General features: G+C 35.4%; 2 protein-coding genes across 2 annotated transcripts in view; both read right to left on the reverse strand.

Annotated features, from left to right (window-relative positions):
• Positions 1-24,534: 24,534 nt before the first annotated feature.
• On the reverse strand, positions 24,535-50,759 carry LOC139686894 (uncharacterized). Its single transcript, XM_071583969.1, has 5 exons — positions 50,629-50,759; positions 49,014-49,197; positions 31,902-32,015; positions 28,850-28,989; positions 24,535-24,745 (listed from the first exon to the last, which is right to left on the reverse strand). The coding sequence occupies exons 1-5, from the start codon at positions 50,757-50,759 to the stop codon at positions 24,535-24,537; spliced, it is 780 nt and encodes a 259-aa protein (XP_071440070.1).
• An 11,631-nt stretch (positions 50,760-62,390) lies between these two features.
• Positions 62,391-72,089, reverse strand: part of LOC139686895 (uncharacterized) — a 16,852-nt gene continuing 7,153 nt past the window's right edge. The window contains exons 4-7 of the mRNA XM_071583970.1: positions 67,539-67,660; positions 67,199-67,292; positions 63,855-64,012; positions 62,391-62,589 (exon numbers count right to left, since the gene is read on the reverse strand). Coding sequence (XP_071440071.1) covers positions 62,391-62,589; positions 63,855-64,012; positions 67,199-67,292; positions 67,539-67,660 — 573 coding nt within the window. The remainder of the gene's footprint in view (positions 62,590-63,854; positions 64,013-67,198; positions 67,293-67,538; positions 67,661-72,089) is intronic.

Genomic DNA, 72,089 nt, shown 5'->3' on the forward strand with positions numbered 1-72,089 from the left:
CTGGTGTCGAGAGTGATTTCAAAACTCACGGCTGATGTAAGTGACACTCCGCCGACCCTCTTTCTTACCTCTTAAGAAATGGTGATTTACAAATACGAAGTTGAGTGTTCCTGCTGTTGGGTGATACTGCCGATGACAGTATGTGCCGAACTTTTTATCATAGAGTTTAAACCCAATTTTCCAAAATATTCTATGATTGACTATTCTGAATGACATCCCATCACACATTTAACGTTTTCTTGCATTTTTAGATTTGGGTGGAATTTTCATCGAAGCTCTCAGTGAGCTTACAACCGCAGAATCGAAATATAGAATTACAACTGTGGCAAATATTTGTTATGAGAGACGTAGTGATACCAATGTCTAAATTTAACTTGTTTTCTAATTGAATCTCGTGGAATGTAGAATAGATGGTTGGAGTTAAGGAGATGCCCGTAACACATATTTATGTTAAGACATGTAGTAGCCGTAATCTTCCTTCGTGACCTTATCTTGCATTTTTTACCGCTTACAGTTAGATTCACAACCTCCGAGATAATTGCAGATTAAGAGAAGATTTTTGGGGTCCTTCCGTGGGCAGGGTAAGCTCATCAGTGGAGGTCCTGAGATGAATCGTACCTGACTGCCAGGTCCTCACTAAGAAACTGAATGACAGTTGTCAAAAAATCCGGATTTCACGTTTACTTCAAGTCTGTTGATCTATTGATCTAAGTCTTTTGTGCGGTTTACGTAAAATATTTATTACAAGTATTTATTTTGATTTAGTGGAATATATTAGGCAATTTATCATTTAAAACTTTTCATGTAATATTTATTTTACCCATGCATGACTTTACCAGTCACGTAATCAAAATGATTTCGTACCTTATCTGATTTTAGTAGCTACAAGTCTTCATCTATGTCTACAAACACCCTAGAGTGGCGAGGAGTGTTATAACGCTATATATTATTCATGCTCTGATATTCAACTATTAACATATGCAAGCACCCGTTTACGAAAACATAAACGCATAAAATAATGCCTTTCGTGCAAAAGTGGGTGCTGATTTGTAATTCTTGGAAAGGATATTTCCTTTTTTACTACAAATACTATCATATAAACCGGAATATTCTTGAAATTTTGCAATTCTAAAGACGACATTCTTTGAATAGACTTGTAAACATGTACAAAAATAGAAAAAAAGAGACCTAAAAGTTGAAGCCCCAGAATCCAGGAAAATCCTGGTATTTGCAGCGAATTTTCAATCCCAAGATACAGCCCTGATCCTGGGAGAAATTCTCCTGATCATTTTGGTAAATAAATTTTTGTCCTCGAATTCCGGGATTCATTTGCAAGTTTGGATTCATTTTCAATTTTTTCAAGGCGAGAAATTTCGTAGTATCGGCCAAAATGCTGCCCCTTCGGACGTGACTTTGTTGGCAGCTGGATCCACAGACTTTTTGTTAATAAGTTCTACAATATTACTAATTTCACTGAAAGCTTAAAACATTTTTTGAAATCCAAGGGTCTTATTATCGTAGCTTCACGCCCTATATGCCAATTTTAGGTATTTTTAATTTGAGCATTCAGAATATTCTGATGGTAGCAAATGGTAGAAATTTTCTAGAACTACCTTCCGTAGTTGAAGTAGGCACTCGTATATGCAAATTTTGTGTTGTATTAAAGATTTATTTTAGGAGACTTGTAACAGGCTTGTAGCTTTTAGAAACCCGCTACTTCTCTACAGGGCCTCCGGTGGCGTCCTGTATGGAGTTATGGAAAGCCAGTATAAGTAGCGTTATGAAAAATAACCGTCTAAGAATGCTTTTTGCACAATAAAAATAGACGAGGTATGAATGACGCCATATGAATTATAGGGCATTTTCACATTCTGGAAAAAAACATTTTGATGGTTTCTCTGGTATGAGCTCTTTATATTCATTTGTCTCATGCATATAGACATCTTAGTGTAAAATTTATTTTCACTTCGATTAACTTACATATATAATTAATGAACCCTTATAAAGGAATTCCTTCGTTGCATACTTGTTTTATGGTTAATCCAAGGATTATTAATGTGCTAGATTCCTTAGTTGATTCATTCTCTAGGTGATAATGTTATGTCTTGATAGATTTAAAAAAATTGGGAATGATTTGAATATATTTTCTTGTATGCCTAAATGGAAATGTATTGGATTATCGACCTTCAAATGTGATATCATCGCGATTCACAGATTATAAAGGATCACATTTTTACATTTAGTTCTTCATATTAAAACAGAAATTCACACTTCGGCTAAGGCAATGCATGACTCTCGCGTAATAGGAATTTCCCGTTATAATGCATTCTAGTGTTCTCAAGTCTTTTGGCAATTGAAATTCCTGATAAAATAATGACAGTATTTATTCCTTTATCTGATGGACGGCTTATGAGGTCATTCGAAGGGAGATATTCGTTATACCTATCGCTGGTGACATCATCTGTGCTCGAAGCAAGATTAGAATTTTTATGACGACGTGAGCGGATACTGCCAGAAGGAAATTTCAACTTCGCGGCAGTCGGGGAAAAATACGTTAAAATTCCCATCATTCATTAAAATCTTATGAATTTCCTTTTTTCTTGTATCACTATTGATTAGATTGTAGAATAAAATATTTTACTGCTAAGTACATAGAAAAAAAGTGTGTATAAAAATCATACGACTTGACATTAGCATTAGAGCTGAAGGTTAGCTTGTTCCATTATTTAACGATGAGGTAATTTTCCATCCGAAAAAATAGGTAAGTACGAGTTTGCTGCTGTATTTGTTTTCAAGCGTGAAAAAAATTCGTGGGCGTCATACATTTTTTTAAGAATATCGATAGATGGCTCATTCTTCCCATTACGGATGTGACATTACCGAGAAAGAAATAAGCCGAGGTGTGTCACATTGTATTTTCGAATCGGTTAAGTGCAAGTCACACCTTTTCCACGTAAGTGCATTCATTTTCAAACGAGTTGTAAACATTTTACCTCTCTGTCTGAAAAAGGGTAACATCCTGTATGCGGCTGACATCAAAGATGTCTTTTCTTCGGCATTGCTAATGTGACGATACTAACACCACTAGAAGAAGATTTCCGTTTCGAAAGAATTCATTGTTCTCAGCCACTCTCCCGCTCGTTCAATATCGAGGGAGCTCTTATCTCAGTTAACAATGGACCGTTGCCTCAGAGAGCCTTGTGTTTCTTCCTTGCCAATGTGGATGGATCCTTTACCTCAGTAGTTACACACTGAACTCATGAAACATGTTTAATGAGTCTTATTATTTTTTTCCCAGATTTCTGCATAGCATGATCGCGAGACTTCTTAAGAAAAGTGTGTGACTGAGTAGAGGTCAATAGACCCTTAATGTATAGAAATGTTTTAATATTTTTTCCTTTATAACAACTGGATGGATGTTGTCGTTAATAAATAAAAATAAATGGACTTTGGATATATTTTACAAATAATAACACGACATGACCAAGATAAGCTTCTTATATTGACTTCGTTCGTTGCTACCGTAAATATTGGCAAAATTGAAGGAAAAAAGAAAAACTAGGTCCTTTACGGCTGTTTTTATGAAAAACAGCATATCAACAAAATTGATAGAACCACTTTTACTCTTTTATGTGATTTGTTTTTACATTCCGTGAGAATGTTCCTGATTTGAATGATTTTTGGGAATCGTTAAGGTGTTCATGAAACATTTCAGGCCTGGTTTTGATCCTTATAAAATCGGAAACGGGAACCATTTTGACAATGGCATGAAAAAATATGGCATTAGCGGTGAGGTAAAATAGGAAAAGCTTTATGAAACACACCCTAATAATTGAATCATCGATCGTTGAAACCGGAGGTGTATGTTTTGCCCATTCGGCCGCTTCCACAGCTCGATTAAGTGGCCGAATGGGTTAGGTGTCCGCTTTGTCTTAATCTGAAATTATGGAAGTTATTCTTTCGGGAAGTACAAGTCAATTGGCTAATGGGAGTAAGTCATTGTAATCAACTAACTACCACTAAAACAGGTAATATTAGTGGTCAATAAAAGGAAAAATTACTTTTCTATTTTATTAGAATAGATATGAATTAAACTAGCGATATTTTAACCAGCGGATTTTATTGTTTTATATATTGCCATAAGTTAAAGAATTTGGCGTCACATCCATGTCCATTGAAGGAGCCTGAAGTTAGTCAGACTAAGGGCCGCGCAACGAAGTAGCTACCTCCCTATCCTCGAACAAGTATGCCTGAATAGTGTTTGTCAAATGGTAATTTGAAGAAAAAAACTAAATAAATTCTCCATAATATATTCTTTTGTATTTTAGGTAGATATATGATATTTATCGATTCATAAAAAATAATTATTATTGTTAATCAACTAATCCTTAAGGCCATGATAATCAAAGCTGATATGAGTTCGAATGGATAATTACTTACTGATTTGTATTTCCTGAATGATAGCAAAAATACACAGAAGATAGCATGGCATGATTAACAGCCATCATGAGTAACAAAATAGTCAAAAACTAATGTAGGAAATCTAAAAGCAAGGTAATCTCTCTACCGTCATCAAAAATTCTATTTATGTGATGCATAAAATTTTTCAAGCTATTTTTATTGCTTCTTTATATTCCGATGGATGAGAATGCTACTTCGGAAGGAGTTACTTTTGCAAATTTAGTGCTGATATTATATTACAGCGGATGAACTTGGTACCACAAAACCTAGAAAAAGGAATTTTCATGCTTAAAAAACTGGAATAAAATTAGAATGCCGTAATTTTCTGACCGCCCAGATCAATTTATGGCCACATTGATCGTGCATATTAGACTGAATTATTATTTTCCATGTTGCCCAAAGGTTTTGTATCAAGTCATAGTGAATGAAGTTCAGGATTTGGAGTTGATAGCTTTATTTCTCGTGAAGATATTCTTTTGCTCCCTTTCGGGATATATTTATCAATACCTACCATGTCGTTTACTGTTTTTTACGCGAAGTTCTTTTTGGCACCGTGTAAAAGGCTTACTTGAGAGGTTGGGCGAGAATATGTGTATCCCCTTCCATACGTAAATTACAATGGAGATTTTCAAAGTAATTCACCGCTATTTCCCCCTTCTGTCCCTTCATTATCGAATAGATAAATCTTCTCCGCAGAAATCTGAATTGCTCTAGGTCCATGACTCGATCTCAGGAACATTAAATTCGTGTGTTCTAACGATCAAGGAGCAGGGAATCCAATTAACACGAACAGCGGTTGGCTCTCACGCCGGGTAAGAAAATGGGAGAGGCTCCGAAGTGGAACACTTTTGCCCATTCCGATAAACGGCACTCGTCGAGCAGAGATTTAAGCCCCAACCTTTGGCCTGGCCTCTAATGAAGTAATGGATGCGATGGAATGGAATCTACGACCCGAAATTATTTTTTCGATCCTCCTCTTTCCCTCAACTCCTTCCACTTCAATCCCTCCACTCCAATACGTCAAGAGGCCATTTGGTTGAGTCTACTCCTTGTTATTCTCAATTGAAACTAACTCACGGTGACTGAAGTCCTGGGGCAAAAGCCGCGTAGCTTCATCGGGAAGGGAGACGAGTAGCACGCGAAAGGAGGAATTGGTAGTCTGGAAAGAGGCTTTCGAACAACCGACTCTGAGTCCGTTCGAATCAAAGTTTTCTTAAAGTTCGTTGCATTGGCGAATTCAAGGGAAGACTGCATGGGGAATATAGATCCACGCTTATTAAATATGTTTTGCTTTAATAAAATTCCTAATAAATAGTACTTATAAGCCCTACAATGCTAGCAATAGCTGCTGTTTCCAGAGCATGAGACCGTTAACTGTTGGTTGCCGTGCAATCTTTAAATTAGTGAGATTAGTTTTAAATTTAGTTAGATTTTCAGCTTTATGTGTGGAAAACATATTATAAAATATCATTCTTAAATATGAAAAACCCCCCACTGAGGTTGAGTTTGAGAGGAGATTATAGATTCACTAATAACTAGTGGTTCTTTCCAACCATTTTAGGAGAGAGTTATAAGCAATACATGTACGTATAAGTTATGATTTGTGTTATAGCGACATTATTTAAAAAAATGTCTTTCACTATTGCTTTATTGGCAATTTGGATTTAATTTCTAGCATCTTCGCAATGCCCCTAAAAGTTTTTGCACGGCGAAAACTCAAAATATTAGGCATCTTGATAATGATGATACAATGTCGCCTCAGAATATGGGTTCAGGTTGCGCTGTGGATCTTTTCTGGCCATTCAAAGGAATTCCAAATATCTTTCTTTCCGTCACCCACATGATCGTTATTAAAATATTTCTATTTAAGTAAGTTGATCATTACCTTGGAACTTCTGTGACTCCGTTTTTAGTTGAAATGGTTTATCTCTAATACTTAATGCGGGAATTAAACGCTAGTAAAAATATTACACAGTTAATCGCAGAAGGAAATCATTGGTTCTTTTTTCACATAAATGTCTTCAGCTAATTAATATATAATTTTTGAGTTGAAATATTCCAATTCTTATGATGAAGCTAGTAGCATTGTGCTCTAATAATAAAATCCAGATCTCTTAAGTTTCCGAAAGGCATGTTTCCTGCCGTAGGCACAGATTTTTTCTTCAGATTTAAAAAATATCTCCTGCACTTCAATTATTCAGATAAAAATCCTTGAAAATTAAACAATGAAATTTCTCTATACGATTGACGTTATTGTCAGAGAAAAACGGTTTAGCAGAAGTAACCAATGTGGCTTGCTGTTAAACGCTGTCGTATGGCTCCGGTGTTTGATTTATGCATGTAATGAGGGCACTCTATTTCCTCTAAATGTTTGGAAAGAAACATGAGCATACTCATGGCACGGCTTGTAATTTTATTAGATTTGGATTTTGAACCAACGGGATCGCGATTACGCGCTACCATTACGTAATGATTCGCTGCATAGTTTGTGGAAAATAAGTCCAATGTTAAAATATTTTTGCCATCTTTTATCTTACAATGAAAACTAAAATAATCGATGGTAAAATTGACTGAGAACGGATCAATGGCAATAAAGCATTATTTTAATCAAAATTAAAGTCATTTGTACGCATTTGCTGTTTTCAATTTGTCTTTCATCAACTTCATTTCTTTCACATCCGGTCAGATGGTCCTCGTAATACATGCACACTTTTTACGTTACTATTCCTTAATTTCTAGGTCATTTCTATGTAATTTCAATTAATTTAAACTGAAATCATACCATCTGGAAATTCTATATTACGTAAAGTTTATGCTTTCTTCGGTTGGCGTAGAGAATTATTCAGAAATAAAGTGTTTCTTAGGTAGCTTAAAAATGTTCCAGCCAGATGATTTTGAGGTCTTGAGGTAATATTACTTGGAATTTTAAAGCTCATTGGGATTCTATATGATTATCCCTTAAGGCTCAGCACTCAAACGTATGTATTATCGGTATCCTATTTCATATCATTCTTGGAAAGGAATTTCACAAGCTCTCATATTTGTCATATAAATTTGAAGTCGTGGAAACAATGTTACTTTCCTATTCTCGTGAGGTTTTTAGAATTGGATCCTTCATATCTATTCGTACCCCCTCTCAACCCGATTTTAAATTCCATCCGAATTTTTATTATTGGAACAGGCAGCCTTTTTACTGCTAACCCCGAACTCAATCCTTCCCAAAATAGCTTCTATACAGGGGTTTGTGTGTGTGTGTGTGTGTATATATATATATATATATATATATATATATATATATATATATATATATATATATATATATATATATATATATACAGTAACACATAATATAGAAACACAAAAAAAGAGAACACTCACACGTATTTTCTTGATATTTCGACGGAAACAATCCGCCTTCCTCTGAAGATATAGAAGTAATCATTACTATCTCTCAAGGTGTGTTTAACCCATTTAGTTCTTCTTTGCTGTAAAAATCTCCATACGGTCCGTTACTCTTCTGCTCTTCTCTAGGTGCATGCTGCCTCGTTCGTCAATTCGTTTTTCCATTAAATCTTCAGTATTCTCCTGCAGCACCATTTTTCAAAGGGTTCTATTCTTCACTGTCTTCTTACTCAATGTTTCATGTTTCAGGTCCGTGGTATTCCGTACTTGATACGAATATTTCGACTGATTGCTTTCGTGGTTGCAACATTAGGTTTTTTACAGCAGTAGGATTTTCTTCATGAACGCTGTATTAGATTGAGCTATTTTTCAATTGATGGCTGTCCAATGTCTCTCATCCCATGTTATACTACTGCTCAATTACTCGTAGATGAAGTATCCCACTAGCTCTCGTTTCACTTCTCGAATTTTGATATCTGTTTCTATAATTTTCCATTTTACAAACACCTAGATTTCAGAAAAGTCATCATGCCACCTGCTTCCTTAGACAAATTATGATTGGGGACTGTCATTTGGATATCATATCACCACTTATCTTCGGGGAATGACTAGTAATCGGCGACTAGTGTCTTCAGTTTGTGATTCCACGAGGATATTTCAGGCGGTATTCCACGTAGTCATTTATTTTTTAATGTATTGAACACTGCTAAATGTATGGGATGTTACCCTTTGCAAGTGCGGATGAAATTAATTTCACTCATGTAATTTAATTTGAGTGTCTCCCATAGGATTATATATTCACCCATTAATCGGAGTACTTCTGCTTTGTTTTTATTTTTATGCATTTTATGGGTACTTTCACCACTCTTCTCTAGCTTTACATTTCCGTCACTTCCAAATTGTTATAGCAGCTTCTCTTGTAGCCAATATCTCACTGCCATAGAAAATGAAAACCCATTTATATATTTAAAATAGCCGCGTTGTAATGTGTGCACTTATTGATAGCCATTAATACGGCTTTTTTACGTTTCTTCCAATAAAACCCTATCTATGCCATTCTTATTTAGCGAAATATGTTTGTCCTTCTCCTTTATTTACTAAAATCTGAAAATCTAAGTGGAAAAATTCTGCCTTTCTAATTTGCATCCTTTTTGTAACTTTATTTGAAAGGTAATTCAAATGCAATCGATTTCCATTTCTTCATCTTAATTAACTTGATGAATTTTTAATGCCATTTTGAATACAAGCTAGTATCTCTTTCCTGCCGCTTGTCCACAACAATACCAATCTTGGTCGCATGTGGCATCATACTTATCCTTTATCTGTATCTTAGTGCGGTATCCGGTATCTGACTCTCCAAACAAAACAAATCCTGAAATCTGAAGCTGAAATAAGTCCTTATTTAAGTCCGCATTCTTCCCTCTTTCATGTGGTCCAACGTTCTTGTAATTTTCCCATCCCTTCTATGCTTACTTGAAGTTCTCTTCAACATCCCATTGTCTATTAAGACACTCTGTAACCATGTTTCTATCCTTCTTTGCACTTCTCCTAACAATATCCTCTATTTAAACTTGTACCAACAATTCACCATTTCTAGCACTTCCTCGTTCGTGTTTGATTGCTGTCAGTGAGATTATTTTACAAATATTAATAAATGGTGTCAATTGGTCGAGGAATTTTGGGGCGCGGAAATGCGAAAAATAAGACGCAAGAATACTTCTCAAGGATTACAAAGGAAATAAAAGTAAACGAAAAAATACATTGGCAATACTTTATGAGTACAAACTTTCTCGTTCTAAATCGTTTTCGATGATTTTTTTAGAATTTACACCACTAAATTATTGACATGGAATACTACTACATTACCATGGAGAGAATTTCATTCAAGCATTGAACACAAAGATCAATCACTACATCAACGGTAGTAGCGATAATTTCTGAACCACCTGTAAATAGTAGGGCGCCCCGTAGACCATATTATAGACATTCAGAAGAGAGAATATAAGGAAAAGGTGCGGTAGGTCTCGACACAGAAAAGGTGAAAAAAAATCCGGGGAATATTTTATAACTGCGAAAGAAGTTACATAGGATGATAATTGTACCCCGTTAAATGCAAACTTCACATCTCTTTGAATCGAAGTCTTTGGCACTCTGCGGTAAATTTATCAATTAATCGAAAATCATCGGAAGCGAGTAAATGATGACGGCTGTTAGTTCTACGTGAAAGTATCCTAGTGACTGTATAGAGGAGACGGCTGCAAACATTCGACACCGTTGTGAAGTACTTCCTCCGAGGTCATCATTCTCATGAGAACTGTCCGGTTTGCGCGCCCGAAAGGACACGCTTGTGGAAGATCTCTGGCTCAACTTTGTGTGAGGTCACCGTATTGCGGAGAGGAATTGGTGATATTTCAACAGTTTCCCTCGCCACCCAGTCCTCAGTGTTTTCCGAGGCTTCGCTGGGTCTACTTTTGCTAATGAAATGCATTAATATGAGGAGAAGAGAATCTTTTTGAGGAACATTTTCTGTTTTATATGGACGTGATATCTGTAAAATATTTATTTTTTTGACTATTAATGCGTATTTATTCATTTACGGTAATTCGGAAACCTCTCTTCCTGGCCTGTTTGTTTCATCAAAATCCTTTTCATTTATCAAAATTCAGATTACATCAATGGGAACAGATTAGGTCTTATTTTCTCTCTTTTTATACTTTTCTTCATCGATGTCCTTCAATTTGATTTTAATTTATATTCCTCTCAACTTTGAGCTAATTATCTATTTTTAACCAGAAATAGCCCGGTTAGAATTTACCTAATCGATAGTCGCTCATTGTCTCAATCTCGAAAAAAATTGATTCATGCGGACAAAAGCTATGGAAATCTTGTGATAAATGATCATTTGTGGTATTTGTAAAAATAGCTGGGTAACTATACCTCCTATTCGACATGCGGGTCTAAGTTCCCAATCGTTCGATTGAAATTCTCTTGTTCCCATAGTCGCCTAGGCATCTAGGTTCCAACCCATTGTAGGTATTCCGTGGATATTTCATTCGGGAGGTATTCCCTCCTAAATACCTACAGGCCATTATAAGTTCTCAAACCATATACTGTAAGATATTTGGTTCATATCATTTCTACTATTTGCCCTAGAGCGTTCATTATTCCTTTTGTACTTCCTTTCGCATATGATAAAATCTGCATCAGAACTTAAAGTCCCCTTAAAGTCCACTTCGACAGCATATAGGTTCTCGTATTTTGTTTCTCTTAGTGGGTTTTCATTCTTCGCAATCAGAGTGTTTCAATTTTTTTGAAAAATTCTCTCCCGGTCAAGGTAAGTTTTGGATGGACGCAACTACCAAATAAATATTTTGCGAATCCTAACAAAACCCAATCCAGTAATCTACTCTACATCATGTCCCTCTTCATCTCTGAGTACTTCTTTCCTCCCTTCATCCCATCCAACATCCCTATCCTGTTCCTGCCGTTTTCTCGTTTGCCTAACATTTTCCACTCTATTATAGCCTTCAACATCCCACTGCCGATCAATAAGCTATTCATCCATTTTTCCTGGCTCCAGTGGATTTCTCCCAAGAAACCCTCCTCTTCGCCCACCATATCTAGTACTTCATCATTTGTTTTCATTTCGGTCCAATTCACCTTATTCAATCTTCTCCATACCCACATTTCAAAGCCTCAAATCTACTTCTATCATCCTGCTTCAGGGACCACGTGTCCGCGCCGTGCATAGGTACGCTCCATATCAAAGTTTCAACCACTCTTTTCTTAACTTCCTCACTCAACGTCCCTGTCATCAACTCCCTTCTCCTTGTGAAAGCCTCTTTTCCTAGCACAATTCTTCTCGTTACGTCCCTACTACTTTGACCTTGTTGGTCCAAAACACGTCCCAGATACGTAAACTGTTCTACCTGCTCTAGTTTGTTCCCTCCTCTTTTAATGTTTAGCTTAGCCTTTTTCTTTCTAGAGAATCGCATTACCTTTGTTTTATTAATATTGATTTTCATCCCATATCTGTCGCGCTGAATTTCCAATTCAATCAGCAATGCTTGCAGCCCCTTTGCTGACTGACAAACTAAAGCTTGATCATCAGCAAACCTAACTGATTTTACGAATTCCCTTCCTACTTTCATTCTTACCTCCAGTTTTCCTATGCCTCTTTAGTAATTTCCTCTGCGTGTACGTTGAATAGCACCTGAGTGTTTCAATATTCATTGAAATTGATTGATTATTTATCTTGGATTTTTGCTTGAATTCAGTTTCAATTCGATTGCAGTTTTTGTAATTTTTTCTATTCCGCTCTTTAAAAGTATCATATATCCTCCTAACAGACTTCTTCTCCTTCTTACAGACAGAAGATACATATATTTGTCCATACTAATGTTCATTGTATCCACCGGATATCCTAATAAATGTCATAAGCTTTTTGAAGATCAACGAAAATCGGATAAAATCCGACTGCCATGAGTGAGTCTTTTCTCGATTATGGTTCCTAAGAATGATAGATACAAATGTACATTTCAATACCAGTGACAGTAGCTCTTTCTATAATGAAGTTGATTTGAAGTGCTGAAGATGATGAGATATAGCTTTTTGCCAGTGTTCTGTTAAATTAACTAGTACAAATAAAAATACTTCGCAATTTGCCACTTTAATTTCAATACACCAAAGTGCTTAAATCTCACAAAGTCAATTCGCCTCCAATTAACATATTATGTTTTATTTGAGAAAAGTGTCTAAATATCAGCAAGTTAATTCGCCTCCAATTAACATATTGTCATGTTATTTTTGAGAAAAATTATCTCTGCTCGTAAGACAAAGTTGGATAAACCCTTCGAATATTTCAGACTCCTTGGCAGAATTATTTGCCTTGCATCACAGTCATTAAACTCAGACCCACTCCTCACAATGGCCTGTCGTAACAGGCCCTTTATCCAAAGCTTCATCGATGAAGTAACTGGCTATCCGCTTTAGTCGACCCTTAAAATCTCAACCTGCTTGAGTTGGTCCATCGCCTGTTGGATTTCCCAATATCACCCGGTGATGGTAGATTCGTCGAGTCAAAGGATAAAGAAAGATGCCTAAACTGGTCTTCCATCACCGCTCGCTCAATCAACTCCCAAGGAAAAATGTCCGCCCTCAGCAATCCTCAACCCCCTACACTAACCTTATTCGTCCAACCCTTCAAAATCCATTTCTCTCTTCCAATTCAGCCCAAACATCGATGAGCTCTCCTGGCCTCTCCTATTCTCCATTGATTCCCTTCCCAATACACTTCTTCCCTTCTTTCTCTCCTCCCCTCTTTTTTTCCTGCTACTAGCTCTGGTTGGAATGAAAGAAGCCAAAACCATTATTACTAAATTATCCAGGCTAAATTGGATAGGGCCATGTCCTTTGTTCCTAGTTGTTCAACGTGAGATTTGAAAGGAACAAATTTACTCTAAATGATGGTCGACCAATCGTTAGAAATGGATATAAATGTAATCATGGGCACTGGGTATCAATAGATAATAAACTTATCAACCAAAAATATCAATTTTTTTCCAAAGTTGGTAAGACTGAGCAATCCCGATAAACATTATTGCCAATTATGGGATGAAAGGTGTAATTTTACGTAAAAGAGGTAAAAGATGCTTACCACTGCCATTGTATTAATGATTTTATCAAATCATTGAATCATTATGCACCTAGAAGCGTGACATGAATGATTAACAATATGCGATATCAAAATTGCGTATTTAAAAAAATCAGGCTTTATTGAAATTGCTATAAATTGATTTGATCCATGCCAAAAAACAAACATACTATATAACTCTGGAGAGACGCTCCTATTGAAAAAGCAATAAGTGACTTAAATATAACAAAAAAAAGTTTAATCAAGGGTGTTAGCTGAAGAGGAATAATTTTGAGTTATTGTTTGTAATTCGTTGATGGTGGTTTTTTGTGACTTCCACATAACTAGGCACCACCTAAAGCAAACACCCCTTACTCCCCGCGTTACAGTAAATCACTCATTTATCTGTAGTAACGTTCCATCTCCCTTCAAGACGCTGCGCACCCTGTTTTTTCCTCCCTTTCGGCTTATCCAGAAATCTCCTCTCCGTCACTGTCTTCAATATTCCATTGCCTCTCTGGATGTCTCATGCATCCACATTTCCAGACTTCGAATTTATGCCAAAATTCTGTCTGCTCTACGCATGCTAAGCACCAAAGTGTTTGTTTTCCAATCGATGCATTTTCTTTTTTCCATCCATTTACATCACATCTAAAAATCCTCCAATTTCGCTTATCCTCTTGTCTCTTGGACGACTTAATAGTGTACATTCCATTCTTAATTCCTCACGTTTTTATTTCACCCTCATATTCCAATTTTTCTTCAGCTATGAATGCTGTCAGATATCCTCGAATTGCTATTTCTGAAACCTATTTTGTCCTATTTGTGTTCGTTTTAATTTATTTTACCTCGCTCTGTACCTCCTCCAAATTTTTTTTTTAATCTTGCATTATCTCATCCTCTTTTTCATTATCCTAACCAAATATTCGGTATCAAACGGATTCTTAGTCATTTGCCGTCCTCATTTTTCGTTTTCAGCTTTCTTTCATATGTATTTGTACCTTTATAATACATTACCTTTCACATTTTGACTCATTTTACGCATATTTACGTGTACTCCTAAATGCAATGCAAAGTGTAAATTTCTTTATTTTCATTTCGAACTTATTATGCTCTCTTAAATTTGAATTTCCAATTCATCATTAATATATCATTGCATATATCTTCATCTGCCCTGATGAAATCTATACAAATGATAATTTTTTCTCTATCTGCACCTAACCGTGTAGTTTATATCGTCAGTCGTTTTTCACTGTACCTACGTTTATTTATCTATTTGTCCAGGATTACCTTATCATTTATAGAAAAATTCTATCTTTTGATGTATTGGCTCAAGTTTTCCTGGCGCATTGCTCGTGTGAATAGTTTCTGTAAGTCCAATGGACTTGGTGAATGGGGCCCTGATGTTTCGAAACCTGGCTTGGTCATCGTCTTCCGGGTGAATTACCCTATTGTTCTTTCATATCATTCCTTACTTATTGACCATACTCTCCTACTCCACTTCCATCCCTCGCCTTTGTCCGCTACTGCTTTCCAACCCTATATTGCTAAAAAGTGATTTCTTACACGGAAAAATAGCCTTCACATTGTCTCTTGACCTTTGCCCTTTATATGTCTACCGCTGTATAACTACCGGTTTGGATGCTTGTCTATTACCAATTTATCTCACCCACCTTATTTAAGACTCCTCACATTATTAAATGTGAGGAGTCTTAAAATCTTTTTCTCTCAAATTTTTACCCGTCCCTACTTAAACATACTCCACGAAAGTAGCGGGAATGCGCGCATATTTTTGCATAACCACTTTGCAATTGTATGAGCAGGTGAAAGATTAAAATAACGTGTAGTGGAGTCACATGACGTTTTGGCTGCCTCAGACAACCCCTCGTGCTTTGATATTTTTCAAATGAGACATTGAATTTTCTGCTAGCATTCACGTATGGCATGTTTCATCTATCCCATATTTTTCCCACACACTCTTAATTATGAGTTTTAAAATCATCCATTTGCTCCGGTACTTCCCTGTTTAACAGGTAATCATTTTTATCCTTCTCATAATAAAATAAAACTACTCTTTTATATTATAATATAACCCTCAAGTCCAAAATGTCTCCGTGGTAATGTTATAAGCTCTCAGCCAAGAATTTTTATTCCTGAGATGACGAAATAACGCATGAGTTTAAGTCTTCAACCGCCTGTTTAAGCCATGAAAATATATACATAAAGCCTTTTAACATCAATGCTAAAATTTGGCATCTTGCTTTCAAACCAGCATTATTTCAAACCTTTGACCCAAGGTTTCATTTAATCTTACAATTGGTTTTTATGCTTATGCACTTTTTATATCATTCATTAATTACTTATTACTTCAAATATTCTTAAAATGCCCCCAAATATCTTCTATTTGCCTGTCGTGCATCATCTTTATATGAACAAAAGCTCTCCTAAAGGTATTAGCTCTAATAACAATGGATGTCCCAAGAACTAGGCTAAGTGCAAAAATCTTTTCCCTACCGAGCATTAAACCACATCACCGTATTTTGTCCGGTGCTACATTCTGTATTCATTGGAGCAAAACCTTAGAGGTTTAGAGAACACTTTTCTAATTTATTATTTTTAATGAAATATTACAGTGTTTATAATATATTTTGGCTACATTCGCCATAATCTGGAAATTATATCCCCGTCATTTAGCAAATAAATGTTGGGGATGTAGTAAATATTAAATAACTTATTCAGAATATTCCAGCGCTCATTTCCAGTTCCCCTCTCACGTTCATTTATTTTAAAAATAAGTTCTGAAAAATCATTCGATTAATATTGAACTCTTCACCCAATGCTATTTAGCCTTAATTGCTTCGTGGATTTATTCTCTAAAAAGAGGGGATGGTCTCTACCTCGTATTCCTAATTTCTGTCCAATGTCACTACTCTAATTTATAAATATTTCTTTTGCACTTTTTTTCAACAAAACACTCTGCCCGTACTCAGTCGCACTTCCTACTATGCCTTCGCATTCAACATTCTCCTACGCTGGCTGTCACACCAAGTTCTTTATTTTTTTTGTTCTTTTATGCATTCTTCCCGACGGCAGGCGGACCCCGAAGTAATAAAAGTGGACACACACCCTTGGGAGAAATGAAAAAAATAATCCACGCGTCGAAAGTAGCTGGCAACGTTGGATCACACCGAAGGATTACGGAGAAGAACGAGAGCTCTCTTAAAATTGATATAAAACGTTTATATGGATTGAAAAACACCCACGGTCCCCATAAAGTGTCGATTTTTGACACTAGAGGACGCACCTATAAAATTTAAGACTGAATGAAACTTTTACTATGTGTAAACAGGCCAAGCATCTATGACAACGTGATGTAGTCGTGAAAGAAATGATGCTGGAAACCGCATTAATGGCACAGAGTAGCTTAATTTAGTCCCAAGTTTATGCTAGATCCAGGAATCGTATGGTTCTACAGCTGTCAAAATATTTAACCGGTGCTCTTCGGCTTTGTTTTCTCAGAACTTGCAAATCGGTGAAATTTTCCATGAGGTTTAAATGATCATCTCTCTCTCTAGTCATAAAGCAAAGGACAAGATGCCTTGAATAAACGTTTTTATCGGCGGACAATCAATATGAAATTTGGAAAAATGTAATAAAATAAAGCTAGCGTTATCGTTTAATAATATGCAATTATTCATCATTTTAGTTTATTAAAAAAATTGATATGTAGCGATAGGAAACGCGCATAAAATCTGATCGTAAGTGGTGTCGCAGAAAATATTAGGTTATTTACAAATCGCAGTGCCTTGTATTTCTCTTCTCTTTCACGTATTATCAAATAATGGAGAAAATATTCAGTTTTGAATTTCTCTTCGGATTTTGGAAATTAATTCACAGAAAGGGTTATTCATGTTAATGAATTACGTCTAAAATAAGACCTACCTTTGAATTTGTCCAATCCCCAATATTAGTTTTCTTTCTGTCAGGTTAAATTGAGGTCCGTATTTTACAATTTGTCATGATAAGTTAAATTCACTCAAAACATGGTATATTCTAATGAAGAGCTTACTGTTTATTGTTCATAATAATTGAATCGTGGTAAAAAAGATAAAACGATGGCTAAATACCACATTCCTCAATGCAAATCAAAAGCTCCTGGGGAAATTAGAGTGATTATGTTGAATGACTGTGTCTGTTGCTGGCCGAAAATAAATAATATTGTTCAAGAAAATAATGAATGAAAATGGAGACAAAGTGGTTTTAATTGGAAAAATTTTTTCAATAGACTCAACAATCAGTTGTCTGGGAATATATAATTTTTCCTGATTTCGTACTTTTTCTTGGGCTGAACTGGAGAGTTTAGCCCTAGGTATGAACTCAAACTAATATTAACTAGATACATTATTGCGACCAGGATGCATTTCCTCAAAGAGATACGCTAATTTACAAGTCCTTATCGGATGATTAGACAGATACTTCTAATTTCATGAATTTGTTCCGACATGAGTACATTTTAACCTTTAAATGAGTAAAATGTTTGTGTTTATTGTAACGATTTCTTTTATTTTATGCAAAATTGATGCTTTTTTGCAGGGTTCCGACACTTGTCATTGTAATCCACTCAACTGATGCTAAGTTTTACCGACAGAAGTGGAAAAAGAATAAAGCATGGGAAACAGCAATGATCTTGGCAATTAGGTGAGTTCCTATTCACTGCATGTTTTGTATTTAATAGTTTTAATATTTATAAATGTATGATTCTTATGTTGATGGAATTGTCATTTGACGTTTTTAGTAATGAATTGCATTATTATTTAGAAAAGTCTGACATTTGGTGGGGTTTTTCCCTGGAATGTCTTTAATAGTCACGTGGGTAATGCATTTTTCTATAATACCTATAATGGTTAGTTGAAATAATAAAATTTTACTTGTGATATTGACGAATGTTGAAGTTAGTTTGATAGTTTGTTTCTAGTCTGATAGTTTGTCGAAGGCTGGCAATGTTTTCCTAAAGTTCGTCAGTTTTAAATTTTCCCCCTAGCTTCGTAACAAGTACGTAAGAGAGTAGTGATAATTAAATAAGGAACTTAGTTATGTATTTTGGGTGGACCCTGGAATTGGTCAATAAAATGAGATTTCAGACTCAAAATGCCAAACACAGCGTTAGGGATTGTGATGTTGTTTGCAGTTTCACTTAAATACGGAACAGTCCCATTGACGATGGCGGTAGAACAATGGAAGTTAAAAAATGGAAACATAAATTCTATATAAATCCATTACATTTGGTCCTATACCGTACCTTGTAATATTATGGCAATGAAGAGGTTTGCCAAGCTCAACATTGTCAGTAAGTCAATGAATTTTCAATCGAGGTAGAATATTTGGAAATTTCATAATTCTATTAATCATCATAGAAATACCAGGATGCATGACATAAAACAGCGTATGCATGTATCTTTATATCTACACTCCTGGAACTCAAATATTCGTATACATTAGAATAAATGATAATGTTTTTCTCTAGACGAACAATGAAATATTAAATTGGCATTTTCAAGTAAACTAATTAATGCTTTGAGCCTTCATTTCAATTTATTGAAAAATATTAATCAACTGAAAATTGTTCATAATGATTGATCTCTTGCCTATCAATAGGGAATATTCCTACCGTGATACCGTGAACTATACTGTCGATAGCCAGTTGAGATGTACCTTTAACATATTTCCTGTATCTAATACTTCAAGGAAGATAAATGGAAAAAGGCTTTGCACTATGTTCATCGCTTCCCATTTGCCTTTTCAGGAATGTATTAAATATTCAGTATTGTTTTACACGTTTCTTTCCACTACCTCCAACAGTGATAAACCTTTCATACTTCGTAGTAACGGCGTTTATTCTCCAGATGTAAAGCATTTCATTCAAGCAAACGACATTAATACTAAGTAAGAGATAAATTGGAGCGAGAGTTCAAATTATACAAAAATATTAACTACGAGGAAATAATTTTAACTCCTTATTGAATTGATAAAGAAGACCACGAGCAGATAGAAATTAAAGGAAATGTCTGTCGGATCAATTGAAATTTGTAGACTTGGGTGCATTTCATAAATAAACCTATAAAACTCATTTTATTGTAAATGGTAAGTTAGGAATGTTTTCTACTACTATGATTTTGGCCCAATTCAAATTAAAAAATCCAGTTTGTCCGGAATTTGTATATCACGAATGCATTAAAAAAATCATTAGTAAAGCATAACTGAGATGACAGTAGAGTACTCAAGATTCAATTATTATTTAGAATAGGTTTCCGCTATCATAGTTACAATTAATCAAATCAATTAGACCTCCCAAATAATTAAGTGTTAATCATTTGACTCTTATTTTCATCTTCAGTTAATTATTTTCTCTTCGATGGTACCTTCTAGCCGTTCTACGCCCATTTGAAAGCTAGCGGCGTTATATGTCGATTAAATAAAGATTGGCGATTTGATTTACATAAAAGCATCAAAATTAAGATATTAGCTATATCAATAGTTGTGTAAATCATATCTCTTTAGAAGAAAGTCATGCCTCATTTTGAAGTGACATGTTTCTTAGCCTTTACCATCATGCACCAGAATATAACATGCATGTATGCGTACAGAAAAATAGAGCAGCACATATTTCTCTAATATTTGAAATTGACTTATCCGGGGTTTACCACATTGATTTGTGATGCCAGCGTTACAACAGCCAATCGATGATCTGATTCTGGTAAAAGAAATATCAAAAAATATCTTATTACTAATAAGTTAACTTTGTGCTGTGGGGTGCACAAAATAGTAATAAATGGTCTTTAAATTTTGCTAATAACATTTAATATTTTTATTTTCTCTCCGAAATATTTTTCGAAGGTTAACACTTGTTAATCAGCCTGACCACCATTTCATATCCTTAAAAGCTTTGTATCGTTAACACATCAGGACGAGCCATAACGGTTTTAAAGTTTATACTAGCAACGGATAGCACCACTTCTGCTTGATGGCAAATTAATCATACCCCAGCGCACACGCGATAAAAATTTTCTTCAATTATTTAGCTTATATTACGTAGATGAGCCTTACTCGAATTATCAGCTGACGAAAATACTAACTCTATCTCTAATCTAAAATATTTTCATTTCATCATCCAGACGGTTTGGTTTTGAACTTGGAACTATATTTGGTTTAAATCGATTGTAACGATAGACTTCACAAATGTTGGCTGCGGAAAAAGTGAGCCGTGTTTGACCTTGCAGACCTTTTGCCCTCTTTTGAAAACAGGAAAAGGCACTAGCAAGTTACGTTTCAGTTCTTTCTCGAAGTGCGTCATTAATTCACTTCCTGAGCTCAGAAACCTTTATTCTTTTTGGGCTGCGTTCACGTACTTTCTTGAGTTTGAGTTTCTATTGAGAGTGTGCCCTTTCAAGAACAAAATAAATTTAGGCGGATAACGAAAAGGACTTTCCTTCTCTCCAGGCGCTAACTTTGTCCTGGATATTGCTATACTTTCATCGAAAAGCAATTGCTGGATGACAAAAACCAGGTTTAATTCAACAAACGCTACAAATAGGTTCTATGTATCTTTGTCTTGAACCTTGCACCAAGAGCTCAGGCAATTAAAGTTATATTTCAGTGAATCAACCCACCAAAGTACATTTCAAACGTTTGTGAGATTGATTAATGAAGTCCTGTCGTTCATCTGATTATATTGGAGACTTAGTACTTCCAATGACGATTACATAAAAAAGACTATCACTTTTTCAAAGGACATTTTCGTCTTCATAATTTAGCTGTACAGTGTAGTTCATGTAGTAAACTCTAATTTTCAGCAGCACCAACTCTTATTCCTGCCAGAAAAAAACTATTCGTATGCCTAGAGGTTACAAAAGGGAATATTTGATCGAAGGTTAAACTATACTAAATTATATGAGCATAGGGTATGGAATGATGCGATGGAGTTTCATTTTGTGCTCGAAGGAAAAAATTGATAGGCAAAAACTCTTAGGTTGGCTCTTTTCTGCCTTAATTTTATAGGTTCATCGATCCATTACTATATCATCACTTGCCTTTCATTAAAAATACAATTTTTTAGCAACAATACCTACGAAATACGAAATTTATAAAATATCATCATTAATAAAGAAAGTATATAATTATAATTAAATATGATTTGAATATTTAGAAGTTTAAAACTATTAAATTCTCTGCTAAAATATCAACGGCATCATTCTAAACCGATGATAGGACTAAAGAATTTTACATTAAGCGTGGTGCTTCAATCTGTCACTATATTCTCGTATCTTAGGAAATCTTTACATTACAACTGAGGTTGCTTCAGTGTAGTGAAATATGATCTAAATGAAAAAATCTCTTCTTGGGTCGCTAAATGCTCCATTAGTAAGTTATTGCATCACTTTGAACTTAGTTTTGGCCTTTAGTACCTTCCAAGCTACCGCTAGGGCATGTGGCTGGTGATGGTTACCCATCATACTAATTTTGACACGAAACACTATCCCCTGGCGCGGTCGGACCACGCTATTCTGATCCCTTGTCGTTCGCGGTAAAAATGACACTCTAAATCTCTTCTACACTTAGTTTCTCTAATTTATTGATAGGGTCTCGCCTACCATACCATATTCTAATGATTTAGGTCTTACAGGAACATCGATAAATAAAGACATTTCGTCAGAACTGATTCAATAAATTAGCGAACGCTTTATTCTCTTTTGAATCAATTTATACTTTTGTCGTTGGAGAAAGTAATTCTCTTGAAAGGAAAGCAATGCACTCAATCAACCACATTCATTCTCGCAACTCCACTAACATGTGAATTCATACTTGCATATATCTTGAAGAAGGATTATAGTTCATTACATATTAGGCTTCTTAAATCGGCTGTTATTTCATTTTTTTGGTCCCTATTGGTTATTTAACGATTCATAGTTGGTTAAGAAGCAATAACCTTCTATTAGACATATATTCAATTCGCATTAAATCTTGTAAGACAAGTGAAATGACGCTAAAATTATGCTCAACTAACAGAAGCGTCAAAGTGTGATTTTATTGTAAATTTATATAAATCCTCTCTCTGCATGAATGCATTTTCCGCTATTGACTGATATGTTTGTAGTTTAGTTTGGACGATAATATTAAATTCAGTGCATATGTGCGAAAAGAAAATACATCACAATAGGCTCGACTTCAAAATAGGAACTAGAAAGTGTGTCTATTTTCCAGCAGGCGGTTATTTCGGTGTTCAAGGTGCTGCAAGCCCTGAGGCTATACACCACACCTCAAACTTAACGGAAATTGGACGCGGCTTGACAGAAGATAGTAATGCCCGAGGTAGGATTCAAACCTGCGACCTATGAGTTGATCATTAAGCAAGTTGCCTACATGACTCAACTCAGCGTCATATAAACTGTTGAGCACCGTTAATGCTTGGGTTCATCTCGGCAATAAACACAGCCGAATAATGCCACAAGAAATTACCGTTCTAAATGTTTCAGGAGTTAGCTTGGCATTCCTCACTCCTTTCACTGGAGTGAGGAATGCCAAGGACTTAACGAATTTTATGTCTGTATTAGTTGGCTTGACAACGAAATGAATGCTTATGTCATCGTCTTCATTCCTTTAAAGATCATGCTTCCAATTTTTCATAGTTTACGAGGTTTTTTGCTGTCTCCAAATTTGTAGGCGGCCGCTTTCCCGTTAGTCAGTATTACATTTTAAATGTTTTCAAAGAACCAGTTAAAATTTCACTATCAAGCCTCTCTTAGGAGACAGCAATATTGAGACGCCGTAAAAATGTCACAGAGACCGACTTTCCTTCGATTTCTGTATCTCCACCATGTTTTCCTCTTTGCGTGAGGTCCTGTTTTATTGCCTATGCCGTTTCACATTCCGGGGCTTAAAGTGTCTTAACTGCCATTTCGAATTGATGGCCATTTGCTCAAATGATTTTGATAAAACACTTAAGATGTATATTTGCCATATTTCATGAATTACCGAGGCATTCCAAAATGTTTTCTGCTTACAAAAGTGATATAAGAAGAGTATCATTACTTTCCACGTGAGTTACGAGTACGTATTCTGTTTCAAAATAAATTCCTAATAATATCGTGAAAGAGAAGTCCATGAAAGAATAGTTTTGCAAATAGTGGATTCCATTTAGCCGAATAAGCATTTCATAAACGAATCTTTTTGTAAAATTTAACTTGATTGGATACCTTTATCAGGTTTCAATGTGAAGTGAGCTTTAAATAAGAGGCATTTTAAATAATTTTTATGAGTATGCTAATTTCTCACTCTATGATGAATTACTTTATCGTCTTTTTTTTACTGCTAAACTCTGAAATATTAGTTTTTTGCTCAGCGTGCCATATGGAGAGTTATTTTCACCATTACCTCCTTCTTGAGTGATTGTTGCTATTATAATTTCCCTGATGCATCTAAGTCTGAACTGGTAGTGCACAAAGCGCAACAAGTCATACCGAGTCACTCGTTTGGGTTAGCTTAGGTAAATATAAAATGCATGTATGATTATGTTCACTTGGAAATTAAAATAAAGCATATCAAAGCTAAATTATCTCATATTTACATAAGGTACAAAAATGCAAGGTGATTTATAATACAAATGGTTAATGTAATAGTATACAGTTTTCTCGAGAGCTCATTTGCCCTTCCCCTCTCCATGTGAGATGGAATATATCATTAATTCGTGCACTTTTGAAATGCTGGGGTCCACTGGAGATTCCTCAGAAAATTAAGATTAAATGAACGTTGTCTGAAAAATCATCTGGGAGAAGTGAACGCTCCAATTTCTCAATGTAACATTGTATTCATCACACACTGGGGGTTCCGCCTCCTTTATAACCGTCACAATGAAGTGCAGGTCCGCGCAGTCAAGAGCACGATTCTTCCGTTGTCTCAACTTCCACAAGTCTGCAATGTGAGAGGTGTGGAGGAAGTTCCGAAACGGGCATGCCCAGAGGCGGGGGACTGGTGACCTTTAACCTTCATTGCTTCTCTTCTGGAAGACTAGGCTCGACGCCTCCTGCCACCGGTCGAAATCCCCGTTCGTCCGCCACGTAGGAGAGCTTGACCACTTGTCCTTCAGGGCTGGTGTAGCTGTAAGAACCCTCTTTGACCAACACCGCGTCCTTGCCGTCCGCTGTTGATTTCAGTCTCCCGACCTCGGCGAGAACGATCCCATCTCCTGTGACATACCTTTACAGAAAATAAAGAATGATATAAAATAATTTATTAACACAGCAAACGTAGGGGAACATACAATGTAGCGAAAGAATGCCCGGGAACTGAAGGAGATAGGGAGGGAGAAATGTATCTCGACCAAACACTCGCGTTGTGATGTCGTAGGCTTGATTCATGACATTAGTTTTCTTAATGAGGCTTGGAATATTGCAAATGTCACTCCCATTATTGGGAAACACCGAGCTCTTTCTTTTCTGCATCAGAAATAGTGGACTTTTATTGTATTTATTTCTTTTATTAAATAGTACCCTGTAAGTCACCGCTAGGGTGTGTGACAAGGGGTGATTATACAACCGAATAAACTTTATCTAAACGCCTTTCCCCCCTAGCGCGGTCAGTCAAAATTACTCTGAAAAAAGAGGAGCCGTCACAGATCTGCCTTTGCTAAGTCAGGTTTTAGAATCTTGATTCTTACTCGAATGATCATCTCGTTCAGGTCTTTATAGGAATATCCCATAAACCAATGGAATCTCAAGAACAAGGGGAAAGAAAGAAAATACGACTTGTGAAAACAACGTCTATGCCCATGGCGGATTTCGAGAGTCTCATTTATGGCTAGGCCAGTGAATGCTTAGCCAGCAGAGTAAATCAGAATGACATTCTAAAAAATATTATTGCCCTTACTAGTTCCCTAGGGCTAATCGAGATAAGAGATCTCATTGTCTGGATCAATAACGTATTCATAGAAATTTTTTTCCACACACGCGCATCAGCTTTGAAGCTTCAAGCTGGAACATTACATCCTACTTACAATCAAATATTTCCTAAAGTTTTAGTCTCAATGTTGTTACTGAAACTGATGCATTTAAATGCAAACCATTTTTAGCGAACGAAGCAAAATATTGATAAAGCGTTAGGGCTTGGAATAATAAGTGTATTTTCCTACCCAGTGTTGAGTAGAAATGCCATATTTTGAATTAATTAAATATGAAGGGAAAATTAAGTATTCTCTAAGCATGGGGTAATGATAGATAAAGAAAAGAGAACAGCGTTATTGATTCCATTTCCTTAGAAGTAAATTAGAGACATTTTCTTTTATTTTGGTCACGAATTCATCGAAGCACTGTCAAATAAATTTTGAGTCAAAATTTTATGAGCATGCGATTTTCTAGAAAGAAAAAGACTAAGTTAAACATTAAAATTGGAGGGCAAAAACTTGAGCAGGTAGAACAGTTTACTTATCTCGGAAGTGTTTTGGACTAACACGGTCAAAGTAGTAGGGACGTAAGGAGAAGAATTGCGCTAGGCAAAGAGGCTTTTACAAGGAGGAGGGAGTTGATGAGAGGGACGTTGAGTAAGGATATTAAGAAAAGACTCGTAAAAACTTTGATATGGAGCGTAGCTATGTACGGTGCGGAAACGTGGTCATTGAAGCAGGAGGATAGGCGTAGACTGGAGACTTTTGAAATGTAGTTGTGGAGAAGAATGGAGAAGGTGAAATGGACAGAGAAGAAAACAAACGAGCAAGTACTTGGCATAGAGGGCGAAGAGAGGGGTTTGTTGGGAGAAATCCTATGGAGGCAGGAAAAGTGGATGAAGGGGGTATTGACCGGCAGGGAGATGTTGAAGACTGTGATAGAGGGGAGAATGTTAGGCAAACGAGGAAAGGGAAGGAACAGGATAGGGATTTTGGACGGAATGAAGGGAGGAAAGAAGTACTCAGAGATGAAGAGGGACCTGATATATAGTGTAGGATGCTGGATTTGATTTTTTGTTAGGAGTCGCAAAATATTTATTTAGTAGCTGTGTCCATCCAAAAACCTACCTTAACCGGTAGATTACCTAATAATAGTAATAAATAATAACGTATCAATTGGGAATCTGGGAAGGACAAAAGATTAAACGTTTAAAATCTCAGCAAATATAGGAATATTGGTCTTCCTTGACTGATGTCTTGGCTACTGCCGAAGGTATGCACATAGGTATTCCCAAATGCTTCGGCCATCAAGTCTATATGGCCCGGAGAGGTTGGCCCATTGCTAGAAAAATGTGGAACTCGACAGAAAATGTTATTACTAGCACATATAGAGGCCTGGAAAACATGTATACAAGAATAACTTAGCCTGGTGGAAGAGCAAGAGCATTTTCTGAAAATATAGAGTTGTTAAGCTATTTAGAATATATTTGCTTTGAATCAAGGGTTTGAATTGATTGGTTTAGAATAATAGTTTAACTAGAAATACGCAGTTTAAAATATCTTTACATGGAACTGCGTGGCCAATTTATATTCAAATTTTAACGCAGCTCCCCCAAGAAATTTGCATCTTGGAGGCGGAATATTCATTATCCTGCGATCTATGGATCAATGGAAACAGGTTTCTTTAGCATGCGACATTTACACTGTATGGTTGAGTTTTTGGTATAATTTTAGACAAAAATAAATGTCCTTTTGGGCCTTTATTTTAGTTAAAAGAGCTGTCTAATGTTATGGCATACTTTGGCGACATTACACGCTACTATTTTGCGAAGCCTCGTGATACGGAACACAGTGAAACGCCTGAAATAACTTGAATTTCTAGAAAAGCTCTTCAAAATCCTCCAACCGAATCTTTTTTCAAGTTGGGATATTCATAAACTAAACGGAATATCAATCAAAATTTCGTTCAAACGTTAAATTACCTTTCTAAGCACAAATTTAGATGCGGTAACTGTGTAATGAACGGTCCGTGGATATTCGCAAAGTATTTAGGTTTCAATTTACAAAACAAAAATTCGGCAAACATTTAAGTACGAAATTTAGGGAAATATTGTCAAAATAAACGGGACATACCGGAGAAACTACAACCTCCATGAATGTTATATCATGCTAAATGTTTCGCTTGCCTTCCGCCAGTGAATCGCAGGTCCTTAGCCCAGGTCAGCCGCATTACTATTGTTTTATCAACTCTAGAAGATTTTCAATTCCGATGAAAAATCTACAGAACTTACTAAATAGACATACCAATCTAAATGTCAAACGAATAAAACAGAAAAGAAATGCCTTCATATTAATGTTGAGTTGTCGTACTCGCTGAATGTTTATTTAATATTACAAAGTGGTCTAAAGTCAATCAAGAACTATTAGTAGCGCTAAGGCCACGTTTATGGTACCTTTTTAATTTTAATTTACGCATCCATCCAAAACATTCCGTTAGCTTCTGAAAGACATGAATCGATGAGGGAGAAATCGTTTGAAATCCTCGTAGTCAAATAAGGTTGACATTATCGAGGGAAAAATAGTTAGTTCCATCAAAAGATGTGCTTTGATTTTCCTGGATATTCGACCAAACCTTTGTTAGTTATACTCTCTTACCACATTTAGAGCGACCTGGTGCCTGGAAGCCCTTTAACTCTTCAGGGGTTTCAAAAAATCCATGCAATGGAAAATTTTCTTCATTGTTAAATCGGGACTGAATATGTTGCGGAAGTTATGGCCGAAATCATCTTGTGGCCAATAAGAGAATGAATTTTAGTAGAAGAAAAAAAAATGAGAAAGGGAGACATGAGCAGAATAACTTCTAAATGATATTTCATGCCAACAAATGTTAAATACCTGTTCAGACTGTCTGTAAGTAATAGATGAAAAGGCTCCAATAACCAGGGATGCCAGCGGAGTGTGAAACTGAAGGTGAACCTGTTGGAAACCACTACGTGTGGGCAATAGATGAAGAAGTCATGTAGACAGACCACTTAGTTTCTGAATACTTTCCTAACAGTGTTTAATTATTTTGTATGAAGACCAATTGTCTGATGAATTAACGCCATATGACTTGATTCCATTATTTTATACATATTGCCAACATGGTATAAATGATTTGTCAGATATCAACATTAAGTATTATGCCTAATAGACCTATTGATGAAGAAAGTCAGGATGGGGAAGTATGTGAGATCTGAGAGAGAGTATAGATGAAATTGCGGGCGAAGATGAAGATTGAGTGTGAAGGGAAATGAGGAGGACGTTCTTTACAATTACATAATGCTGAGCATCTCCATACGCTGCACCAACTAATTTGTTAGACGAATGTGCCATTTGGTTCAATTGCTTGAGAAAAATATGAGCGAACTATCTTGACTTACTTGAGTGAAAACTCTCCGGATTTAGATCTTATTTCTTCCCTCTGAAGTATTGGCACAACCTGCATGGTGGTCATCGGTGGTGAAGCGGACGAAGTATCTACATTAGCGACGAGGAAGACTGTGAAGGCTACTAGAAGAACCTGATGACAAAAAAAACGATAGAAATCAATGTTTATTTTATATCTGGGAGATTAATACATCGGAAAAAGTTTTTAAAATGTTCATGGAAATAATGAAGGCTTTATGACTAGGAATTGACAATGATGGTACACGGACCTGTGTCAGCGGAAAGTATGGTCGAAATTTTACGGGAGACCCCATTTCCGCTACTTCATTAAGAATCTCATGGAAATCTGAAAATATCTATTCGTTCCAGTTTAAGTTCAAAATTTCAAACTGGATTTAGTAGGGCGCTCCAATAATTGAGGCTGACGGTAATAACATTTTCGAGTGCATGAATCTCATTTCCAGTTTTCAATTTCCCCTTGATGTTTGGCAGGGACTACTATGATGATTGAAAATTCGGGGCTCGGAAGAACTGATTACTGATTGCATTCCCACAAAAACACGTGTCCAGAGCGTGTCATGCATTCGTTGAATGAAAGAGAGCGCCCGGAGGCAAGAACTTTCCGAGGCAAGCAGGTTCCGAAAACTGGCATCGTGACATGTTAGAGCATTTAAAGAAAATAAGTGCCCTCGTATCTGGTTTTGCCATGGAAAATACGAGGGAGTCGGAAGATGGTGGAAGAGAGCACTTAAAGGCATGTTTGTGAAGGCCAAATCCCTCCTCTCCCTTTCTCTTCCCCACCTTATTCCCGTTGCAGTCCCCTCCCCCTACCCGTCACTGGGGATTGCCCCCGAGGGCAGATCACCAGGCGTGTACTCACAAAATGCATGCTGTCGCCGGTACTCCTCCCGTCAGTGGGGCGTGGGGTGGGCGGGAAAGCGGGGGACTTATTTTCGGGCTGCTGCGTCGTTCTCCAAGTTTCTTCCCTCCTTCTCCTCCACCTCCACCGCCTCCCCGCATTGATCTTGGCCTTGCTCCTGCCCTGGAGACCAATGTCCGCCGAGTGACCGTTCCCTCTGCAGTCCGAAAGCCTTTTATACGGATTATACTGCCGGCTTTGCCCGTCGGGGCTATTATATAGCGAAGAAACCATCAGTATTACCTAGTTCTTGCCGCCACCTAGCTTATTTCCGCGTTGGTTTGGACGATTTTTCCCGTCGTTTCTCCGCAGACCGGCTGGAAGGAGAGACCGTGCCGAGCTGCCGACGCGAAATGATATTTCAGCCGTGAGTGGCGGCTGTTAAACGCCCGTTTTCTCGCGGAGAAATTTTTTCCACGGATTTTGAAAGCACGGTAATTGTTACTTAACTGGCCGGCTAGCTGCGGCGCTGCGAACGATATTCTTTTCGCTCGCCGAAGAAGTAGAATGGCAGTGGCAGACTGCATTTTACTACAAATGGAACAGCGACGAATCTATCTATCCGATGTGGTAGCGGCTGCACGGATATTTCAATATTTCCTTCGTAATTTAAAAAAAATGTTTAACGGGGCATGCTACTTCTCCGGTTCTCTTTATTTTGTGTTCATTTTGAATGGTTACTCGTAAGAAAGTTTGTAATAATATTACTTGACTTGGTTAAAACCTTTTAATTTTTAGCATGAATGTTCAGCAAATTTACAATTTTAAATTACATAACAAACTATGATTACATTCTTGATTCAATTATAAATAATTCTAGAGCCGTTGGTTTGGATTTACTCAAGAAGAGTGCCTTATTGGTGTATTAAAGTTAATATGAGGAAACACCGGCCATATCTTCTAATTAGGTAGAAAATCCAGGATTTAATAATTACATTATATTACTTTTAAAGGAACTGTTAATCATTTAATTAGCATAGCTTGGTAACTTAGGGCAAACATTCTTCTGTGGAAGGCTTCATTTTACGTCTTTTCAAATATTTTGTCAACCCCTCAGTAATTGTTATATTCAGAGAGTGAATAGGTTACTTAATTACAGACAGAGCATTACACTTTAAACTGTTAAACTTTTTTTGCTAATGAATGCATGATGATTAAATATTTGGTTTTATTTTCAGAAATGATCAAATTCAGTAATTGTCTTATTTTCAACATTGTCATTGAAGATATGAAGCTCGAGTTTAATTACAAATCATAAGACAATATAAGGGACACAATTAAAATGTTTTCAGCTCCGAATCTAGTGCCTACGCTCACTATTAGGTTTAATAGGCGGTATTTCCATAATTAATTTATTAGATTGGGTGAAGTTGAAAGAAAACAATGTTGGTTTTATTTTACGAGAACACACACTTTTTTGTGTATTTTTGTGTGTAATCTATAAAAGTTTTCGTTTTTTGTCTAAACCTCATCTTTTTTCCTTTTTAGTGTTTGAAAATTTGTGCCACGTGATTAAAAAAATATTCTGCTTAAAGTTTACGCTGTCACAGAGACAAATATAATATTATTACTCTATATTTCCCACCCGGAGGACTTTGAAAATGATTTTGGCTATCGTTTGCTGGATTCCTTAATGATTGATTTAAAGTCATTTTTACCTAGTAATCGCAATTAAATAACCAGTTTTCTCCAGAATCCGGGACAAAAAATTCTTCGCCTTGCTCACTAACAGATTTCATGATAACCTAAGAAGAGGAAATGCGTATCCTTAAAAAACCCTCATAAGTGAAACATGCGAATTAAAGATGCATCATTGGCTGCTTATGTATTTTTGTGAGAGGTTTTTCTCAGTTATTACGTACGCGGAGGTTTTTACGGAGTATTAAAAATTGCATAGGATTTATTCCACTTAACTACCGCAAAAAAAGAAATGGGCACTTACAAAGCGAAAGAAGACCCGTTGCGTTCATGCGAATGTGGCGACCGTGAGCACCTCTTAGCAACGGACCGCCAACCCGTCCTCTGTTCTCGCTCCAATGATCATCTGACATATGTACAGCCACCTGCACCCCTTTGAGAGCGATCTCCTTCCTCTTCCCCTCCATCCCATGTGAGTGTAGACTCACCGAAGAAAAACCGCCCTTCCCACTACCCCCGGGTAGGCCATGTCTGCTCCCGATGGCGGAGTCAAGATATTCCGAGTGGAAAAGCGTGTTTTGGTAGCCATCGGCTAATTTAGCCTGGGGATAGAGAAACAAAGTTCTCTTAGGACTCACAAGAACTAAAATAATGCTTGTGTTCTCAGTAAGAACTAGTATTCTATACTGTTGAGTGCTCACGAAAACTTTAAATTTTCCTAAAATTTAAATAGAATGAAGAAATTTGGGAGTTGTAGGGTAGCCAGTATTATTTTTGCCTTGGAACTTTCGATTTTTGGCATTGTGAAGATTTTTAACGTTCAATTGAAATATTTTTATTACAATCCTCATTATAATGATGACAATTATTCTACTCTCAAATTTGCTTTTTTATAATTTACATTTTAAATTAAAGGCCTTTGAATTAATTTTCTCCTCATTTTCCAAACCGTAATCATATATAAGTACCTATCACTTTTATGGAATAATTATTTATCAATAGAATATTTTGGGCGTTAATTTTCTGTTTCTGTCATGATACCTTTTCCATGGAACTGGAACCATTTGTTAAATGATCACTTATTTCATCTTTCCCTGCATCTATAATCCTCAGTTATAACACATTGGTAGACTTATTTTAGTGTAAAAGTTAATATAAATACACTTAAATATTAAAGGAAAAGAATTATTCCTGCGGAATGTCAAATACGGTGTTGTTTGAATTAGAACTATAAAACTCTGTCACAGTACAGTAATCAAACGTATGTTTACAGGTAAACTAATGTGTTAGAAGTTTATTATAACTGTGTTAATCAACATAATTAAAGATTCTGAAATGGCATTAAAAATGCATATGAATCTGCCATTGTAAAATGAGTAATTATATTATTTTATTATTTATTATACTTCAGAATTTCTCTCTGGAAATCAGGTAGACATTCAAGCATTTTATATTATTTTATTGACTACTCCCACAGCCTTCTTTCATTCCAATTTGCTTGGAATCTGGCTATATGGTACAAGCATTGTTTAGTCATGGCGCATGCGTTTAAGTCTAAGTTGGTGGATGTGTCATTGGAGAGTTTTGGTCCTTGAAAATAAGGCGCCACTGAGAATAATGTGGGACCTTGTGGTTTTATGAAATAATGAGGTAAATTCACGTAAAAATGTAGGGTTATAACTAGATAAACAAAGCTTTCAACGTTGCCCAGCCCCCCTATCTAACTCTCCATTTCTTTGCTGTCCACGCAGACTCTTTGTCTTCATTCATTCTTTTTCTACTGTATCTTTTATTTTCTTTTTCACCTCTCTACAAGATCATTACGTCTCCGTTTCGCCGGCAACCTATCCTTCTTGCATTCTGGTTTGACCCAAAACTCCTCTAGATCATCTGAAACGTCTTCATTTTTTTAGCGGGATGTAATTTTGCGAGGTGAGAGTGACTCGACGTTCCTTTGGAGCCGGGATGCTGGTCTCCGCCAGGAGAGTTATACGTTCCGCCCTAGGGGTCCACAGGCCGAAATCGTTTAAAGAAACCTTCCTTTTGGTCCATGGTGGTAAAAGCTGGAAAAGAAATATGTGAGAATACTTTAGCTAATCTCTTGCCGTCATCAGACTTATTTACCTGCATTCACCGATGAAATTTCCCACACTGGATTTCATGGCAGGAATTAAGTTTATTTAAAGTTATTTTTCACATAATCGATCAAGTAATTATAACCAGGGATATAGGGGAATTACGTAGTCATAGCAACGTTAGATCATAAAATTAAAGATTCGGTGTTAGGCGTTTTGTTTATTATGAGTCCCCAGGGTTATAGGCCACATAATTAAACTTGTAAAAGGTAAGGATGTATTTTTGCTGAAACAGCCAGTAACATTGATGCACAACTATTGTTTTTCTCAAGCTTCTTCGTCTAGTAGAGAAAGCAGTATGATTTTCTTAAATGAAACACGATGTGTTATTTTAGAAAAACGTTCCAGCAAGTACAACGATGTGTGAATAATAATTAATGCCGCAGACAAAAATTCCAGAGAAACCTGATGACAGCATTTTTAAATTAACTTTCCGTGAGTCGGAACCTTTAGGTATTTACTGCCACAAAAATCCTTAAATGAATTCTAAAACTATCAACAAATAAGATGGCTAAAATAAGGAACATTAAAAAAAACCAAATCTCTCTTCTCAAATTAATATTAGCGGTGATGAAAGATGATATTATGTGCTCGAATCTAAAAATTTTATGTTTCAATTTCTTTGTTTTTATCTTTGATTCGAACAATATCCCGAAATAACACCAAAAATGTATCAGGTAATTAGTATCATTATTCACGTTAAATAATGTTAAATTTAGTTTGATGTGATGAGTCCATGGAATAAATATGTTTCGTTAATTACGAAATCGATTTCAAACTTTTCCAGCTCATATTTACAAGTATGTTGAACATAATGTCACCTTAAAACAAACATATATGTTTAATACTTCTCATTCTCCAGATTTTTGATCTGGGGATTTCATTCAATTTATTAATATTTCACGAGGTAACTGGAAACCCAGATTTCGTTTTGGATATAAAAATAACAATTTATCCAAGCCAAGAGAGGACTCTTATGAAATGTTTTTAAATGTATCTGAAGTATATTAGGAAGCACATGCATGTTTTAAAATGGTTAAAAACCCAACTCGGGATTCTACAAAACTGTATGAGAAAAATATTCGGTCGAATTTTTAGCTGAAGACGCCGTATCTTCAGAAACGACAACTGTTGTTAATGTGACCGCAATGCTTGTTGAGCAACATCTCTCGCATTTTAAATCACTTCAAAGAGGAAGAGTCAGTCGATTGTTGCAATCTGTTTTTCATAGAGGGTATCATTTTGAGTTGAACAGGGATCCGCCTCTTCACCACAGATGTAACATAGATGCATCCAATTTGCAATTGTGAGAGAACCTCCTCCGGTAGATAGGACTTCCTCCACTACTTCCTAAGTCATTTATATCTTTAAATCAGTCTGTTTCAGTATATTTTTATTGAACAGGATGTCTAATTCTTCTCAAAATATATCTCATTTTCTGGTAGAATTCTTCCCCGTTATTATCTAGTACACAGGTTTTTAAGAGGAAATCATGTCTCCCGAAAATTTGGCAAACATTTTTGCATTGATGTTTTCGAAAGTTTCCTATGGTCAGCGTCTTAGAAAATAATGTTGGTGCATTATACCTAATAAATGATGAACTGCAAATGTGACACCTATAACATATATATATAGTAGATGCAGATAGAACATGGTTCTAATAACTGAACTCTATATTATTTCAAACTAAATTGCCTGTTTTGTCTTGACTAATCTGTTTTAGGCCACATTTTGCTTAATTTTCTTAAGAATAAAATTAAATTAAACCTCTTGCCAAGGACAAAACTCAGTATTACGAGCAATAATTAAGCTCGAAACCGACAATAGCTCAAAAACTGGCAGATTACTTTATTATGGTTGCAATGTTCACATTCAGTAGTCTCATTTGCTTATAAAATCAGATGAGTCAGTAACCCAATGCTAGAATCCTATCATCATAATCTGTCATTAAAATTGATTTATGAATTTTTTATGAATACTTATCTGATTCCCACGAGAATTGATATTTCCATAAATACTTTTGCTTTTCCTAGGAGACACTGAGATTAATTGTCCTTGTATTACTGTTGCTGAAAATGCAATAAGTCCGATCATCGGGATCGAAAATATATTTATTTTTTCTTTAAGAGAAAAAGTGTAATCAGCTCAGCTAGACAAATAACTTGTTCTAAGAGCACTTTTACTGTCTCGTGAATGAAGTCCCTTTTAAAAAGATTCAAACTCATTTCAAAGCAATTTTTCTGCCCTTTTAAAGTATCACCATTTAATAATGTAGCCGAGTTTAATTTTTACTTAATTTAAGCAAAGAATTAATGTTTTTCGAGGAGTAAAACACATTTAAGTTTAATCAAATATCTAAATACTTCTTGCTGCTTTAATGTCGGGCGAGAAATTGAGTTTTCAACGGGTTTGCGCGTTTGCTGTGCAGGAGAATTTTTAGTAAAAATGGGAGAGACGGAGTTGATGGCTCATGAGAGACTTGAGAGAGTTTGGTATTTGACAGAACAGATATTTGGGAAAAGTGCAAATTGATCAACAGAGAAGTGTAGACGGAGAAATTCATGGGTGTGATTGATGAGAATAGGATATATTAGGCGCATAAGGAAATAATACCCTGCATAAAATAGTGCCTATGACGGAGGCGAAAATAAAATGAAAGGGTAAGGCAATATTAAGAAATTATAAAAAAAATTAACTAAAGAGAATGTAAAATCAGACTTGTTTCACTTTGTGTTTTTGCATGAAATAGTTTATTCTTGCAATTAACTTAATGGTCAATGACTAGTTATTAAAATATTAAAAATGCGCAAAAAAATCTCTCAGGGCTACGTTATGAAGTTAGTGCATTAAGGTTATAAATATTGAGACACACCTATATATTCAACGAGATTAATGGCTTCGTAAAAGTTGAATATTAAGCCTAGATATAAAGTAGAACTCGTGTAAATAGCTGGAAAAATAAAGGAAATTATAAAAACACTTCTCTTAAAAAATCGGATTCAGAATAATCAAAGAAACGGTGGTCAATTATTTTAAAAGATACTGCTATGAGAAAATGACATCCGTCAGACGCGAAATTGGTATTATATTCGATGTTCGCAGACTAGATAGATAATTCCACTCAAAATAAATGTATAAATAATATATATTTATTCATACGAGGGTTGCTATTTATATTTTCCGCCTAATAATAAAAAGACAATAAAATTATTGCTGAAAATGGCTTTATTGTTTTTCGAAGTATTCTCCATGATAATTAATACAATTTTTCATGCGCTCTAACCAATTTATGCAACACTTTTTCAACTCCGATTGAGGTACCTCTAAAAACTGGCTTTGAATGCATCAACGGCTTCTTCAGACGACTTAAATCGTTGGCCACGCAATTTTTTCTTGATAAACGGGAATAAAAAGAAGTCATTTGGTGCTTAATCAGGGTTGTACGGAGGGTGACCCATCAATTCGACCTGGCAAGTGAAATAGGTAGTTGTTTTTGCCGAACTGTGAGAGCTTGCATTGTCATGGGGAAGAATGATCTTTCGTTGCCACTTATTTTTCCGTATTTCACCAAGCATTTATGGCAAACAAATGCTCGTGTACCATTTAGAGTTTACGGTTCTACGTTGCTGTAACGGTACTGTTGCAACATGTCCAGTTATTGTCCGAAGAAACAGGCGATCATTTGCTTAGATGTGCTTCGTACGCGAATCACTTTTGCTGGACTTGGCTCATCTTGGAAGACCCATACGGGGAATTGCTGTTTTGTTTCGGGCTCTTACTCATAGATCAAGATTCTTCACTTGTATAGATGTCATGCGCAGCTTTTGATGCACCGTGATATTATTTGTTGGGCATTTTTTGCGCCTAATGACACGAGAATCTTTTTGAGCTTTTGTAAAATTATGCGGTTCCGAACACGAAAAACTTTTTTTCCCAGCTACAATGATTATGAAATATGTTATTGAAGCTTGTCATACTTATCCCCAGAAAACCTCAATCATACGATAAGTCATATGACGATCTTTCTTTACTAGTTCGTGCACAGTATTAATGTTTTCTGGCACAACTGATTTTGGACGACCTTCACGACTGTCGTCGCTGAGCGAACGGTAGCCATGATAGGATTCTTATCCCAGCGTTTCACCGTGCAAAGGATTGGGGCTTCATCGACTAAATTGAAAGTAAATTGATCGATGAACTCCTATCCTGATAATCCACGTCGAAAGTCGTAAAAAATCATAACACGAAAGTGTTCATAGTTAACACCATTTTTTCGCTGGAAAAAAATTTTCGAGTCACTGTAGACAACACAAGTTTTGATCAAGTGACAAAATGTTCTGAAGAAAGTTAACGCTAAAAGGCTAACACTTTCAGGTGGAAACGTCAGATGGTGCCTCAAGTACTAAGTATTGTCAAGGTTTAAAATATAAATAGCAACCCTTGCATGAGACTATTACAATAGTTAAGTTAACCGTTTCAGGCTTAACTTTGTGGAATTCCTTCATGTTGAGGGTAAAAAATAAGAGAAACTTTTCACTTCTACACACTTTTAATGTTCACTTAAACATTAAAAGTGTGTGGAGGTGTGAGGTTTCTCCTATTTTTCCCCCCTTATCATAATGGTTAAGCATATTATTTAATCAATAAAGATATTAAAATACGGTATTTAATGAATCTTATGATAAGAATTGTTTAAATATGTATAAATTTACTCTAAAACTCATGAAATTCCTTTGATATCTTCTTCTTGAAATATTTTATAATAGTTCAAACTTGTTTTAAATCCAAAATAAACGAGTTAAAGAAAACTCTCAAGATAATGATATACTTATATTTTTTGACACGTGCGTGCAAAATATTTTTTTATTTTCAAATGGAATTTGATATAGTTACCGCTTTAAGTATCGATGAATTATAAGAGTAGAAGTAATTCTGATGACTGTTAATGAAGAGGTATTAAGTGTGTAAGAAGTAAAATGTTCGATGAAGTTTATGGATAACGCTTCTAAACTCATTGTGTCTTATTTAGATGTGTTATGAGATTCTACTCCCAATGAAATGAGATAGTCTCCCCTCTAAGCTCAATATATTTTCGTGGTCCAGCTCATAACGTTTCGGACATCTGAATGTATCGTTTTCACGGGCATAAATCGCTCGTTAATCGTTGTTGCAGACTGAAACCACTAACCTCAGGGGCAGCGGCTTTTTGTGCCTGTGTTCGGAGATTAATGATTCTGTCACCATGGAGAAAATAACGCAAAGACGGCAACTATTTCCCAAAGGGTACAGCATCAAGCATCAATTATGGCTTTCATGAGTGCATTGTGAGGGTTTGAGGAGATATTATGCCGTACTTTTTTTGAGGGATTTTATATTATGTAACCCTTCATCATCGGAGCGAGTGACTGAAAGCATCGAAATGTGGTCGGAAAAAAATAATGCTTCGAATCGGATGAGAAAACCTGTCGTTTAATAACTCTTCCTTATGAAGCCTAAATATTGAACCAAATATGACTAGTACCGTTCCCACTCTTCTGCCGGCAAGCTTAAAATTCCAAATTTAAGGCTCGGAACATGATGACAGAATAACTAGTGTAGACTAATAATAAGTAGTTATCAGCAGATTCAGTCTTAACATAGTTCTGAGTAAATTAAAGAAGTTGGAAGTATTTCACCTTACCAGAAAAATACTCCCAGGACGATTGTGGAGGTGGATGATGAGGCAAAAATATGATTAATCCATAATGATGAAACATTGATAAAGTTTTTGTTCATATATAGCAAAGGTTATCGTATAGAGATGCTATCCTTGAGACCATATCCTTTATTTTTGTGACCTTCCCCGTGAAGATGAGAGACATTTTAACCTATTTTAGGTATACCTCTGATATATTACCAGGTTAAAGTTCTCTGTCCTATGTGAATTTTTGTGTGCATCTAATATTATCAGACTAGATTAGGGTTGGGTCTTAGCTAGCTTAGCCTTATAGTTAGCAATATTATAATAGCCACACGAGAACTATGAACCTATAATGGCTATTTCCAATAAATGAACTCTGACCAAGGATAGCATTCATTAACATTCTCATTCTTGTTTGCCACCTGAAACTGTCTATCTGCACATGTAAATTTTAATAATAATAATAAAAGCACTTTTATTTTGCACAATCAATAGGATTTTTACCATTTTTTCTTCTTATGCTTAAAGAAAACATTGAACTTCGAAATCATAGTAAAATTTCGTCAAATATTACTAATACCAAATATGTAATAGCAGATGATTGCAATCATAAGCAGTAAATCATATAGACGGAATCCAGTACGTTGCAGTAGTAGTAGTAGTATTTAGGGGAGGCGAACGACAGATGAGGTCATTTGCGCCATAGGGGATGGACAGGAAAGGAAGAAGGGTGGAGAGAAACCCAGCGTCGGCATTAGCCTACTCTTTACGAAAGGCGCCAAGGGGTCCGCAGCTTATCGTCCCATCCGACGGACGGCGTACTCACTCAAAGTGCTCTCCACAAAGCACCTCAAGTAGGGATTGAGATACCTCTGAAAAATATTCAACACCGCCGGGATTTGAACCCACGCCCTCTGGGTGGGAAGCCAGTAAGTTAGCCCCCGCAACATCTCGATCCCCCTTATTGGGACGAATAGAGAAGTAAAGGATGAGGATTTGCCACAATAAAAGGAAACCAATGACCCATAATATTAGAAGAAGCAATATTTTTTTATCTACAGAACGTTATTATTTGGCTTTTCTCCTTGATACGACATTACAAGGTACAAAGTATCAGACTAATGCTCCGGACTCAACTACTGGAATTCAGACGCATTGTCACCTTATGAGGAACTACATAGGGAGACACTCAGCGAAACTGTAAAATCAAGCTGACAGCTTTAACCTCCAAGTCTTCATCGAGAATCAATTCCCAGAACAACCCATCCCGGGAATAGCCCTCGTATTTATATATCCCAATGACTGGAGCTGTCATAGGGTAGAGCTCCTGTCGTGGATAGAGTTGAATTCGAAAGGAACGTGGCATTTACGAATAAGGTTAGGAGGGGTCAATTCCTTTCCCAATGCCTCTATTGTTTTCTAGGCATATCTGGTCTGGGAAAATCATACAGCTTGGATGTAGCCGAGGGTTCTCAGAGGTGTCGTTCTTAATTTTAGAATAAAAACTGGTTCCAACAATTTTTAGCACTTAACCCGCTGAAATACCATGTCCCATTGTAGGGTATATACTCGTATGACTCTTTCTTCAATCAATCAATTTTTCTAAGGGAGGTAAATTGTATGCATAACTAAAAGATGAATGATTAGGAAAAATGATTGTTTAAACCTATTTTGGAGAACTTGATGCGAAAAAATTTGATAAAATAATGGACAGTATTGCATGCAGCCAGATATAGAAGCATGAAACGAATCGATAAATGGGAGTGAAAATAATATTTAGGCATGACAATGATGAAACAATTTTGAATATGTATTGTGTGATTGCCTTAGTGACTTTTACGGGACATCACTTCATACATGTAAAGCGTAACAATTTTTACTTTCTCTAAACGTAGTATATATATATATATAAACAATTTATATATAAACAATTTTTATTGCTCTGGGAGCAAAGTCCCTTGGAGCAGAATACAGGTTACATTAGGTTTTGAAAGCTATGGAGTGAAACTGGTTCTAAACTAGTGAAACAAGACATAATTTAACATCAGTTGAACGAAACATATAGTACAATACATACATACAAATACAAAGAACAATAGTTAAATATTTAGCCTGATAGAACAGTAATAAGGTCATTTTGGTAGTGTGGTAGACAGATATTCAAACATTTTCCTGTTGAATTGGGATGTGTTCCTGGATAATTTTACATTATTAGGCAAAGAGTTCCATAGTTTGCTGGATGAAATACTGAATGACTTTTCATATATAGCCGTGCGGTATTTGGGAAGATGGAATGTTTTTGTAATGCGGGTTGATCTCTTTGTCGTAAGTGAATTGAATATAAAATTTTCATATAAATATGAAGGGGTTTTTGAATTCAGAACTTTAAATAATTGTGAGGCCTTTTGAAGCATTCTCCTCTGATCGAGTTTTAACCAATTCAACATTTTATAGTAAGGAGTTACACGTTCATTAAAACGCATATTAAAGATGAATCGTAGACAAGAATTTTGGAGCCTTTGTAAATTTGTACTTAGCTCCTTAGTCACATCAGCGTAGAAAACTGAGCAATAGTCGAGATGTGGTAATAATAACGTTTGAACAAACTTCTGGCGTAACGTTATAGGGATTAGGTGTCTGAAATGCTTCATTGTGTAAAGAGGTTTGTGAACTTTATTAGAAATGGCATTTACTTGCTCACGCCAGGTTAAGGTGCTGCTTAGATAAACTCCTAAGCTTTTCACTGTATTTGAGTAGTCAATTTGAATATTTAAAACACTTATTTTAGGGAGATCACTTGCGAGCAGCATATGTACATTGGCGGTGCTTCCAAAGATTATCGACTTGGTCTTTTTGGGATTTAGATTTAGCCGATTTTCAGTCAGCCATTCACAGATGAGTTGGATATCCTTGTTGACCAAATCAATGGCATGTTTAAATTCAGAGGGGTAGGACTCAAGATATATCTGTAGATCGTCAGCATAAAAGTGATGTTTACAATGAGTTATTATAGTAGCTAGTTCTTTTATAAAAATAGTAAATAATAAAGGCCCGAGAATTGACCCCTGTTGAACTCCACATAGGACAGGTTGGAAAACAGATACATTCCCGTCTTCATCTGTAACAGCTTGCTGACGATTAGACAGATAGGAGCGAAACCAGCGAAGGACAGAGTAAGAGAACTTGAGTTTGCTCATACGTTCCAGTAGTATGTCCTGGTCTACTGAATCAAAAGCCTTGCTCAAATCGAATTGGACTAAAACTGTTACCTTTTTTGCGTCTATGGATCTGCGTATATCATCAGTTACCTTTATCAAAGCCGACTGAGTGCTATAAAGCTTACGAAAGCCCGACTGATGCTCATCAAAGAAATTGTGCAGCGTAAGATGTTCCACTGTAACCGTATGAACGATTCGCTCGAGAGGTTTGGAAATAGAGCAAAGAAGTGCAATAGGTCGGTAGTCAGACATTTCTTTCGGAGTTGTTATTTTCATTATTGGCCGAACTAAGGCAGATTTCCACAGGGTAGGGAATATAGAGTAATTGAGTGAACAGTTATAGATGTTTAGTATCATAGGCATTACTACTGGGAGAATAACATTTAGCATTCTTGCACTGATTCCATCGACACCTGTTGAATTTGATTTTAAACTTTTCACTTGTGTTATCAGCATTTGGGGTGTATAGTGGGGGAAATAAAGCCTTCCATCGTCAAAGTCGGAGAATAATGCATGATCTAATGAAGTGAGATTATTTTGAATTTGAGTAGAATGGTTACCATCCTCGACATCATTTTCATCCTTGAAAGCAGACGTGAGAAAGTAGCTATTTAAATCATCCAAGGGGAAGTTCATTTTGAATGGGGGACGTCTAGGCTTTCCAAGTCCGAGGCGCCTCAGCTCCTGCCAAGTGGACTTTATGTCCCATTTATCGGAAAAGCACGAAACATAGTATTTTTGTTTAGCGGTACGGATTCGGTGCTGCACTTGATTGCGAGCCACTTTGTATTGTTCGTGAAGATTCGGGAGTTGAGTTCTTCTGAAATTACGGCGAAGACGATCCCTAACGGCCATGAGGTTCCTAATTTCGGAGGTTAACCATGGAGCTGGATGACGTTTGGGCTGAATAACTTTTTTTGGCGCATGTGTATCAAAGAGTTGCATGAGTATTGTATTGAAGATATTAATTTTTTTATCCACCAGATGGGTTTTGAAAAGTTCATTTAGATTAGTTTCAAGTGAGTCTGCAGCAAATTTGGACAAATCAAAATTCTTGAAATCACGAAAACACATATAATTAGGTTTATAAGTTTGCAATTTAAATCTATATTTAATGAAAACTAGGTCGTGTTCAGACAAAAGAGAGACAGGGAGCTGTCCATACTCTTCAACCTTGGACATGTCGTCGACAATAAAGAGGTCTAGGAGGGTACTGCTATTCACAAGATTATGAGTGGGCTGGTAGGGAATGAGGAATAGGTTACAACTAAATAGTAGGTCACTGAGATAGGTGCTATTGTGCGTTTTCTTCATGATGTCAATGTTAAAGTCACCACACAGAATCACGCCTTTGTAGCTAGGAAGAAGACGGATCAGAGAAGGCTCAAAGTCCTCAGACATATAGCCTGTTTTGTAGTAGAGATGAAAACATTTTGAGGTCACCTGAAAACGTTTTGAAAACTTTCAAATAATCTTTGTTTGTGGGCATATCAGAGATTTATGCGTAAAAAAGATCGTTATTTTTATTTATTCATAATTAGTCGTATCTTACGCGAATTATGTGAAATACATCGTTCATATTCGCATTTTTAGCATCTGGGTTTCATTCATAATCGGTGCATATAATGGATAAAACAGGAATCTATTGCCGACATGTACTTATTTTCCTATTAGGAAGTAAATCAAATCCTATAAACCACGAGAGTAAATAAAATCCGCATTCAAGAATAAACTAAAGAATAGATAATTTCAAGATTATTTCTATATTATGCCTGGCATAGTAAGAAAGCAAAACGTTTAATTCGCCCGGGTAAGGAATAAACTACCGTTATTTTTCAAATGGTTTTACTGGCCTTCCTTTGGCCATAAAAAAGAAAATGTTTGACAAAAAATCAACGCACTGGCCAAATCAGATGCAACGTACTGGATCCCGGCGGTGTTGAATATTTTTCAGAGGTATCTCAATCCCTACTTGAGGTGCTTTGTGGAGGACACTTTGAGTGAGTACGCCGTCCGTCGGATGGGACGTTAAGCTGCGGAACCCTTGGCGCCTTTCGTAAACAGTAGGCTAATGCCGGCGCCGGGTTTCTCTCCACCCTTCATCCTTTCCTGTCCATCCCCTATGGCGCAAATGACCTCAGCTGTCGGTCGCCTCCCCTAAAAACTACTACTACTCGTCCCAATAAAGGGCTCAATGCAACTGAAATCCCTTAAAAGATAAAAGCGATAGTTAAGGCAAATATCAGTTATGATAGTGCTCGTAGTTCCTCTACATTTTCTCATAAAATTCTCATTAAATAATTTAAAGGCTATGGTTTTGCTATTGCTAAGCCTACACTATCACATTTTATATTGCCAAATAGGAAGGCACAAGAATGCAAATAATATTTTACAAGCGCTTGCGTCATCCTCCATCATGAAACCAAAATGTATCTTGCCAGGAATCCTTGTCCTTGGTTGCATCCCACGAGGTCTTGCTTGACGGCAGTATTGCTCTTAGTTGCGCATTCGCAGTGCATTCGTACCTATGGCGACCGTCTGGCGTGTGCCCTCGACTCCCGCTGGCAAATGCAGGCGGCACCCAAACAATCACAAATATTCAGTCGCGTGGTCCGAGTCGTTCAATCACTATTCGGAATGGAAAGTGTTCAGCGATCGTAGCATCTCTATTTTATGGTGACCTACACATGCATTCGTGATTTGCTGTCTCCGTGCGTTGAATATGGCGCTCGCCCGAAGGAAATAATCGACCAGGAAATTTTTTAGCTCGCCTGTTCAGGTCACAATCCGGAACAAAAAATTACCATTTTGTTAAACGAGCTACTCGTATACTCGTACATGCTTAAAAGGTCTGGGATCTCTCTGCTTTTGAATTGACTCGGGAGTTCTGAGACTCAAATTACAGTAGACATTAGTGATTATGATAATGTTTTTCTTATGATTTTACTGAATATCACTTGAGGATGAATATATCTTGTCAGCGAGTGTTTTGGAAACTCGCGCTTTTGAAGTTGGTGTTATAAAAATGACAACATTTTCCGTACCCATTTATGCACCATAAGGAATAAGATCTTACAAAATTCCGTAAAATAATAAAGTTGAAAAAACCGATCACCGCTATGAAGACACCCTTTAACTTTATGTGTAAAATAAAGCTTCACAAATTTCCTTAGCTTCATCGAAGACCTTTATAACCACTGACACATGATATTTTTTCTCTAACACAGGAACAAATCGTGAATTTTTACGAAAGGATTACGTATTAATTTGGAATTTTAAATATTTACCTCTTTCAAGTTGTTCTTCAACCCAGTATAGCTTTTGTCCCCTTACATATTCTGAACTCCATTCACCACTCCTTCGTTGTAATTTCAAATATTTTTTAAATTTGTATTTTTAATTTATTTGAAAAACGAAATAGTTATTAATGATTTTCTAAAATATTTACAAGACAAAACAAAAATTCCCCTCCAATACAATTTATTCTCTTATACTCCTTTCATAATGATCTTTCCTTCAATTAAATTTGGTTAAATGGCGAAGCAAGTTTAATGTTATGTACATTTATAAAACGACTGATTTTTAATAAGTTTGACTAGTGAATGTAAGCATCAAAACTTTCTTATAATTGGTGTAGAAGTTTTATCCAACACACCTTATTTTTCTGGAGGGCATTTTCACCATATTTTTGCTAGTACATACGGATTAAGAGCATGAATATACGATTGATGCTCGAGTTTCTCAATAATAACCAAAAGACCTTCCCATTCATATGCAGAAGTAAATGAAAAATAATGGATGTGCTTTCCTTACCCAAGGAGCTCATATTTTTTTTCCAAAATTTAACTAACCCTTCAATTTTGTCGAAGATGCAAATTTTCGTAGCAATTATCATATGAAAACCGCTCGTGAGTGAGTTGCATTCTTAAATTTGGTGGCGTATTTCCTTGCAAAATATCTTACGCCTGTAATGCCTAGGGTGCTTTCTTGCAAATGAACTGGAGGGTGGTTCTCGACTGAGTCTTCAAATAGAATTCAGAACGATGAATTTTGAAAGATTTGGGTAGGAAATACTATTAAAATCGGCGAAGCGGGGCTTTTTCCTAGCTACATTTGGAAGCGGACAAGCGTAGTAAAAGATAGAATTACCGTCGATTTGACGCGACAGATGTTGTTATGGATCCGATGGATCGAAAGGGGATGTAATTTAGTGAATTAATTCAAATCGAAAGTACCCGAATTTTTTTTCTTCAACCGGCCAGACGCTGTTAATGAGTTTAAAAAATACTAAGTGTTTATCCCTTGTAGCGGCAAATGGCAACCTTAGGTATGAGTAGCGCAATCAACGATAATATTTTTTGAACGTTTCCGGTGTATAGGGTGTGTATTTTTACAACGTCATTCTTCATGGCGAATAGCAGTGAGACTTATTCATTCTTTACAGTGAAATATAATGGTTTTTTCCAACCACGTAACTAGTTAGTTCTTTAAATTTTTTTATGTATTTGTGTAGAACGTAGAATTATGTTATGTATTTCAGTAGAACGATGGATACTAATCTAGAAGGGAGGTGATAAAGTGATAAATTAATTTTAAAATATCATTTAAATTTAATTAAAAATGCCTTATTTTCATTAAAATATTGTATACATGTATGATAATGAAAATGACGGATAGTGTCAATGGTCTATCTTAGAAAAATTACATTTCAAGTAGGTAATACTGAGGGCAACTTGTTAGGGTCACATCGTATACAACAGAATAGAATTATGATTTAAATTTTAGTACATATAGCACCAGTAAACGGTGTTAATTTGGATATTGGGAAAGGCAATACGTATAATTTACTGAAATAAGTACATCATTTGATAACAACGCTCACTTTCGTGCTATTTTATTGATTTTTGTCCATGTTAAGCCATTAGAAAAAGGTTCTCTTTATTAATACTTATTTTTACTCCTGGAGTTTATATATGTTTAATAATTTATGGCATTAATAGAATTTTTATGTGGAAGAAAATTTAATATATTTTCAAAGTCATTGAGATTATCTCCTGAGTTCTATCTAAAGGTTAATGCTTTTGAGGTTCTTGCACAGGACAATATGGACTAAACTTTGAAAAAATATGGTATACATATTGAAAATGAACTATTTTTATATTTTGATTCCCCCTTTTCTCATGTAGAGGAATATTTTTGCAGTTTGCTGATGTTCAGTTGACACTTTGTCTTTTTATGATCGTTTAAACTTAGTGGAAACTTCAGTATTAAAGCCAATCGTGGCAAACTCCGTCACTAAAAGAGTGAACCAATTAGAAAAACACAAATAGAAACTATTGAGGTTATTTTGACTGCTAAAACGAATTGAAAAGGTAGCCTCAGTTTCCAGGAAGTGTTTATCGAATATTCTCCTCACAGAAGTGAGCCTACGGGCTCTTTCTACGTCCCAATGCGTGCACCATAGAAACGGGAAAATATTTCAGCTACTACTGACTTTGGATTAAGAGTTTGCTTATTTTATTTTAGTTAGCAAAGTGCACTTCATAAAAAAAATATTTCTTCACCAACAGAAATAAATTAATTCAACATATTGTGGTCATTATTAGTAGCTAACGAAGTTTATCAGAGCGCAGTGCGAGATTACCCTTACGGACAGATCTCCAGGAAATGTTTATCGAACCGGGTTTTTCCAATGTCACAATACATGTTTTAAGCAATGGGCACAAACGAATTTGGATGCAGTTCTTTGAAAAATAATACTTTTTTGGGTATGATTACGTTGAATGTTCACCTGCTTCTTCTAGGAGCATCTCTGACTTTATTTCATTGCATTTCTCCTCAAAATTATTTAGTTTACTTTTTTCATTCTTCAAAATACACCAAAGATTTTCATGAATGTTAATAAAGAATTCCATTTTAATTACCGATGTCGTAAGCGGTTGTTTAAGGATATAACGAGTTTTCACCGTAATATTTATACTTTTATCAATGAGAGCCTTTTATCGGCCGAGGAAAAGGTGTAAGAAGAGTCTGAAGAAGTTCTAAGAGGTACACTATACGTTGAAATTTTATGGTGGTGTTTGAAATTCACCAAAATAATCATATAGAAACGTTGAAATGATATTTTGGTTAACTAGTTGATATAAAAATGATCCATGCCGGATTCCACTTCAAATAATTTAGATAAACGTTGGGGTAATTAATCAAAGCCCGCTTGAAATTGGTAAAATGGTCATTCCTGACCATCGGTGACTTTATTCACTCATCTCATCATTTGAGTTCATTGGAGCAATACATTTTTTACAGAAAAATAAATGTTTATCTCATATGAAGCATATAATGCCTCTCAATTCAGTGATCTTCATTCAACAACCTCAAAAGAGATTCCAGCACAGGCTTTTAGGGCCCGGCCAAGGTCTGGCCGACCATCTGATTGTGCCAAGCTTCGGTTTTGAAAGCGAAAGGTAAGAGTTGTTACATTTGTAACTACCATAACATATCGTAGCGTTAGGCGAAATACCGACGGGAGACTCAGAAAATCATGTGGTATTAGACGACTGGACCAACCGGAATGGCGTCACCTTTGGGCTGGAATCCGTTCTCATCGGCAATGTATTCGATGGTGAATGTCCTCCCTTCGGGGGTGGTGAAGGTGTATCCTCCTTGCTTCACGAGGACGTAGTCGGTGCCGTCGGGGGTAGGCTTCAGCTGCCCGTGCTCAGAGACTGAGGTGCCATCTCCGCTGACGTACCTGTTTGGATTAACGGTTATCGTTGCTCAACTGTTTTTGTTATTGAGTGATGACTCCTCATCTTTGGTAAGGAGTGGAGACTGTTTACTTCTCCAAACATTTTGCTCGTATGGCATGTTGGAATGAAGATTAGATAGTGTAAATCTTCTACGTGGGTAATTGCTAGAATAATGATAGGCCTAACTTTTTTCGAGACCCTCCTGGGCCGAAAAATTCATTGTAACATAATATCGGGTAATTTTGTTTCCCCGCATTATTTCTGGTTTCCTATAAATATATTAAACGAACTAAATTGTATAGGTTCAGAAATACGTAAGATGAGTTTACTTGAGATTATATTCCAGTTCGTTAGCCAGGTGATCACTTTGTTCAATATTATTTCCTTAATGGTTTAGTTGAATTTATTGAGCTTCTAACGGTTAGTTACACCAGGCAAAAATTTTCACTAAATGAGTAAGAGTATAAATTATACGAATTAGGCAAAAGTATGCTTCATGACTGAATGAAGGTGCGAAATATCATGGTAAACTTTGAAACTACAATCGTTAGGCCCTAACTTTTAGTAAGATTAAATTCGTGCGCTGCGTGCGTATCAGTGAAAATGAATTCAAAAAGTGAAATATATGGAAAGAATTCCTTGAAAAGGTGGAGGTATATGGTAAATCAGTATTGGGGCATCATTCTTAATCCAAATGCAATTTTTTGGACAATATGTATTGATTTCACTTGGAAAGCTCAATGGGAAACTATTACGATCATCTCCGCCTTTATGACTTATTACGACCTGAGGTGATGAACAAGCTGAGTTAAATGGGAAATAAAAAATTCTTGTTGATAATGTTGAATAAAGTTTCGCTGGAAATTATTAATGCATGAATTCTACATACTTCATGGGAAAAATACGATATTTTTGTTGGAACCCATCACATAATGAAAAAATATTCCAAATATGGTAATAATTATATAAAAGAAAATATTCAATTATATAAAAACTTTTATACAACTGACTTTAAATAACGTCTGATGGTTTATTTGTTTTAATTTGGTCAGTGGTAACTGAAATGAAAATTCTAGTATTCCTGCTCTCATGTGATCGATATAGGGAAATTCATTGAATATTGCTGACAAGACAGCTGTTTCTGGGACAACATACTTTACTATTAATTATTAGTGACGTTGAAGTACGAAACGCAATAAAAAATTGAAGTTTTTTGATAAACACAAATAGAGATAAATCTGTTGCATTTGTAGGGGGTGAAGTTAAGTGAACTTTAAATGAAGAGAATTATAGAATAGTGAAGGAAACGAGAATGACGAATGGGAACATTTTACAGTGGGTGTGTGAGGGTACATGTGAGGTATCTTCACTAAGGAAATGGGAAGAACCTACTTGAAACTGAGTGGAGTTGGTCCTTGCACGAACTCACTTACCTGAGAGAAAACTGTCCGCGATCATCACTAACTTCGTCCCTCTGGAGGACTGGAATTACTCCATGGGTGGCAAACTGCGGCATGGATGAGACTGCGGCAACAGCGACGGCCACAAAAATGATAAGGGTCATCTGTGATATACGGAGAGACTATTTTAGCGGGGAAATCAGCAAATACTATGGCAGTGGAAAGGAAACACAATAGCACTTTTGGTGATCTCGTATTCTCACAAAGAGTAATGTAATGATATAGATATCGATCAAAATACTAATACAAAATAATAAGTCATATTTGCTGCAATATTTGAGTAACGATGTTTCCCTAAGTGAAAGCATGTATTTTAAATTTAATAATTTTGAAAGTGCATTTATATTTAATTTTCCTCTCACGATTTAAATGAATTGCGCATAATCAATAGTATATCACTCAAATTTCGAGTTCCTGCTACTTAATGCAACTATTAGGAAATAGTGGCCATTGTAAGCAAACGACGTAGAGCAAAAGGAATGAGTTAATTATAAAAATGTACATAATTCCATGTGTTCACTAGCTAAGCATAGATAGCAGGTTGAGAATCATTTTCAATTAAACGAGTAGCTTGGCATCTCAACCCCTCTCAGCCGTAGGACAAGAATGAGGACGAATGCTTATTGATGATCTATGTATATGTCTTTTATATCCTAACGCTGCTATTGAACGTTATAAAAAAAATTAACACCAATTCTGGCACCCTATCAATTTAATTCATAGTTACTATTTCTCAGAGTATAGAAGAGTTTTTGACTCCATCTCTTTATAATTTGAATGATATAAAAATAAACCTTCGAGATATTTTTTGTTACGGAATCACTAACCTGACAAAGAGTCCAACTACGTTTGTTTCTGATGCTGAATAATTATTTTTTATCGACGTTTTCCATCGAATGCACTAGAATACTTCAACGCTTAATACTCACAGATTTCATGGTGAAGTTGGATGTGGTTTCGTTTTCTTGGGTCTGGCAGTGCCGCTGTTCTTCTTCTGAGAATCTCAGGTGGTCGAGTGATGTCCTGGTGACACCTCACTCCTCTTATATACAGCTCCGAGAGGACGACGCGAATGCATGTAACGTTTCCGCATCATTCCTTCCCATTTCCTATTTGCAGGAATCCATTCCCTCCACCCAGGGCGACTCCGCCCTTCTGAACCCAAGAAAAGATTGGGTCCGCCGCACGCCCAATGATGACGGCTATTGCGAAAACCGTGTCATTTATGTAAAGTGAAATTCTCCCTTCAGCTAAAGGAGACGGAGTTGAAAAGAGGACACTGTTGTATATCTCGAAACGGACCGAATCAGTTTAACAGTCCATAAAAACATAGGTATTTAGCCGAAATGAAAACGCTTGGGGAGTATTTAATCTGTCTAGATAATCCCCGTTGCTGGAACACTTTTTGATGAGATCAATGGTTGCAGTAATGTCTTGCAAGACAATTAGTATCTTTACTTAGTTGACTCTTTCAAGATGAATAGTGTGTGTTTATAATAAAAAATATATTTATATGCATATAATATATGTGTACATATATATGTATGTATGGAAATATATATATATATATATATATATATATATATATATATATATATATAACACTTTTTGAAAGTCTCACGGACGTGAATAATAATATGAGGGACTGTCCCTCTCTTCCTTGATAAAGGTGGCATCGACCACCGAAAATTCGAAAAATAGTGAGTCTCTTTTTTGTGTGTTTCTGTGTTTTTGTCTGTGTCCACTAGTGCTAAGTGTTATACATTATATATGTCGAGATGGTGCGGGGGCTAACGTACTGGCTTCCCACCATGAGGGCGCGGGTTCAAATCCCGGCGGTGTTGAATATTTTTCAGAGGTATCTCGATCCCTACTTGAGGTGCTTTGTGGAGGGCACTTTGAGTGAGTACGCCGTCCGTCGGATGGGACGTTAAACTGCGGACCCCTTGGCGCCTTTCGTAAAGAGTAGGCTAATGCCGACGCCGGGTTTCTCTCCACCCTTCATCCTTTCCTATCCATCCCCTATGGCGCAAATGACCTTAGCTGTCGGTCGCCTCCCCTCAAAACTACCAATTCGTAACAAAACACCTTTAAGATTTGAACTTTCGGCCTTCTCTTTTTCTCTGAGGTCACACTCGGACTTGAATGTGTCTTTTACTTCTTTCCTGTACATAATTTTGCGTTATTTTGTGCCACAAAAGTGTTATATCGCTCTCGTGAGTGCTGCGAGATGATTTGGTTTATGTAACAATCAAGCAAGGAGGCATATAATTATTTATCGATATTTTTTGAGACCGTATTCAATTCAGTTTCGTATATTAGTACTACTATTTAGGTTGCTGAGGTTGGATACACAACATAAAATAAGTACCATTGAGCGAATTTTATGATTTTTTTGTAGAAATATTGCTTTGATTATCAAGAGAGGGGTAATACTTATATTAAAGTTTAAAAATATGTATTTTACAAAACTATTTTATTTAACATATTTAGCGAAATGTTCCTGATATCTGGGCAAATCCATAGGCAGAAAATGAGTTTCCTGAGTACGTTCACTGCAACTGGTCTACTCAAGGATACGGTCAGTCCATGTTTTACTTTCGTCATCATGAGATTAATTCTTAAGACTTTATTTCCGAGAAAAATTGCCTATTACTATCATATCTAGATTGAAATATCAAATGCTCATTTTATCTACAAAACGTGGAAAAAATACTTAGTTCGACGTCTAGTTTCCTCCCGAAATATAGTGCTCTTTTTAACTTTATGCGTCATTTATCTCAGTAATAATTTTCCCTGATTTAATACATGCATATTTTACGTAATCTGGTTATTATTATTTAATTCGGCCAATTTGTAATTTTAGTGTGGCTGGAAAGACATGCTTCAGAATGAAATTTCTGACGCGGTACATGGTAGATAAAAGAATCTATACAATCTAGAGCTGCTATTAAAAATGTAACAATTTTAGTGTAAACTTCGTCTATTATGTCATTCAATCATATCTACTAACAACAAATAACCTCGCCTTTCCCTTGTTAGAATTCCCAAATATGGCAATTTGTAAATGTATTTTATTCATAATAACTAGAATATACCTAGGAATTCTTTATAGGTAGGATTGTTAGTCTTACCTCAAGTCTGAGAAACGTTATAAGGAGAATTCTGAATGATATCACGTTAAATATATACCAAAGATTCGTGGGGTGAAATATGCTTGAACTTTGCTCAATAGTCAGCACCTGCCAGATCGTGCTTGGAGATTGAGCAAGGATTATGTTGAGAAGGGGAATGATAAAAGAGACGGTATATTGTGAAACATTAGGCAACTAAAACGCCTTGTCAAAATGGTTCAAATTTGAGAAACTTAGAGGTTTTCCGTTTTAATATATCTTCTTAAAAATTTAACAAACCACCCAGAAAATGACTCAATCTTAGTTATAAGGCACCATCATGAGTTGATAGCCAACTAGTGCTCAAGTATCACCTTCACTTGATGATTTGAGAAAATAAATGGAGTTTTTTCAGAAAAAGACGAATAAGTCCATATCTGGAAACACCCGAGTTGTTAGGAGTAGATTTTTTTAGGAATGGTAAAAATGTTACGCATATTTTAGTAAAATACTCGAAAGTTGTATTTGTGTAAGTTATTATTACGTATTACACCAAGTTTATACAAAACACGTGAACATGGTTTTTATTCAATACTACAATAATGTATCATTTACCCTGTGGAAGATTTAATTAAAGACTTTGAGCGATGTACAATATTTTGCAAATGTTAAGTTAATTCTTGTAGATACTCCCGGTAAGTCAATAAAACTGACAAAGGCTTAAAACGGTGTCTCCAAACCAATCTTACCTCTGTTTTACATGTGTATAGCTAAATTAAAATACTTCCGCTATTATTATTTAATTTTTTTAAGTACATGCGACAGCATGTGCTTAAAAAAATTAAATTAAATTGCATACGTGTGAATAAATTAATTAAAATACTTGCACCAATCCACTATTATTTTTGATGTCACACTCATATCATGATTGTATATATCTGTGATATATACAAACCAGATAAATCTATTTGCGAAACGGAAAAAATAATGGTATCCCTAATATGCAATATATTTCAAAAATTTGAATTTTGGACCTAGTAGCTTTGGGTCGAAAGTTAGAAGTAGTTCATGACGTTTTGTAACAGCCATTAAAGTAGGGATTTTTTCCTCATTGAAAAAGAATATATGCGACATAATAATTAATTTCTCACATCAAACGTAATTCTTCTTTATTTAACAATTATTCGGTTATTCCTTCGCCAGAAGTACCATTGAAACAAACATGTTTACTTGTAAGTTTAATGGCCAAGATGGGTGAATATTAGAATAGAATTAGGAGAGATAATTGGTAAGTTAAGTAATGACTGGTTAGAATTCCTGAAAAATATAGCAATAACTGTGGAGAATGCATCAATCTTAGATCATTGTGCGTAGAGTAATATGCAACTTGTAAGGTAAAATGCAACAGTAAGAAATTTTTCTTAGGCTCTTAAGGCTTGAAACCTTATGTCAGTGTTCACTCAGTTCCGGAAAATACATTCCATAGCAGAATGGTAAAACCTCACGAAGCATGGTTGCAGACTGTGTTCTCTAGATTGCGAACTTTTAGATAGCACTTCGTCAGAGGACTAGTCAGATACGGTTTAAGAGAGAGATGCTTCTTCTTCATATCCTTCTGTCAGTATTCTAAGCTTCGAAAATAAAACGTATTTGTTTTCAACTGCGTATATGTTGACGTATGACTTCAAGCGAAGCTTCCCTTATGGGTCAGCGCAGAAACGCACCCCCTTAAATGAAAGCAAAAATATGTTATTGTATAACCTTATAAGGGAAATTAAGACAATTTTTTAACAGAAGACTATTTAGCAAGCTATTAATTCATGTTCATTTATTGTTAATTTTAAGCTTATTTCGATAAAAATGTTCCTTATTCCAAGCAAAATTCCGGCCGTGAAACTTTTCTCGATAAGTTGAACCTACAAAGGTAATTCTAAATGGACTATTTTTTCGATAAGAGCGGCCTTTAAAACGGTATTTTCTAATCTTCCTCTTTCTTTGTTTGCTGTTTTGATGTTTTCTTGCGACCGTTATGGAATACGAAATACTTTGTCATCACTTCAAGCTTGTTATGTCTGCATATGCCGGAACACGTTTTCGTTCTTGAAAACCACTTACAAGGTCATCTCTCTTTCAGCACATTTTTATATTTAATGCATTCATTTCAAAATTCGATGATATCATAAAAATTTCCTCTAGCTACGATTTTTCTAGATTATGAGGGCGTCTCCGGGAATTACCAGGCCGAATGAAATGCGATGTCAAATGCGTTTTTAAGTATAATGTTCCTACAAGTAGTTTAGATACTGATAATTATTCAAAATTCTTTTCTAACGTAAAATGTATAATATACACAGTAAAACTCTCAAACAGCGCTCTGCTTTTAATGAGAATAATTGGACATTAACTTTATTTTTTTAATTTGAGAAGTAACGTAAATTAGGTGGTAGTAGTCTGAGAGTCATAAATTAAAGGGATAAAGCATGCAATAGCCCTGGTAGATATATTAATTTCTTTTAAGTGCTTTGCATGGGTTAAAAAGTAAACATGAAGTTTGACAAGCAGCATTAACTGATGCTCGATAAAATTATATCTTTTATGAAATTTTATCGTTTCTGGTGTAGATTCCTATTTTTTCATAAAAAATCTGCGGGAATGTAAACGCTGTCTGTTCCTATACCGGCGATGTTGATATTTTGCACTTCTAACCTTGGTAACTAATTTTAGGATATAACACAACGTGCTACGGCCTAAGGGCGGATTCGACCTCGAAGCCCTTTGATTTTTACATCTGTCTGTTTGCTCACAACCTCACCTCTATGGAGGTTGTGGAAAAAATATGTTCCTTTACTTTAACACACATTCAACAGCAAGATGTGATACCTGCCATGCATACTTTTTTCTCTTCTCAAAACTTAGATGTATTTTATGCAGTAAGCCTTTTTTTTTTAATTTTGCTTGAAAATCGAAGTTATCCATATCATATTCTCGTTAGGGAAACAATGGAAGAAAATTAATGATGCATTGTCAGATGAGTAGAAAATTATAAAAAAACAGTGGCTATAGGAATTTTCCATGAACAAATCATTATAGTTCAAAACTACGACGGCCAGACGCTGTATATATGAGAATTTCTATGTAAGAAATGCAAATGATTTAATTAATACTCTCTAAAATAATTCCTCCTCCCTATATCTTTAGGATTAAATGTTGCAAAGGTCGGTGGGTAAATTTGCAGCATGACATTTTGGATTTTCTTTCAAAATATCAGCAAGGATTACACAAACTTAATGCTTACCGTCGTAGTGAATGCTCCTCCTTCACCGATGATTGTTTCCCTAACCTTTCTAGTTTGTCGTATTTACTTCCTCAAAACATGGAGCATCTTAGTGGTGTACAAGTTTTAAGCATCAGTGCATGGCGCTTAACATGAGTTATTTCTGTCTTCAAGTTCTGCCGTGTACACTTATGTCGGTCTGTTAATGGGGTTTATATAACGCTGATTTAACGAAAGTCCACTTCGAACTTGAAGTCTCTTCTTTAGATATATTTGGGACATTTGATATAGGCACGGTTTTTTGCAGTGGGAAGAGTAGCTGCGTTTAAACTATCCTTCTCTCAGAAAGGAGTCGATGATTGGTTTTATCTTGTCGTATGAAGGACTGAAAAGATAACTGATAACGAAAAATTTGAACACTCACTTTCGGGTTTGATAGGAAATGAACTAGCCAGCATCTCGATTAGCATTGCTCTTACGGTAATACCTGTATGATGAGATCATCATGGTAATATTATTTAAAATGTGTAGTGTAACGGGACAACGCCATCTCAAAAATCGTCCAGTGTCATTTTTATAAGGCATCCAAGAACACAATATTTGCATGTTTAACGCCTGATATCGAAGACAAAACGAAAATTCAAGAGTGTGCGTTATCATTCATGAATTTTTCTGGCACCGCAGACGACATCATTCAAATAAGTTGACAACTTTGTCCTTAGATGTAACCAGTCCATTATTTAGATGTTCAATTTACTGAATTTCAGTTTCTCTGAATATGCAGATGGTTTCTAATTTCTGGGATATTTAAAGCAATATGTGAAAACACATCACTTTTATGACCACGCGATTAGTGTAAAATTAGCTTGATGTTATAAATACGAAAATCAGTTCTTACAACGGTGCGAATCTAGTAGCGGTAGTAGATATTACACTCATTGCTCTCTACCCAACTGAAATTTGAAATCCACTGTTCCAGCTGTTAAACTGCCATCATATACAAAAAAATACACTCCAGAGTTTTACGACATATCCAGGAAAAATGTACAACTTTTTACATGGGGGAAAAAGCTGAATTCTCATTGTTATACTATGTTTCTAGAGAAATACGCGGTATTACTTCATACCACTAATACCCTTTAAGTAAATTTCGGGGACTGCAAGGTCTGAAAATTAATGTTTTTGTCAAATTTCACAACATACATATTTATTTTTATTCTGAATTATATCTCGACAGTGTTTTCTTCCACAAGAATACAAACATTGGACTTTTGAATGATAATAGTGTGTCGAATAAAAATTAATGCACCAAGCATGCAAAACGGACTGCATAAAATACATATTTTCAAAATAAAAATAAATACATAAATGCATTACAAAAAGGTTTATTTTTAGATTTACCATATAAATGTTTGTCCCATAATTGTTAGCATATAACAAGTACTTTTTTCGTTCTAGTTGTATCTTTTTTGAATAAATTCAAAAATCATTTAGAACTGTTAATTGCCAGCTGATTTTACACAAATGAGTGATTACACTCTTTCATCAACTGGACGCCTAATTGGTTCCCGAAACCTATAAGACGTTAGAGGTACTTCTGAGGTACGACAGAACAGTGTTGAAAGCTGCGTCGCAAGGCCCGAGCCACCGAGGAGTGGCTCTTGTATTTTGGCCGTTTCAGCATCCTTGCTGCCTCGTTTAGTACGCAAATACTTGACAGTAAGCCATCCTATTATTCTTCTATCCGAATTCCACTGTTGAAAATAAATGCTTCGTTATGTCTGATTACGAGTCCGGGTTCAAAATATGTTTCGTGTTTATTAGTCCACATATTTAGATTCTGCTTGATTCATTTTCAGGGGTTCTTTAACCCCTTTCTTGAAAGGAATTCGATTGAAAACCGCTGTAAAAAATATTCCGGCCATCAGCTTCCGTGGTTTATTTTCAAATTATGAAAATATTACTTCATAAGAAACTTCTGCGAAGTGTGGCTCTCTGAATGTTTACTTCTCAAGCATGAAAAATGGTAGTAGCATAAAATAAAAAATATAGTCAAAACTACTAGAAAAATTGAACACTTTTTATCGATATCTCATCAGTTTAATAATTTTACGAGATTTTATATTTATTGATATTTCTTTTCGGTAAAAAGTTTTAATGTATGAGTCGATAAACTAATCACGAGACAGAATATTTTGACTGGAGATGGAATACTGAAGACCGTCATAGAAGTAAGGACATTATGCAGGCGAAGTAGGGGTAAGAGAAGGGTAGACATGTTGGATGGAATTAATGGAAATAGAATTTTTGCAGAATTTAAGACTTTTTCATGGGTGGGGCTCAAATTTTGGCTCGTATTAATCTACCAGATTGGCGGCTATCAAATATATGAGTGTTCACCGAAAACCTAACTTAAGCAGTAGACTGCCGAATAAATTAAAGATATTCGCTTATTATGATTTTAATGCCTTATACAACTGTGTGGATAAAAATCACCTAAAAGTCCTAATAATTTGAATGGCGTCTCAGAATACCACAAAAGATTGTAAATATTATAGTAGCAGACCGGATAATTAAAAGCTGAATAATTTTTTTACATTTCAATTAACGTTTTTACACTTTTCACCTTCTTCACGTCTTCTTCTCCAAAGCTGATCTTCGCATACGTATAAAGAAGTTATGAATTGACAGAGAGTTCCTTGTAGTATAAAAACAAAAGGTGTTAGTATAGTCTAAGAGTCCTTTTATTCATAAAGGCATGGATTTACCGTTCCTTTGCATAACGATTACGCTCCTGTACAACGAAATTCGCCCATAGGTAAACATTTCAAAATCTATGAATTTAAGAATAACTTCGTAATCATAAAATATATTTTTTTACACTAAAACATGTGTAGAAAACTGGCATATGGCTGTAAATGATGAAATAACACTGTGTACAAATTTTGTAAGTGTAAAATATAGCTAAATATTCACTAGTGTATTTAAAACTTCAAAGTTTAAATGGGGACCCCTTATCCGAGAGAAATTGAATGTTTCGGCTTGTAAAATTTCATGGAGTTAAAGTTATAAAATTGTACGTTGCCGCATTATTATTTATTTTATTTTTGGGGACTTTAATCTCATATCTCGGTCAAATCCAGGCATTTTTCCGTCCTATTGAGATAATTGCCTGATTTTTTTTAAATGAGCACCAGCACGCCTGGTAAATTGGCATCGTTAAATTAATATTATATCAGCAATAAACCCAAATCAATTCTTATTATTTCTATAGAACTGATCAGTCGTATTTACAGCATCACTAGAATTCTCATTTCTACCGTTATGCAGCCTGCGATAAAGGACTATGAATACCAGCATTACATTATATTTATTATTTGCTACTAAATAATTTAAGCTCAGAAAATTAAAATAGTTAATAAATGTTGCTTCAATTACATTTTTGAGATAAAAATTTTGAAAATACATAGAGCATAGCTCGATGAATGCTTGCTGGGCAATTAGAATCTCCACCCACATTGACCAATAAACGATGACATACAGGTGATACCCTTATTTGACATTATGTAAAATTGTCAAGTTATTATTTTCGGGTTAAATAATTTCCTCTTTAATAACCGTACATACTCTTGATACTTTAGATTGGGTTTCTTTAATTTCCAACGTCGGTGGTAATAAAACTTCACCTCATCCGATACAAGGCTCGTTCTCTCCGATTTCCTCGAATCACCTGGCTAGAATTCCAATTCCGTAAATGAAAGGCAAATTGCGCGATTTCTCATTCATTCGGTGATAGAGTTATTCACGGAACTTCAGAATAAGATTAATAATTAATTGGTTGGAACAGTGACTCAAGATTTGTGTCTCTTCTTGAAAAGTTTTTCGTTTTCGTCTTAATTAGCCAATTAAAATTGTTCTTCAACTTCAACTTTTCTCCGTTCCCATTGTCAGAGTCTAAATATCTGATTGGAGATTTTATTCAAACTGCGCTCTAATGGCTTGCCCGTGCTAATTCCTGGGATTTACCCAGTCATTTTAATTCGTCTCGAAAAACATGAGGGTCAACATCCACATTTTATGAAATAATGTTCACCTAGAAGCCCATTTGCCGAATGTGGTCTTGTATATTTTCCTCGGTTTGAATATGCTCATAAACAACGTTCAATTTATAGGGGTCATCTAAGAGAAACTAAAGGCTTAGATTTAATGAAAATACTGAGATAAATATTGAATTTGATAATGGCATATAGAAGTTAACAATTCAATGTAAAAAATATCAACAAAATTGCTATGGTGCGTAAAATATTCTCATACAAACTAAAATTTGCTGATATGTGTGCAAAGTTCTATTGAAAATAAATCGCATATTTTTTAAGTAATTTACTTGGATTAAAATTAAATTTAATGCTGCTGAAAAATTATTTTTTAATAGTAGAAAAATTGCCATTAGTTTTGCCCTGGTAAATGAGCATATTTTTCTGGATGCGTTCAAAGTTTGGCCGCGCAATGAGTCGAGCGATACTTTCCATGATAAATTGTCTCATACATTTGTTCGGCTTAGGTGATTTTTCATTGTAAATGCACTATGGACGATTATTACTTAAAAATCGGAATGCCAAATATTTTTTTGACGTCAATGTTGCCCGTGATGTTGAGAATTATCGAAATATTCTCCACAAGGTTTTTTTTCTTTGATTTGCTCACCCAAACGGGGGTAAATTCCTTTCTTCTATGGTTATAATGCATTTGGGACAACTTTAATGGAACTTACTCTTATCCTACAGTAAAGAAAAGTAATGAGAGAAATCTAAGGATAGGATGGGATATATAACGTTATATAATACGTTAGGAATGTTCGAAATTGAAATATAAAAGAAAATATGCCGGCATCGGCAAGTAACGGAAACGAGCTGTTTACAGATCAAATTTCTGGTATGGTGTTATTTTATGCTCTTAATGGTGTAACGGAAAGGATAGCTTAGAACAGAATATGGACACATTTAAATACATGCATGGTTTGAAATAGCCTCTCTTTGTTAGAAGTTGCATTTGCCAACCTTTAACTTTGAGTAGGCTACCGTTTAATTGAACTGACAATTTTTGCATTTCAGAAAATACAGTGATAAACGATTACCACATGATGTTCGTTGCTCTCTCCGCAAATTCATAGATACCTAAGAAATGAGTATTCACATGACGCACTCGTCACCAAAGTAATCACAGTCATAGCGTTCCGATTAGCAGACGAGAATAGTTCAGCTTGCGGTACGGGGAAGTAAAAATTAATCGTCAATAGATCAGTCAACCATCATCTGTTCACACACACGTGTCGTCGTTCGGAGAAAACTTCAAGCGACAGGAGCTACGGGAAGATGGTCTCCAACTGGTTGGAATCCATTTTCGTCGGCCACGTACTTAAGGGAGATGGTCCTTCCGGATGGGGTCTTGTACTCGTAAGAGCCTTCCTTCACAAGCACATAGGAACCTTCAGGTGTGGGGTTCAGCTTTCCAACCTCGGCGAAGGTGGTACCGTCTCCTGTGACGTAGCTATCGACAGAAAAATACATATAAATAAATAAATATATATTTATGCTTGTGTAAAGAAATCACATTTTAACAAGTTTACCGCGTCAATCTTTCATTGAATTCCTTAAATGCACCGAAAGTTTGTTACAAGTGGTTTAAGCTGAGAGACTCCATTTCCTCCATTCCATTATGTATCTAGTCAATAATTATCTTTTTTGAAGAATTTTTTTCCTATTTTTATGAGATTCATCAAGATAATCAGCAAAAGAAACGAGGATATATTTTGCAAACCGACACGAAAATAAATGGTGAGTATTTCAATAAATGTGAGAGTACCACAGCTATTGCTAGTCGAGTTTTATTTACTTTTTTCTTATTTATTGACAGCATTATTTCAGATAATCAAGCTCTCGTTAGCCTTAGGGTCACAATTATAGCTGAGTACATTAGAGAATCAGTTTGATAGATGTGAGATAAGAATTGATGTAAAGATAACGAAGATTTTGTGATTTTCGATTTAGAGGAAGACTAAGTTAAGTATTAATAAGAGTTCATAAATTAGAGCAGGCGGAGAAGTTTACGTATCTCGGAAGTGTTTTGGACCAAAATGGTCAAAGTAACAGGGACATAAAAAGAAGAATTGTGTTAGGCAAAGAAGCTTTCACAAGGAGTAGGGAATTGATGAGCGCAATTTTTACGGTGGGGAAACATGTTCATCGAAGCAAGATGAGAGGATAGATAGAAGGCTTTTGAGTTGTGAGGGTGAAAATTGATGGAGAGTGAGGTGGACGGAAAGGAAAAAAAAACGATAAGTTGCTAGGTAAGGTGAGAGAGGAGAGAGGATTGTTGCGAGAAATTTAAAGGAGATTAAAAAAGAGGATGGATGTTCTGAATTTTTTTTGGGGCTGAAAAACCTGAGGACTGTGATAGAGGAGAAGACGTTGGGCACGCGAGGTTAAGGCAAAGATAAGTTACGGTGGACGGAATGAAGGTAGGTTGAATATATACGGTATTAAAGAACAATGTAGTGTAGTGCGAGGCTGCGTCTTGTTAAGCGTGCATAGGAAATGTATGATCGTTCAGTAGGTGTCCATTCAAAGCAATCCTTTAACGGTAAAAAGCTGGTGAAGGTAGAGCTAACCTAAAACTGATAGTGTGCCAAATTATAATATATTTTAAAATGTATTTTAAAACGCTCATCCCTTGCATCCGGTTATTTCGTGAGGTTACTCCGTCAGAGCGTGGCTTATCAGTTCACCCTATACTCTTCTACCGTCTGAACTCACCGGACTGAGAACTGTCCAGCCTCGTCCCTCACGTCATCCATCTGCAAGATTGGTATGATGGGCTTTGTGCCTGCCAGCGTGGGTGTGAATCTGGTGTCAAACTGAGGGAATGCGCTAACGGCTGCAATGGCGATTGCCAGGAAGGCCACAACTGTCATCTGTAGGGGGTAAAGAAAATTAATGAATTCATGAAGAGTATGTTAACTTTTAGAAAAAATTGATTAACACTCTTTCTTTATTTATATGAAATCTTATGTTTTATCTAATGCATTCAAATAAAGAGAGTATCTACAGCGTATTCCAGATGGAGTATAGCGACTTTAAATGCATATTTTAAATACCATAAACTGCAATATTCTCAAATATGAAAATGCTGCCTTCCATGTAACGGTAAAACTAAGAATTGTACAGTTGAAATTTCAAGTGGATAATTAATCGATATTTTTCGTTAAAATGAACATGAAATTGATGTTTCACTTTTAGGAGAAATTAGTTAAAGAATGTTCCATGATAATTCATCTGTCTGGCGTAAAATAATGAAATCATCGTTTAACTAATCAAACTTTCCACATTGCTAATCATTGGAGAAGACAACTAGGACAAATGAATCTGCTACCAGATATTGATGGATTATGATATGTTTTCCTTCCCAAAATTGGCAATGATTCCACGTGCCAGAAGAACTAATAATATCTTAAAAAAATAGTCAATCCATTTTTCTAATAGGTAAAGAAGCTCTAATTTTTTAATACCGTAAAACATTTGGATATAACGCAATTTCATTTATCGTTAACCTTTTTTAGATAAAAAGTTTCAGCTTTTTTATGTTTATCCAAAAATTATACATTGTTAGAAGCTCCGGCGTCACGAAAACGTTTAGCAAAATTTGTAAAATGCAAAATTTAAGTAAAAAACAAAAATGTCCATAGACAAAATTATTAATTCCAGCTGTACGATACCATAAGCTAAAAGAAAATATGCAGTATTTTTACAATCTTTCGGGAGCTACGGCTTTTCGAATGAATTAAAGATCTCCTCCGCACCGAATAACATTTAAATAGATTCACATTAATTAATATGGCACTCACATATTTCACCAACAATTAATCATCATATTATCAACTTCCTAATTGGCCACCATATTAATATCGAATAGATGTTATAAATATACCTGGCGAGTCATTGCTGAATTACTATTGAAGTTGCACACCAAAGGATAGCATAAAAAATATTTACTAGTATTTTTGGCGGCCAATCACTCAGCGAGTAAAACGATAAGCAAAATAATGAGCAGAATGTAACCCTGTGCTACATTAAACTGTAGTATATCGTTGATAACGGTTTCCCTTCTATATTGCCATTTGCAATAGCTGATAAATTATATTTGCTCTGCATATGAAATGTACTGATAAAAATATTCTTAATTTTAAATACTTACTGAATTCATTTTGAATGTTTTTGTTTGAGTGATTTTCTGGAATGGAGAGCACGTCTCGTCGAGCACTTAACGATTGACTGATGCTTACAGGAAGCACGCTTACTGCTTATATACTCTTTACCTTCCTTTCTTGAACCATGAGTGAAGAGCTGCTCTTCCACCTCACACTCCTTCTGGTTAGGAATTCGCTAACTGTTTTTCGTTCATTTTGAAGAATTCCTGAGACTTTCTGTTGACGAATTTGGGATTTAAAAAGTTGCAACATAGTTTCTCATTTAGGCATGCGAAAACACCGGACAGCGCTAAATTAGTCCTCTTAGACCACTTAAAATGGTAGGTGTACTTCCTTAACGAGCACGTTAAATATGTTCTGAGAAATCATTGAATTGTTGTAGGTTTTCATTGAAAGTTATCAATTGACAATTACCTAAACATAGAATCTAACCGACTCTAGTTCATTTTTATAACTTTACTTTGTTTACATTTGACTTCATGTTGATGAGATGATCTAAATTATTTGCACAAATAGAGAGAATATATCAAATACCTTTTCTGTGTGCTTAATACTATCTAAGGAATTTCAACATTCTATCAGGGGTTCTTCATAGGCTAAGGTTGTTAAATAGGTTTCGTCCCATACATTGGTCATAGGATGTAGTGAATAATTTGGATTATAAATAAATGCACGGATATTTAGATGTTTGTTTATATATATGTATGTATATACTTGTGTATAAATATATATACATATATATATATAGTGGTTAAATATACATATATATACTTGCATATATGCATATATGTAAGTGTTATTAGTGGGTCGCGGTACTCCACAGGTAGAGCGTTGGACTACTGACCGGAGGGTTCCGGGTTCATTCCCGGGAAAGTCTCGGAGTACCGTCAGCTCCACCCGAGCCATGTGATTATGCATTTTCGGGAACCTGATCTTCTTGGGAACCCATAACCGGCACAGGGAAAGGAACTGGCCTCCCTACCCTGATGTGTGAGCTTCTCACGCCGTTGGGCTTGTACTGGGTCAACTCTACCATCACCTACCAAACCGACCTTCGGGTTGATTACTGTGTTTATGGTTTTATATATATATATATATTATATATATATATTATATATATATATATTATATATATATATATATTATATATATATATATATATATATATATATATGCTTGAGAAAATGTCTCCCGGATGTGAATATTAATATACACTAATATAGCACTAGCAAACAAACCCACAGAAACACACAAAAAAGAAACTCACGCGTATCCCGAGTTTTTGGTAGCAATGCCACCTTTCTCAGCAGAAAGAAGGAGCTGTCAGTTTCTCATCTCCGCATTCACGAATTCTTCTTAGCATGCGTCTAAAGTTTATCTTATAGATGTTTTCCTAACACTTTTCTCACACATCTTTTACAAAAATCAATTTTATAAACATGTAGAGAAAATTTTTTTTTCGTCGAGGTTACTCATATTTTTAGCCTTCTTTTCAAAGGTAATGGGTATCAAGGAGAGAAAAAAGGTTATGAATTATAAATTATGTGAAATGAGTGCATGAAATTGAATAATTTTCTTTATATTTTCATTTATTCCAAAAATTTGAGATACATTTGATGATTACTCTGTTAAGTAGATTCTCTGGCTAAATATAGTTAATTTCAAAATTTTTAAATGCTATCCAGCTCACAGAATGAAAAATTCATCGAAGAGCTTGAGTCGACGAAAACCAGCGTTTTCATTCGTTAGACAGTCGTCTTAGAAATAAGGATTATAAGTGGGCGCCTTCGGGAGATGGGCACCAGATGCACGGTATCCGTTTTCGTCGGCAATGTAATCGACTTTGTAAAAACTTCCTTCCGGGCTAGTGAATGAATAGGAGCCTTCTTTCACGTAAGCCTGCTTATTCTCGCCAGTTCGAGTGATTCCTGTCAGTGGCTTGAAGCGTCCAGTCTCCGAAACTGAGGTGCCATCACCAGTGACGTAACTGAAAGTAAATAAAACAGGGTTCCAGTCTTTATGAGTACATTATTAAATTTCATTGCATAATTATAATAAAGGCTTGCAGGTGCCTTGCACACCTTACAATAACTCCCTATTACGTTTGTTTTCATCAGTTAAAAGGAAATCAATTTTTATAGGGATATAAATATGTATTAAAGTTCTAATAAATATATCTGTAAATCGCTAGCAATTTTGTCATGTTTAGCATACATCAACATTAAGTACTTACTTCAAATAATGTTGCCCATCAAAGTTCCGGTTATTCTCAAATTTGAGAATCGGAACATTCTTGTAGACAAAAGCAGCATTATTGCAAGCAACGGCAATCAAAAACAGTAAAGTTCCTGTCATCTGCAAAAGAAATTTTTTTTTGAAGAATTAAGTTGCCATTATTCGATAAAAGAGTAAAACTAATCAGGATCACTATTACTTGAGAGATGCTCGAATTTATTAGGCGTTGAATAATTTTAATATGTAATAGATTTTATTTCAACAAAAAGTCATTGAATATTCCAATTTTTCCAGATTAAAAACTAATGATGTCCATGACATAATAATTAACTATCCTCTAATGTTATATATTTTAAATATTTGCCGTCTGCGTGAAGAATAGAATTGAAGAGTGTTGTTGGGATAAATAAACTACCAGTAATGCACCTTGATGAAGGCAACTTCATTACTCTCTCATCTACTCGTATTCCTAGCCGTACTTTAAAAAGCTAGTTCATGAAATGACGAGTATGTTCGCGAATTTGTTAAATGCAAAATTTGTCTAATTTTCAATCCCATCGTACTTACATAATGCATAGTTTGTTTGAGCTGGGGTAGTCTGTGAAAGAAACACACTTGCTTCGGCTCCGGATGTTGAGTGAGGATATGAAGCACATCTGCTCTTTTATATAAAACCGTCGCTCCGTTAACACTCCTTGCATTACTTGTATCTCCCATCGGGAATCATTATGCGGCATATCTTTGTTCCTTTGGGCCGTGTCATAAGCATGGAAAACGTTGGTCTAAAGACGAAAATCTATTAACCCATAACAATAAATAAAAGAAATAGGAAAATTATCTTTTAAGTATCATTATCATTAGGTCAAATGATCGGAAACTATCGTGACAAATCTTCTCATGCTAAGGACATCGGGAGCACCGTGTGTCATGAGTGAAAATCTGGGCGTAGCCCAAACATAGGAGGATAATGATGCTTTAGCTTTTATTATTGGATGATAGGGATTCTTTTAAGTGTTAAAAGGAAAATTTCCTTCAGGGCATATTCCGAGAGATAGTAGCAGCTCAAGACTGGAGAAGTGGATTTCGCAAGTAAATAATCTACTGGATCTTTAAGCGAACATTTTTGGTACATTAATAAGTTATACTGTAATATAATTAGCTTACGCAAGAGGGACTAGCCTTATGAACTCACTCAATTATTGTGAAAAACTAATTTTAACTAGTGTCATGCATCATTATGAGTGGCTTCGGTTTGGTAGTAAATCATAACGATCTATATTCACTATTTTGAAAACTCTCAAATATCAGCAGAAATCAATTTTGAATGCAAAATTTTCATATCAAACTTATATTAATTAAATATTATTAGTTCACTAATTAAGTCACCTCTTAATATTACTTAAATGCAAAAATTTACATAGCAATTCAAAGAGACATTTTATCCTTCAGAAAATTCTTCTCCGTGAAGAATTTCAAATATGAAACTAGGAATAAATGCTATAGATATTAGAAAGGTGTCTGAGGTTCATGGCTAGATTACTTTTTATTGATGCGGACCACGGTGGCCTTTTGAAAAGTTTCCGTAAACTTAGGCTTTTGTGTATGCTATAAGCTTAAGAATGACATCTGTTGAATGAAATAATTATCACCTGTTTTTGACAGCTGTTTCGAAGGTCATCTTTTATAAAATTTGGAAGATCGGTTTTGGGAATTTATACTTTATTTTTTTTTGCAAGCGAACATAAGAAGAAACTTATGCATAGTTTCGCAGTTAAAATTTCGCCGACTTTAGATAAAGAGCTTTTAGAATTTTTGATTAACGTAAGAAGTAATTAAAGTATGAATTAATGATTTTAGGGGGTCATATTAATGTGCGAAGCCAAACAGTGCATCAAGTAAATGATTTTTCTTTAAAACGAAATAAAATAGAATTCATCGAATGGTTTAACTTTTTTTACATGCGTACTTATTTTAAAACGGTAATGTTGATGATAAATGTAAGGAATGTTCACTGATTGCAATTTTTTGTGGCGCATCATTTTGAGTACAAAGCATATCGTTGTGAACTTAAAAGTTTTAATGGGTGTGAACTATGCACAGGTGATATATTAAAAACCCATTTTACAAATAGATGCATTATTATTTCCTTTTAAAATCTTCTTAAATATGTAACTTGCTTTTTTATGACTTCATTGGTAAAGGCTTTTAATAGTAAATTTTGTAAAAAGCATAAATAAATTATTTAAAATACTGAACTCACTCAATTTGTTTATCAATTTCACTTAATACATTTTATGTTAACTCATATATTTAGATCAAGTCTGTATTATGAAGTTAGATTTTGACAATATTATATCACATGAAATATTTAAGTTACTGAGAGAATCTTCGGAAGAAATAGCCATAATCTTTAATTGCTGTCAATCATAAAAAGTAGAACCTGGAATATTCGTCCAGATCTTTATGCAATGCAAAGAACAACACCTCATTTGACTATTTGTGGTACTCCACTAATGACTGCTGTTAACATAATAAATAAGCGAGCATAATCCCTTGCATCTTATCCAAATACAGCAAATGTATAAATTTCGTTTCTTCTTCAAACATGCCTTTTGCCACTTATAAGTACTTGCCATCATTTGGTTAACATAAAGGGAATGAATCTTTGGTGTTAACATAGGTTTTAGATTCCATTTATCCCATCTTTTAAATTGAAAAACTCATAATAGACTGAGAGGTATTTGTGAAAAATTTGATGAACCGCCTTGCCATCAAAATAAAATGTTACATGTTGAGGAATACACTAAATAATAAGTATTATTTCGTCATTTTTCAATGCTAGGAATAATTGTATTCTGTCAATATGAATATTAACTTGCTCATACCGATTTTTGGTTATAAAACATTCTCCATTTTTTATGAAATGAATTCGATTTAAAGATCTTTATCTTTTTGAAAAATTTGTAGTCAATAATTTTCCTAGTTTTTAAATATTTTTTAGAGTTACGATTTGAGGTGAAACTAAATACCTCTTGTGTGTGCGTGCGTACGTGCGAACAGAACTATAGAGGAAATATGTACATATAATAGTTTAACTAATGTTAGCGATGACGTAGGACATAGCGTTATCTCAGCGTCTTTAAATCGCCATTATGATCCCAATTCTTAGTAGCAATTTTAAAATTGTTGTTGTAAATTTAAATAACTATAAATGATGCAATGATTTAAATATTTCATGTTATATTCAGCGTAAATTGAAACGCGTTTATTCAGTTTTATGCAAATAGTTCCCATAATTTAGATATATATATATATATATATATATATATATATATATATATATATATATATATATATATGTGTGTGTGTGTGTGTGTTTATGTGTGTGTATATATATATATATATATATATATATATATATATATATATATATATATATATATATATATATATATATAGTGCCAATTTTTACACGCAATAACATTATTTGATAAGTCATGGTAGTATTCTGAGAAGGCGAATTCATCTGAACTGTGGCCAAATGGAAGCACGGGATAAATAAACCTTTGGAGTTAAACTTTTTCTCATAATGAAGAAAAATATTCCTCTGGATAAACCATTTTATTACAATGGTTTATTTAATTGAATGATTACCAGACATATTGATCAATATAAATGAGAAAGAATGACTTATTTATGATTGAATGCAATATGTCTACACTATTTACGAAAGTTTTAGGTAAGTACTCTTGTTTGCGCGCAATGAAACTTTAGTCAGTAAGTCAGCCAAGGGGTTACAATCATTACTGAGAGCATTAAAACATGAATGTTCGAGATAACAGGTGAGGTTCTCTGTAAGAGAGGTCACGCATTTTTCTAGAAAGCGACGATCTAAGTTAACTATTGATCTAGAGTTCATGAACTAGGTCATGTGAAACTGTGTGCCTCTCTCGGAAGTGTTTTGGATCAAAATAGTCACAGTAATATTGACATATGAAGAATTACGTTAAAAAAATAAAGCTTGAGAATAAGGTTTAATAAGTAGCATTGATCTAAAGGACTACGGGGGATGCCACGACTGTAACTTTTAACGGAAATATCCGCTACTATGCATTGAAATGCAGACAATGTAAAGTGTAAAAATCCCAGTCAAGTTGGACGATGTTTACACTTTAAATTTCTGCATTTTAAGCAGAAAGGAGTTGGCAGGGACGTTGCTTAAGTGCATCATTAAAAGATTTCTAGAAAAAGCTAGAAGACATAATGTGTATGAGAGAATTTTGTTAATTTTAGCCTTATACAGGCTAAAATTAACAAAAGAGACAAGGATGAATACTCTCAGGCGCTTTGTGCCACATGTACCTGGAGGAGGCAATAGGAGAAGCACAAAGCATCGGATTAAATGAAATTAGGATCAATGGAGAGGAGATTTACATGCTACGCTTCGCTGACGATATTGCAATGACAGCAGAAAACCAGGAGGAACGTCAAAGGTCACTAAACGGGATGAAAATCTACAATGATACAACGCGAACATAAACAAGACGAA

This window comes from Hetaerina americana, unplaced genomic scaffold (genome assembly GCF_022747635.1).
Source record: "Hetaerina americana unplaced genomic scaffold, ioHetAmer1.1.p SCAF_15, whole genome shotgun sequence".
Taxonomy (NCBI): Eukaryota; Metazoa; Arthropoda; class Insecta; order Odonata; family Calopterygidae; genus Hetaerina; species Hetaerina americana.

Excerpts from the sequence above, each read along its gene's own strand:
- LOC139686894 (XM_071583969.1), bottom strand. The coding sequence starts at position 50,759 with ATGACCCTTATCATTTTTGTGGCCGTCGCTGTTGCCGCAGTCTCATCC. Across the intron at positions 32,016-49,013 it reads CCAAAGGTGACGCCATTCCG|GCTAAATTAGCCGATGGCTA; the intron begins GTTGGTCCAGTC and ends CTCTATCCCCAG. Across the intron at positions 24,746-28,849 it reads TCCGGAGAGTTTTCACTCAA|GTATGTCACAGGAGATGGGA; the intron begins GTAAGTCAAGAT and ends TTTTCTGTAAAG.